This window comes from Erythranthe guttata, chromosome 14 (assembly GCF_056151865.1).
Source record: "Erythranthe guttata isolate IM_541 chromosome 14, IM_541, whole genome shotgun sequence".
Classification (NCBI taxonomy): Eukaryota; Viridiplantae; Streptophyta; class Magnoliopsida; order Lamiales; family Phrymaceae; genus Erythranthe; species Erythranthe guttata.
Window position 1 is genome coordinate 12,180,997 of NC_142546.1, and position 72,089 is coordinate 12,253,085.

At 36.7% G+C, this 72,089-nt stretch overlaps 1 protein-coding gene, 1 long non-coding RNA gene, 1 other non-coding gene and 2 pseudogenes across 3 annotated transcripts; 4 read left to right on the forward strand and 1 right to left on the reverse strand.

Moving 5' to 3' along the window:
• Positions 1-7,296: 7,296 nt before the first annotated feature.
• On the reverse strand, positions 7,297-21,714 carry LOC148765205 (protein DEFECTIVE IN MERISTEM SILENCING 3 pseudogene; annotated as a pseudogene).
• On the forward strand, positions 10,985-12,315 carry LOC148765206 (uncharacterized). The gene is made up of 2 exons (XR_016029673.1): positions 10,985-11,072; positions 12,270-12,315. It is a non-coding gene; the product is annotated as an uncharacterized LOC148765206 (long non-coding RNA).
• LOC148765207 (uncharacterized) lies at positions 14,200-15,771 on the forward strand (annotated as a pseudogene).
• A 25,145-nt stretch (positions 21,715-46,859) lies between the features above and the next one.
• On the forward strand, positions 46,860-47,163 carry LOC148765208 (signal recognition particle RNA). The gene has a single exon (XR_016029997.1).
• Positions 47,164-56,168: 9,005 nt separating this feature from the next.
• LOC105951179 (uncharacterized) lies at positions 56,169-57,615 on the forward strand. Its single transcript, XM_088812708.1, has 2 exons — positions 56,169-57,491; positions 57,580-57,615. Exons 1-2 carry the CDS (start codon positions 56,169-56,171, stop codon positions 57,613-57,615), a joined length of 1,359 nt encoding a protein of 452 aa, XP_088668834.1.
• The last annotated feature ends 14,474 nt before the right edge of the window (positions 57,616-72,089 follow it).

Genomic DNA, 72,089 nt, shown 5'->3' on the forward strand with positions numbered 1-72,089 from the left:
TGCCGGTAAGTTTGTGAACCCCATCATTGATCGAACCATATCTAATAAAGTTCGATTCCGACGTTCGGACACTCCATTAAGTTGAGGAGTTCCCGGTGGAGTCCATTGGGACTGTATCCCATTTTCTTTTAGATAGTCAATGAACTCGATGCTCAAGTATTCCCCACCACGATCGGATCGCAGCTTCTTAATACTTCGTCCGAGTTGCTTTTCCACTTCGTGTCTAAAATCTTTGAACCTTTCAAATGTTTCAGACTTGTACTTCATTAAGTACACATACCCATACCTAGAATAATCGTCGGTAAAGGTAGCGAAGTAGTTATATCCACCCTTCGCACTAACACTTAGTGGACCACATACGTCTGTATGGATCAAATCCAAAAGACCTTCGGCTCGTTCCATTACCCCTTTGTAGGGTGACTTGGTCATTTTCCCTTTAAGGCAAGATTCACAAGTTTGTAGTGATTTCACGTCCTCCAAAGAGAACAATCCTTCACTAACAAAATCGTTCATCCTTCTTAAAGAGACATGACCTAATCTAGCGTGCCAAAGTTGTGCGGGGTTTTGATCTATCTCCTTACGTTTTGCTGATATAACGTTAATAGGTATTTCACTTGGATTTAGTTCATATAAGTTGTTTAATAGCCGTCCTTTGCAAATTAAATTCTCATTCTTTTGTATAATGCAAATCGAATTTCCAAAAACAAAAGTAAAACCTTCAATATCTAATACAGGAATAGAAATAAGGTTTCTAATGAGCGACGGAACAAATAAACAATCGTTCAAAACAATAGGAAAACTAGAATCCAAAACATTTAAGTAAATAGTCCCAATGGCTTCAGCAGCAACTCTTGCTCCATTCCCCATCCTTAGGTAGGTCTCACCCGCTCTAAGTCTTCGACTTCTTGTCATTAGCTGCAAATCATTGCACAAATGTGAGCCACAGCCCGTATCCAATACCCAAGAAGAAGAGTTGACAGACAAATTTACGTCAATGAAATACGTACCCTTTTCAGAACCTTTCTGCTTTAGGTAAGCCTTGCAGTTGCGGCGCCAATGTCCTTTCTTTCCACAGTGATGGCAAGCATCATCAACTTGTTTGCTAACCTTTGCTTTGGGGCCCCCACTGCCTTCACCCACTTCGAACTTGCTGTTTGGGAAGGAAACTCTTTCCTTTCTCTTCTTTTGGAAAGAACTCTTCTATCCAGAAGGAGCAGCAATGAGAACAGACTTCTCTTTCTTAATGGTGGACTCGAAGCTGACCAACATGTTCATTAACTCATCCAAGGGAGGATCTAGTTTGTTCATGTTGAAGTTCACTATGAACGATTCATAGGAACTAGGAAGAGACAATAGGATCAAATCCAACGAGAGCTCGGCCGGGAGGGTGACATCGAGATTCACTAGCTTTTCAAGGAGAGTGATCATTTTGAGACAGTGCTCGTGGACCGAAAACCCTTCGCGCAATCTCGCTGTGATCAACTCCTTTGTAGCAGCGTACCTCGATGCCCTAATATTCTCACTATACATGCTATCGAGATGAGCCTTTATATCGAAAGCATGCAAGTGAGACTCATATTTCCTCGCAAGCGCGGGCTCCATGGCGGCTATCATATAGCACCTAGCATGAGTGTCATCTTTCTTCCAAACTTCATAAGTTTCCTTTTCAGCATCAGTCGCTGTGGCAGGTATAGTGGCGGGAAGCCTCTCGTTCAAAACGTAGAGACGCCCCTCAACAGTTAGCACAAGCTTAAGACTACGCAACCAATCTAGGTAATTAGGGCCATTGAGTTTATTGTCGAGGATTGACATTATGGGATTCTTAGACATAATTATCTGAGACATATAGAGAAGAGGATTATTAGAGATTCGCGTTAAATGATTGTTACAATTAAATGTTTGGACTTATGTTATTTAATTGTTCTCCCACTAATTTTATCGAGTTCCACTTCCCTCTAGTAGACAAACGAGAAAACTGATTTTTCTTAATGGGCTTTAGGTCCAATAGACAAATATAACCCGTAGTTAATCTAGCCCGATTATATTTGCCCAAAGGTAGATCACAATCAATCATATCCACAATATGACCCTAAATTAATTTTCCTCACACTTGATAATGACCTAAGTTAATCTCGCGAATATCAAAATCGTCGTGTGTCAAGTCTAACCTACCAATCAAAGATGCTCATAGAACTCGATTATGCCAAACTAATGCAGTCCCTAGTTAATCTAGCCGACCACGTTAATTCAACATAACCCTTTTCTATGGCTACCTTCATCATTATGTCAATTGAATTACAGCTTACTCTACCATAGCACTCCCCGCTAACACGGCTTACTGCACTATAGTAAAGGGCTACACATAATCCAACCGTTGGCAGAAGGAAAGAAATAACTCAACAGATTGGGTTTTTCTTTATAGCTTGAAATGATTCTTAATTAAAAGAATGAGGGGTTTTGATTAAGTGTTTTATCTCATCAGAAGGTTTTGGATTGGTCTATGTGATTCCTACATCTATGTTCTCTAAAGGTATATGGAAAACGCATATTGTCCTAAGAGGAACATACGACCTAATTTCATAATTAATTACATTAATTAATTATCGAGTTTTCAAAATAATTATAGAACCTCAACTAGCATAAGTCATTCAAATAATGTTGAGGTACTACTAATTAAGTTGAACTTATAATCAATATTATATATGTGTTCTATTAATTGAAATCAATTTAACAATTTAAATTAATTAATTAATCTAACACCTATTCACTAAAATAGATGATTGTCGATCCAATTATCTAATTGGGATTAATTGAAAATAATTTTCCAAAAATTAAAATCAATTTGTTTTAAGTTTAATTTTAGAAATCTGAAATAAATTTTTTTTTTTTTTTTTTTTTTTTTTTCAGTGGTCCGGTTCGGCCCAACCGGTCTGACCGGTTCGGACCGAATCGGGCCGGTTCTGTCCGGTCCAGCTGACCCAAATCAGTGGGCCGGGTCAGTCGGACCGAGAACCGGTCTGACCGACCCGAATCCACTTGGATTCGGTCAACTAAACCGCACACAACCATCGAACCGGCCGGTTCGGCCGGTTCGATCCGAACATTTAAAAAACCAACATTTTAAAAACAATTTCAGATCCGATTTTCCAATTTTAAACAATTTTAAAGCTGGAAAAATTCTAAACAATATTTCAAAAATATTTTAAACTTACGAAAACTCCCAATTACATAATACGACAATCGCTACTTTAATAAATCGAACATGCATATTAAAACGAACGCAATTAATTGCGCAACGAGCTCTGATACCACTGTTGGGTTTCGGGCACGCATACGCAGCGGAAAACAAAAATTTTACGTGATTTAAACCACTTTAAAGCACACAAGTACATGCCCGACAAATTAAATCAATTAATTGCGTACCTTTGCGCTTCCAGCGAAATTAAAAACAACATACATGCTAATAAATTTAACCGAATTTAAATCAATTAACATGCTCGCAATTTAAACCAAATAACATGCTCGCAACGATTTAATCGATTACACATAATCACATAAAATCATACAAACACAAGCATGAAATCATAGTTTAAATTAAACCCTAAAACGAAACTAGGGTTTCGAGTATTTACCTCTTGACGCGTGAGGTAGGAGCGAACGATTCGTCGTGATTACTACGGAAACCAATCCGTAGAATCGGGGCAGCAATGGAGCAGCAGCAGCGGCGGTGTGGCAGCTCACGGCGGCGCGTGTACAGCACGCGCGGTTGTGCGAGGCGGCGCGTGGGGCAGCGTGCGGCTTCGGCTCGTGCGTTGCTCCTCGATTCTTCGATCTACGGTCTTCCTCCTCTCGGATTTCACCTCGTATACTTCGATCTACTAAATCGTGGCACTAGACACGAAGTAGTTAGAATAAAACGGAAAGAAAATAAAGGAGAAAGAATACCGAACAAGAGCCGGCCGAGGAACGGCCGTTTCCGGCGACGGAGCGGCGGTGGTGGCGCGGTGGTGGCCGCGCGGAAGAGAGGGCGAGAGAGAGAGGGTGGCCGATTAGGGTTAGGGTTTTTGTGTGTGTGTGCTAGGGTTATAAATCATGTATTTATAGTCCCTAGCATGAAACCCTAGCGGGCTTAAGTTGGACTGGGCCCAACAGCTTAAGCTCGTTAGTTTCTTTAATCGCTCGTATCTCTCAATTCAATGATCGAAAAATTGTAACGATTACAATTTCCGAGTCATTATAATTTTCTCGTCATTACGAGTGCCATCTCTTATTTTCCAACTTTCCAAAAGTGGAAACCCTAGTTCAGTGGACTTTCTAAATTTGGAAACTTCCCGATTTAGAAAGTTCACTAACATGTTCGCTTATTCTTTTCCTTTTCTTATTCTCATTCATAATTCCAAATTACGAATGTTGGACTCAATCATATTGACTTCCAATTATGCAAAGATAAACTATTTTATCTCTGACCGTTTATTCAAAGATCTCATGTGCACGAGCAGTGTGACCCTCGATGGTTCAGGTGTAAGCTAGCCGTGGGCCCACAACTCTTTGTGGTCAAAACTCGTCCCCTTCGAGTTACAATTAAGATGAAGCTCGTTTCACCTTAATCACCCAACGAATCAAGATTGGCGTCTAGCAACTACGCGTCATGATTCCCTAGATACAAATGAAGTGCCTGCAAGAACCTTCAGATATAGTTAACGTACAGTACGGTCCCTTCGATTCATATGTCCCGATTGAACTAGAGGCATTGGTTCATCGAGACCTCTTTATATGTTCAATAACGGTGCGATCGTTCTAAGTGTTGTAATCCTTACGTGCATGACTTAAAGAATCGAATTCTCTAATCATCACTTAGTCAGCTCTGGCCAGAGACTTAGAATGAATACAAACTTTCAGAACACACAGGACATCCAAGACTATTCTAGCGATCGAATCCCCGACTACAATGCACAGACCTCCCACTAGATTTCGGACTGCACGAACACTGGCCCTTGGGATGGTCCTCGGTGGAACTCAGGGACAGGTCACGATACAGCTGGTCCTCTAGTGAAGTCACGGTGATGTCTAGGTCATAAGGACTAATGGTGTACAACTATACCATAGATATCTCTACTCGATTATTGGGAACCACTTAGAGATTTCTAGGGTGAGGGAGTTCAGTGAACTCGTCAACTTACGAGCACCCACTTATGCATGCCGATATCACAATACCGTTTACTGATGAGATGCAGTACACATACACTAAGTGCTAGTCTTAATGGGAAAGGCCGATATCCTCATTAGTGGCGTAACCCTTCGACTAGGAACACGTTTAACAGTTATAATACTTGAGTAAATATCTCACGATCCTAACGATCATTTACTAGTACTTGTAATAACTGTAAGGACTATATCTATGCTTGTGACAAAGGGACAAAGATATAGAATGCCAATGTGTTTTATCATTAATACGAATAAAGGTTCGTTTATTACAATAATAAATACGAAAGACCACAGCCACAAGTTGGCTTGTTGGTCACCTACTCTAACACTTTCATTCTTCATTCTTCTTCGACTTTTTACGGTTTTCGACAGTTCTTCGTGGGAATGTTTGATGGGGGTTTCGACTTGGGTTTTTCTTACGCAATTTCTTTACGTTTTTTTCTTCATTTCTCGTGTACATTCTTTTGACACTATGTTTGTTATGTACTACGAACATTTTCTTCTAGGGTACTGAAACCTTGTATATATTGGTTTCGATCTCCATTTCTATTATCTATTTGTCGTGGTTTGATTTCGTTTATTAAATGCTTCTAATTGATTGATCATCTCTTGGATTGATATTTAATAGGAATAAACTCGAGAGATGATTTCTTGTTTGATATTAGAAAATCATAGCTTGGGTTGTGGAAACGGAGACGTGATACACCTCAGGTAGCCCTTAAGGACTTGACCTAAATGCTCTCTTAATATGAAGTTCTGAACGGAGACGTCGGACCTCTGGGTAGACTCTAATTACATTGGAGACGGGGGTTAGAGTACTTAAGCATCTTGGTTAACGAATTAGGAATTTGGCCTTAGATAACGGATTTGTACATGGGTGAATTTTTCCCTAGAAGTCCCTTTTAAATCGAAACCCTCCCGTTTAGAGTTGTCGCTATTCTATTTACGTATATTCTATACATTTGCATGTTCGCAACCTTGTTTGTTTTTAATCTAGGGTTTATCACCATTCCAACCATTTACGATCAGCTAGATAATATAACGATGATATAATTACATTACTCAGCATGTGAATCTATAGGTCCATGTGGATCGATATCAGGAACCAATGTTCTACAAAATGCGATACTGTACACTTGCGGTAATTTATACGTAAAGAAAACGCGTATCTAATACATATGATAAAATAAGCTGACCTGATAAACACATTATAATTTGTAGTAAATTTAGAATATTCTTACAACTTTAACTTTAAATCAACTACATACATTTCTCATATTTCTAATACTCTCCTTTTAAATTAGAATCCTTTAATTTGAATTCCACTATGTCATTTGAACTTAATTTTTACTAAAAATGGTGATGTAGTATTTATGAAGTTCCAAATGGAAACCAAAACTGAATCATGAGCATAAGAAACAAGCACGCCTTTACTACACAAGAAAAGTAACATACTACTGTTTAGCCAATCTATTTACATTTTTGCACCATAAATAAATACTACGTACTACACAACGTCTTTCACTAATCAAACATGTCTAAAATTCCAATTAACAAAAAATATATTCTCTAAAGTTGATGCAAATTAGTTAGTTAATTAGCAAAATGTTATGAAGCTCTCCATCAATTCATCTCCTGCTTGATCCATGTCCCGCCACGAGATTCTGACCATACCAACATAATTCATAAACACAAAATATATTTTATTCTTCATAGTCATTACTAAAAACAAATGAAAAAAAAGAAATAGCTTAAGACGATAAAAATAACCTGAGACGACTCATGTGAAAGCTTATGAGTTTCATAGTTGAATCTTGCATGATCTAACAGAGTTTTCTCTCCTCATATCTTCACATATCCGATCCTTTTTCCACTTTGTTTCCTTCATTTTTTTCTTAATCTCTAAGTAGCTCAAAGGTACATTCATCAATATTTCGGTGCCTATTGGGAACTTTACATCTATGCCCCCTTAAAAAACAATAAACAAAAAATATATAAATCAATCAACATATATTATATTCATCAGTTACATCCCCATTTTTTATTTTGAGAAAATAATTCTTACTCTTCATGAAGGCCTAATGAGAAAACTCAAGGGATTCTGATAATTCTTTCGTCAACAGATACAACTATGCTTTGAATACAAGAGATAGCTTTTGAGCATGTCTTGTCTCTATCTATACACTTGCAAATCCTTGATAAAAGATTATAGAAGAGCGTTTCTTTTAGTCCGTTCCCATTTTTCGAGACACAATACAAGTTAGTGCCCTCAGTAGTTATCATATTTACGAAAAAACCAAGAAATCCGTTAGGAGTTCGCCGTTTGGTAATCTTGGATGTGGAATAACAAGCCACTGTTGAGGATCATTGCTTATGAACTCCCCAACATATTGCCTAAAAACGAAAAAAAAAAATAAGAACAAGTTTAATCTGGAAAAAAATGCGAAAATGATGAACACATATAGAATATTATATTAGCACAACCTTATATTTGGAATACAAATAAAAATAAATCGATGAGCGAGTGGCCTCTCCACATAAGTTGCAAATGCATGAAGGCCGAAACTTTTATTTATCGAACATTGTTTGTTGTATGCTTCGAGGGATTTGACTCCTTTGGGCATCTTGCATACACTCCCACCATTGTTTCTATGCCCAAATACCCCGAAAGAACCCTAATTTCAACAATGAAAATACCCCCATTTCAGCAATAAATTGAAAAAAGTAAAAAAAAAAAAAAAAAAAGAAAACAAAAGTGGCTTTGATGCAGAACTATATTTGAAGAGGTTTTATAAATTTTGAAGCAAGAAAAAGGACCAGCCTGCTAAGGTTTTCATTTAGACTTTTCCAAGTGTAGCTACTATTAAGTATAAAAATGTATTTTATATTTTGTGTAAATATTAGCCGTTAGACCTATTATTAAGTTTCTGTTATAATCCTATGGTTGAGATAATAGATACATTGGTATCTATTCTCATATAAATACTCTGTATTGTATGTAGTTTCTTCCCCAATTAATGAATTTCATTCTTCTTGAATCTCTAATATTCTCTAATTCAATATGGTATCATGTGACTTGATTTCGATTATGTAAATCGCTTTCACCCACGATTTTCTTTCCTCTTGTGCGTAATCGTATTCGTTGTGTTCTTCGTATTTTCTGATTTTCAAGGAGTTAATTGTTTTCTGAAATTTGTTTGTCAATGGAGACTACTTCTCGTGCTTTAGTTGAAGATACCTCTGGTCCGTATTTTTTGTATCCCAACGATGGTCCTGGTTTGGTGATGGTGTCTCAACATATTTCTGAAGATAAGTATATGTCATGGCAACGCTCTATGCGTTTTGCTCTTACCTTGAAGAACAAAATTGGTTTTGTTAATGGCTCGATTCCTAAACCTTGACTTGAGGATCGTGTTCTGCACAATTCATGGATTCGTAACAAGAACATCGTTGTGGCTTGGATTCTCAATTCTGTTTCCAAAGAAATCTAGGCGAGTATTCTTTACTCCACTAATGCCAAATAAATTTGGGAGGATCTCAAAACTAGGTTTTCACAAACCAATGGTCGGAGAATTTTTCAATTGAAACTAGGATTATATGATTTATCTCAAGATCAACTCTCTGTCAATTTCTATTTCACTAAAGTGAAGGCGATTTGGGATGAATTAAAAAACTATAAACCAAGTTTTTCGTGTGGAAGGTGTACTTGTCGAGGAGTTCAAAAACTAAATGATTATCAAAATTTGGAATATGTAATGAATTTTTTGCTGGGGTTGAATGAGTCTTTAGGTCCGACTCGTGGACAATTTTATTGATGGATCCGTTGCCTCCAATTAATAAGGTCTTCTCATTTGTTTCTCAAGAAGAAAGGCGGAGAGTTGTTGGCACACAAATGTCTGAACAATCAGTGGTTTTTGCTATTAAGAATAATGCTTCTAAAAAGCCTGAATATCAATATAATCCCATTCAAGACACAAGACAGGCCCTATTGGAAAAATTATAATATTTCAGGACATACAACTGATAGGTGTTACAAGATCCATGTATACCCATCCAAACAACAGTTCAAGTCTGACAACAGTCATCCTGTATATCAAGTTCATCCTATGAAATCTCCTTTGGATCTCTCTGCAGGGCACTCTATTGATCTGGTTACTATGCCTCAAATATCCTATGGTCAGTATCAACACTTTATGAATATGTTTTCCAATCACATGGGACAAGGACAGTCAGTTGATCATTCTGAGAATTCTGACACTACAATCATTTCTTGTGTTGCAGCTGGTATTTGTTTGTCATCCTCAAACTTTTATCACCATATGCATAATTATTGAATTGTGGATTCTGGTGCATCTAGACACATTTTCAATGCGAAGAGTTTATTTTCCAATATTAAATATGTTAATAATGCCAAGTTAGTGTTACCTGATAATTCTGACTTGTTAATATATATGATAGGAACTGTTAAGCTTTATTCTAACATTACACTTCAACATGTTTTCTATGTACCTTCTTTCAAGTTCAATTTATTATCTGTTACTGCACTAGTTGAACATCAAAGATGTTTAGTCAATTTACCCTATGAGGGTTTTGCTATTCAGGACACACTATTGAAGATGATTATACAGGGTAACAAGATTGAGGGTCTCTATGTTCTGGACATTCCTACTTCAACACCTTATCATAGTGCTTAAGATATGCATTGTAATTCAGTTTCTTCTACTGTTTGGCATCATAGATTAGGTCATTTGTCTTTCAAGAAACATGCTAATTTGTCATTTAAGCTTCATATATCTTCTCTTGTTGATCATAAGAAATTCCTTATTGCCATATTTTTCCTTTGGCAACACAGAAGAGGCTTATTTTCTAAATTCTAATAACATTTCAGCTGCTCCTTTTGACTTGATTCACTATGATGTTTGGGGACCATATCAATTTCTTTCTTACTATGGGTTTAAATATTTTGTTACAAGTGTTGATGATCATACTAGATATGCCTGAGTACATCTTATGAAAGCGAAGTTTGATACATTATATATCATTCTAGAATTTTTTTAAATGGTTTTTATTCATTTTGGCAAACAAATCAAAGCCTTCAGGTTTGATAATGCTCTAGAGTTGTGCTTACAGTTTATTTTGCTCAAAGTGGAGTTATACATCAGTTTTTTTGTGTGCAAACTCCTCAACAAAATTATGTTGTTGAGAGAAACATCAACAGATTCTTAATATTGCTAGATCAGTTTACTTTCAGTCTAAAGTTCCCATATCTTTTTGGTGTGATTGTATATCTACTGTTGTTTACATCATGAACATGATTCCTTCAAGCATATTCACTACTAAAAAAATAGCTTTTGTTACGAAATCTTTTACTACGAAGTAAATTTGTACCAAAAAGTTGTTTATTACTACGGAAATTTTGTCGTAGCAAATTGTTGTACCGAATATAGATTTATTGCTACGGTATGATTGGCGTGGCCAAAAGGGTGAATAAAACGACGTCATTTCATCTTTTGCTATGCTAACATTTGTAGTAAGAAGAAATTATTTACTAAGGCATTTTGGTGTAGTAAAACGATAAAATTTTTGTAGTAAATTATAGTTACTAAATAGTTGGAAAACAAAAAGAAAAAAATTGGTAAAATAACTCAACACATCTTTCGTTTCCCCTTCTTTCTCCCTCCGCACATTAGATTGCCCTTCTCTCTCTTTTTGGCGCCATAGCCAATTTTTTGTCCGACTGAGCAAAATCCTTCAAGTGTTATCTACTTTAGATCTATTTATTTTCAAAACGTTGGTATCTAATATCTATTGTTGATTCAAGTGTGCTATGCGGAAAAACATTCAACATCCTCAAAGAACAAACTAAGGTATTTTTTTACTCATAAATCTGGTATATTCATCCATAGTAGACATCTTCTGAAGTTATATGGTATTGATTGAAGTTTAGATGAGCTCTGATGTATTAATAGGGTATATTACTCAAAATTTTATTTTTCTTCTACTGGTTTCAATTTAGCACAATTACTGGTAAATTAAAATCCACTGTTCGACGATTTAGCACAATTTATGTTGTATTAGTCTAGTATATCACTTAAATGTGATGAGTTCTGGAATTGATTTTGGTGTTGCCTACGTTTTGTTTTTTGTGAAACACGAAAGTTACTATGTAACAAATTAGAATACTTAAATAATGGATAATTTGAAAAGGCATATATAGTTTGGGGTTTTGGGATTCTTTCTGTATAGATAATGGATCCAAATTTATTAGTATTCGCTAAATTTTGCTCGATTAAATACTTAGTGTGAAAGGTTTGACTGGTTCGTCCCTCGTGTGAATTCAAATTCGATCCACAACAAACACGACGATTGGTCTAGAGATGTATTCAATGGGATATTGTGTTTCAGCATGTTAAGAAGATTGTATTACAAAACAAAAACAACAGTGGACTAAAAAATGGAGGCCATTAGCATTAATGGATTATTGAGTTAACACAGTAGACAACAATGAGTTAACAAAGTAGACAACAATATGGCAGCTTGGTGTTCATATCTACATCATCAACAGTACATTATCTACATAAAATTCAATACTTAATTTTGCCTTGGCATCGACCCCCGTTTGGCTTCTTCCGTGTAATCATCATCCAAAGTATGTGCTACTCCTCATCTAGTAATCATGTGAAGGGATCATTACACTCTGCCCCTGCATAATAGTAAACAATTTAAGTAGTTCTCTTTTGTGTCTCTGTGTGTGCGCGCGTCAGAGAGAGAGAGAGAGAGAGAGAGAGAGAGAGAGAGAGAGAGAGAGAGAGAGAGAGAGAGAGAGAGAGAGAGAGAGAGAGAGAGAGAGAGAGTACATTTAGTCTTCTTTTTCGTGGTCAGGGGTGGTAGGATTGAGGACAAAACACTTGAGAGTATGAATTTCAAATACATAATACCAGGGTCATGTCTTTGTGGATTTTAACTTTTAGAACAAGACAATTAAAGATTAGTCCTATAACAAATTGAATGTATAATTTGTAATGACCGTGAAATGTTTCACTAACATGCTTATTTTAATGCAGGGATTTCTTCAAAGACTCGGAATCTGTATGCAAATTATCCTATTAGGTCGGTATCATCTTTACCAATTTTATTTCATTTTTTGAATCTTATATCTATTTCTTGTCGTTTCATTTATGCTTTTCTAAAGTTATTATTATATTTACTAAAATTAATTCATTGTATGTTGATTGTAACAATTTGCAAGAAAAAGAACCTTTTCAAATGGATAAAGTTGGACTACATTATGTAATCGTCTATCTGATGATTATGTTCATGGAGTTGTTAAATTCTTAGATTTTGCATTCTTGAGTGAAGTAGATGGTTCTCGAATATGTTGTCTCTGTAAAAAATGTCGAAATCGCTTTACCAAGACCCGTGAAGATGTGATGTTACATTGTCTTCAAAATGGATTTAATCCTACGTTACATGGTGAAACATGTGTTCCATTTCAGACAAATGAAGACACTGGAGTATTTGATTCTGGAGATGACATGGCTGGTATGGTGCATGACGCAATGAGATTTTGGAATAAAAACGTGGAGAATGATAATGACCGTAAATCCACCTTTAGTAATTCCAATGGAGCTGATGCAGAAACAAATAATTTCATTAAATTATTGCGAGATGCTGAGACTCCATTATTTTCAGGATGTAAAAAGCAAACAAAATTATCTTTTATTGCTCGATTGTTGCATCTGAAGGTTCTATGCCGTTGGACTAACCACTCAGTGGATCTACTGCTTGAATTGTTGAAAGACTCGTTTCCCGATGATGTGAATTTACCGTCTAACTACTATGAAGTCAACAAAATGACAATAGAATTGGATTTCACATGTAAGATTATTGATGCGTGTTCATATAATTGTATGTTATTCCGAGGTGAAGATGAAAAATTGGATAAATGTGAAGTATGTGATGAAGCTAGATATGCCGATGGTACTGAATAAATAGCAAAACACCGGATGAGGTACTTTTCATTAAAGCCATGATTACAAAAGTTGTTCATGTCGTCAAAAACAGCTTCTCTTATGAGATGGCATGCGAAAAAACGTATAGATGATGGAATACTTAGACATCCGGCTGATAGTCAAACATGGAAACCTTTAGATGAGAGAAATTCAATTTTTGCAAGCGACGTTCGCAATGTCAGACTTGGCTTAGCAACAGACTTTTCAACCCCATCGGAACAATGAATGGTAGTAACAGTATTTCGCCAGTTGTACTAATAACATATAATTTACTTCCTTGGCTTTGTATGAAGCAACCTTCATGTATATTATCCATTATCATTGATGGCCCTAAAGAACCATTAATTGATGAGTTAAAGGAGTTATGGGACACAGGGGTACAAACCTATGATGCTTCACTTGATCAACCTTTTCAGTTACAAGCGCCTTTATTATGGACAATTAGTGATTTTTCAGGTTATGTTAACATATCAGGTTGGTCTACAAAAGGTTCGTTTGCTTGTCTTAATTGTGCTGAACATACACAATCCAAATATTTGAAGAATGGTCATAGGTTTTCTTATTGTGGTCATCATCGTTTCTTACCCACTCGGCACAGACTACGGAGGGATAGGATATCATTTGATGGGACGCTAGAGTTGAGGCATAAGCCAATTCCTCTTTCGGAGCTAGACTTATTACGACAACTAGAGAGCGTGCCTACTAAATATAGAAAAAGAGGATTTGAAGAAGAAGTTGAAAGAGAAAAATAATAAGTATTCAGCAAAAAAGAGAAAAGTTGATGAAAACGGGAAAACTATTTGGAAGAAGAGAAGTATCTTTTTTTGATTTGCCATATTGGTCTGGAAACCTTATCAGACATAATCTCGATGTTATGCATATCGAAAAGAATGTTTGTGATAACCTACTGTTTACATTATTATGTGTTAAAGGTAAAACAAAAGATAATCTCAAAGCTATGAAGGATCTCCAATTATTAAATATGAGAAGTTCGTTGCACCCAATTCAAAGACCAGCTGGAGGTGTTTATTTGCCTGCTGCATCATTTACAATGAGTAAGCATAAGAAGGATATATTTTGATGTGTGTTGAAGAGTTTAAGACCTTCTGATGGCTATGCGTCGAATATATCTCGTTATGTACAAGTATAGAAGAAGACTATATGGTGGCTAAAGAGCCATGATAATCAAGTTCTCATTCAGAAAATACTTCCAATAGTTGCACACAAAGCATTGCCTAAGAATATTGTTGATGTTTTAAATGAATTAAGCAACTTCTTTAGGACATTATGCTCTAAGAAGAAATCGATACCTGATTTGGAGAAAATTCAAGATCGAATTGTCCTCACACTATGTCACCTTGAGAAGATTTTTCCTGATTTGTTCTTTGACATTATGGAACACTTACCTATAAATTTGGCAGAAGATGCAATCATAGCTGGACCTTTTCAATTCCGCTGGATGTACCCTATAGAGAGGTAATATTAAACACTTACTGAATATTTTTCATTGAAAAATAATAGGCTAATGATTTATCTCGATATAAATTGATCAGGTATTTATCTACTCTCAAGAAGTATGTGCGTAATCGAGCACATCTTGAAGGCTCGATAGTACGTGGATATCTATTGGAAGAATGCATGAACTTTTGTACAAGATACCTCAATGATGTTGAAAGTAAAGAGAATCGACTACCTCGTAACTATGATGGACATAATCCAATGTGTCGGTGTTTATTTTCACGAAACAGGTGTACCATTGATAAGGATACATTGCTTCAAATTCATCGTTACGTGTTGGCAAATATTGATTCGGTTGGACCATATCGCGAGTTTGTAATCTCAACTAGTAACTTTTTATATATGTTTCAATTGAATTGTGATTCCTATGTGTGGTTCAAATCTTATGTACGTGGATTTCATATTAGTTATTAATTCAAAAATATTTTTCGAAGTCACTAATGAGAGCAAGTAGCAAACAATTTTAGGTCCAAAGTTTACAAAAAGCATTTGACCCTCAACTTACAAGAGAAATCATTGCTCTAGCCGATGAGCCCATTCCACATGCAAAGAGATACAATGCATGTATCATTGGGGGATATCGATACCGTGTGCAAAGTACAGGACTCAGTGCAGTGAGATTGTCGTTAATGCATATACATTGAGTTTTTCTAGTGCTAAAGATTGGAAGCCTCGATCTGGGAACGTCTCTTATTATGGGGTTTTAACTGAAATTTTTGAGATCCAATATACAAAAGATACCCAATTTCTAATGTTTAAATGTGACTGGGTAGACAATGAGAGAGGAGTCAAACAAGATGAGTTCAAGTTTACGCTTGTAAACTTTAATCACCTTATGTATGGGAAGAATTTACCAACCGATGAGCCATTTGTTCTAGCAAGTGAATGTCAACAAGTCTGGTATATTGCTGACCCTTTTGAGCCAGATTGGAATGTAGTTGTAATAATGTCAAGAAGAGATAATTTTGATATTTATTCAACTATTCAAGCTGAGCCACATAGTAACATAAAACTTGGTGATGGCATTCCTAATTGAAATGAGGACATCTGTTGGGTCAGAGAAGGAGTAGAAGGAGTTATTTTTTATCCTATTGAAATGGAAACTGATATTGAAGGGGAAGATGATTTTGATGAATAAATATCAGTAATGACGCATTTTTTGGTGCATGGTTACAATCAAATGTTTGTTTACAATAAATTGTTCTTTTATTTGCATGAGCATTCATATTATTTAACATAACAACTAATCATGATATACTTATGTAATTACTTTCACAGGTGGAGAATGGGTAAAAGAAAGAAGAGGGAATATGGTACAACGTCAGAGATACTTCAAGTAAAGAAAAAACAAAGTAGTTCAAATGGACAAACCATGGCTTCTTCGCCAAGTAGACCACAAACACGTTTCCAACACATTCTAGATAAGTCACAACTGAAATCAACTCCTAGACCAAAAACATTTTTTCAAGAACCAATACAAGTACCAATACAAGAAGAATTCATCACACAACCACAAATGTTTCATGCCTCTTCAAGTATAGGTACACGTTTTCAATAGTTATTAGATAATAATAATACGTACAGATTGTTTTGTGCTATATATATCTCTGTTTGTGGATCAATTTAATAATTGATTATATAACATAAAAATAAAATTAAATTCATAATGTTAGACAATTGGTCGACTATGTCTCTTATTACTCATTATATTTGTGTTAGCGAAAAGATTTTACTCATTTTATTATTTTTGCAGGACCACAAATAAATGATTCTATGGTAAACAAATCAGTCATTATTAAAAGAGGACGAGGTGCAGCACAATTTCCAAAGGGTTGGGGTGCTGGGAAAAATTCGAAGTTACACTTGATAAGTATTTTAGAGTGATTGGACCCAACGTCAATAATTACAAAACAAGACTCGGATGTTTAGCTCGTATATGAATTAAAATGCCATTGAACTATGTGAAATTTAATGATATACCGCAATATCTTAAAGACATGGCTTGAGAGGAGGTGGAGGTCAGATAAATTATTATATCTCATTCATTTATATGTAATTCATCTCTTTATGTATCATCTTTTGAGAATTTTCCTTTTGTGTACTTATGTTTGATTGTAATTTATTTTTTAGTACAATAAATGTCTCTTTCCTGACGCAAATCATGTAGTATTGGCTGAACTAAAGGACATATGTAGAAAATGGAAGCACGAAATCAATGTAAAGTACTTTTCACCACACGAAAATGATACATAGTATCTCTCAAAGTTGCCAACTGATCGCATAGAGTTAGAACAATTGTTGGAATTAATTGGTGGCATACTGTATGAAAATGTAAAGGTTAGAACAAGTGCTCTTTTTAATTCAAACTACGTTTTTATTCTTATTGGTTATAACAAAATCCACACAAAATGATAGGATATTGCTAAGAAAAAATCAGATAATGTGGGGCAAAAACAATGTTTGCATAGAACAGGGAGGACTTCATTCGTTGTTTTGGAACAAAGAGGTATGATCTATATTTTTTTTAATTCTGCATAATATTTTTAACAGGATTTGTATTACAAACTTATAGATTTTATTCTTAATCACTTTTGAATACTTCAATTCAGATGATGATGAAAGGGGTAGATCCTACAAGACTTGATGTGTGGATGGAATCTCGATCTGGAGCAATTGGCATTGATGATGACCAACACATACGAGATTTACATGTAAGTTAAGTTTTAGTTTATACGTTTTGATGTTTGTCTTATATATAATTATTTTATATAATCATGTTTATTTGTAGAGGTTTTTTAATGGAGAATTATCAAAAAAACCGGAGTCAGAAAGAACAAATGAGTTCAATGAAGAAATTTTTAGGACTGCCATCGGAGAAGAGAAGCACGGATATATAAGATGCTTAGGAAGAAAAAATAAGTGTGCTGCTTTTTTTAGAACTACACCAACAACTTGCAATTAGAAGAACATAAAGAAGAATTGCAAAAGCTTAAAGATGGACTGATGGAGGAAAAAGAACAAATGATGCAAGTGAAAGAAGATTTTATTTATGAGAAGGACCAGTTGCTGTTGGAGAAGGAGAATATTAATAATCTATCTAAGCAATTGAAATTGTTGATAAGTCAATTTACCGCAACATCTTCGGGCAAGTCACATAGTGCTCAGGTAAGTAAAAAAAAAATGCCATTAACTCCAAAATTTAAAAGCGTTAACATAATATAAATATATAGGTTGAAGATGCATCTGCATCTACATGTGCATCTACCTTACGAGGACCAACTTTCCGGGAAATCGGAAATATTCCTTCTCGGGACGAACAACAAGTACTAACTTTTTACTCAATTTTCATTTGCCTTTTAGTTATGTCATTTGTACTATTATGATGATGCGATGTGCTTGTACGCTGTTTTATATTCATGCTATCTAAAACCGGATTATTTTTAATTCAATTTATTGGTGGATAATATTGGTCGAAGATCTATGAGTCAAAAGACTGTGTTGGAATTTTTTCAGCCTATTACGGTACAAAGATCCATTTGAATGATGTTAGTGTTTATAAATAACTATAAATAAAAATTAAATTGTTCAAATTTTGAGGATTCATGTTTTTGTTATTATAGATTGGTAGTCGTGTTCAAATATATTGCCGTGGAATACCAAAAAAAGTTGTTGCAGAGGGTGTTTGTATTTCTATTATTGATGATGAAGAGAGAGTTGAAGATTCGTTGGTGAAAGTGTATATAGCAAAGATACTGATACCGAGTGAAAAATTGCTTAAATCGTGTGTCAGTGCTAAGACAATTGGAGAAGTTCTTCACAACTGTATTGAATGGGAGTATAGGAATGTACGTCCGTAATTTACTTCTAGCAGTCAAAGTAATTTAATAAGTTGTATTCTCTGTAAACATATATTTATCTGCTATTATTTTATTTTAATTACAGGTTAGGAAACTTAGAAGATATTTTTCAAGGAGATCGTTGATGCATATGGAGGATTTATAATTGTTATTTCACTTCTTATTAGTATTTTGTTATTATTTGAATTGTTTTGTCCAACTCAAGAGAACTATGTAATTAATGTAGTATAATGACTTTTGTAATTAATGTAGCAGTATTATCATAATTTGGTTTATGAAAAAAAAATTACATACTGATATTTTACTCTTTAGTTAGATTGCAATTTTTTTCCAGGTGATTTTGATCTTTCACGAGATTAGTTTTGGTAAATAATAGATATAATTATTTGTTACAGTATATATAATGTAGTAAATAGTATGGATGTTTTTGCTACGGTGTGATGTCGTACCAATTAATCTATTTGGGTGTAAAAAGGAAGATGATTTTGCTACGGCAAGAACACGTACCAAATAAATGATTTTCTCTTACATATTTACTACAAAAAATGGGCCGTAGTAAATGCTATAAAAATTTGTAGTAAATACTATTTGCTACGATGGGTTACCGTAGTAAAATATTTGTCACGCCTTTATTTACTATGCAACAAATTTCGTAGTAAAATTGTAGCGAAAAGGCTTTTTCTATGAATTTAGGACAATTTGCTACGAATTCAACTCGTAGCAAAAGGCGTTTTTTCTACTAGTGATTACAGAACGTGTCTCCTTATGAAGTTCTTTATAAAACACCTGTGAATTATTATGTTCTTATATTTTTTTGGTTGTCTGGTGTTTGCATCTACTTTGGCGGCAACTAGATCCAAGTTTCAACCTAGAGCTAGAAAGTGCATTTTTTAGGACATCCCTCTGGTATTAAAGTATATAAAGTGTATGATTTTCTAACAAAATAAGCCTTTTATTCGAAAGTTGTTTTTTATGAGCATCTAGTCTTCTTGTCGCAACATTGATTTGCCTGTTGTGCCTTTATCTCAACATGTTCGTCATGCATACTATGATCAACATACTTCTCAACCTCAACTACTTCTGATTTATCTATATCCTCATTCTTCTAGTAAATGAGTTACCTAAAAATCAGCCTATTTTGAGAAGGACCACTAGGGCCATCAAACCTCCAGTTCATTTGCAGGATATGTACAATTACTGCTTACAGGTATCCAATTTATAATCAAATTTCTTATGATGAATTGTCTCAACTCACAAAGCTTTTACTTTTAATATTTCTCTTGTAACTGAGCCTTCTACCTACAAACATGTAGTAAAGAATCCTTTATGAATTCAAGCTATGAAAGAAGAGATTATAGCCTTAGAGGATAATAATACTTGGTCTCTTGTTTCTTTGTCACCTGATAAACATCTCATTAGCTATAAATGGGTGAATAAACTTAAATGAAAGCCAGATGGGACTATAGATAGATACAAAGCAAGGATGGTTGCAAGGGGTTGTACTCAGTTAGAGAGAATATATTTTACAGAAACCTTTAGTCCTGTAACTAAGCTTGTGACTGTTAAAACATTGTTCTCTTGCTGCTTCATTCAATTGGAATCTCTGTCAGGTTGGTATAAACAATGCTTTTTTAAAGGTGAATTGTTTGAAAAATTTTATATGGAAAAACCTCAAGTTTATAATCCTAACAATTTTTTTCTCATCTTATTTGTAAACTTAAAAATTCTTTGTATGGATTAAGACATGCTTCAAGATAATAGAACTGCAGATTCACAGAAGTTCTCATCCAACTTGCTTTTGTGCAATCCAAGGAAGACTATTCTCTTTTCACTAAAGGCTCATGTACTCATTTTATTATATTAGTGGTTTATACTGATGATATTATGAATGTAGGGCCATATTTCACTCTCATTGCTTCTTTAAAAGATCAAATCAACAGTCATTTTAAACTCAAATATTTAGGACATCTCAAGTATTTTTTAGGCATTGAGGTAGCAAGATCTTCACAGGGAATAGTCATTTCTCAAAGACAATACACCTTAAAGATACTTGAAAATATCCCAATGGATCCCAAAGTCAAGCTGAATATTGAAGATGGTGTATCCATGGAAAATATTTCCCCTTGTAGAAGACTCATTGGGAGGTTGCTCTACTTGCATATTTCAAGACCAGATATCACATTTGCAGTTCACAGACTTAGTTAGTTCCTCTCCAAGCCTACCAATGTTCACTTACAAGTAGCACATCGTATTCTAGGTTTCTCAAAAGCTCTTCAGGTCAAGGATTGTTGTTTTCAGCTCATTCTAAGTCAACCATCAAAGTCTTCTCTGATGCAGACCGGAGATCATGCCCAGACACAAAAAAATTCACCACAAGATTTTGTGTTTTGCTAGGGGATTCCTTAATCTCTTGGAAATCTAAACAGAAGGTCACCATTTCAAGATCATATGTTGAGGCTGAATACAGAGCCTTAGCTATTGTGGCAAGTGAAATTCTTTCGATTCAACAGCTTCTCAAGGATTTCCATGTGGATTGCTCTTCACTTTTTTTTTTTTTTTTTTTTTTTTTTTTTTTTTTTTGTGATAATTTGGCAATTTTTCACATCGCTTATAATCCAACTTTCCACGAAAGAACTAAACATATAGACGTGGATTGTCACTTTGGCAAAGAGCACATCAACAAATGATCTATCAGACTTATGCTAGTCAAAGGGACATATCAGATTGCATACATATTTACCAAGGCTTTGCCCTTGCCACATTTTTCATACCTTCTATCCAAGATGACCATCAAAGATATAACATGTCCATCTTGAGGGGGGAGTAAGCCGTTAGATCTATTGTTAAGTTTCAGTTGTAATCCTAAAGTTGAGATAATAGATACGTTGGTATCTATTCTCATATAAATACTTTGTATTTTAGCTTCTTCTCCGATAAATAAATTTCATTATTCTTCAATCTCTAATATTCTATGATTCAATAGCTACAATACATATGACATCTTTTGTGAGCGAATGATCAACGGATAAAGCTTCGTCTTCCCTTTTCATCTTGTACAAAATGGCAGCTGCAGATTTTTCGTGTTTAAGTATACGGTCATTATTTCTCTTCACTATTTGCATGGATGGAGTCTATATTAATTACTTATTTGGAGATGCTGGATTTATTGTATTTCGCAAGAGCATGCAAATACAACAAGAAGTAGATTAGAAAAGATAATACAAATAGGAGCAAATGATGAAATTATCAGACATAGCATTTGCCTTACATACCGAGGAAACATTCTTTGAATTTATTTGGTCTTTAAAGTCTTCAATTTTTTGACATTCCCCTCGTGGTGCTTGACTTTTTTACTGAGTTCGTACAAATCATCTTGAAGTTTCTGGAACAACTTACATCGTTAATATTTTAGCAGCGTTGTGAATAACTAATGTCGAGTAAATTGAAAAAACTAACCATGTGTAATCCTTAAATGCTAAAAAAGTCCACGTGTTAAAAAATGAAGCAAAAAAGCCCCTATATATTTTTTATTAGCTCACTGCACCTATTGTGATTTTGTCATCGACCAAAGAAGAAAAGACAAATATATGTTGGGGATCGGGCACGTGTTCGCAGCGGAGAACAATTTGTTTTTATTTTTTATATAAACAAACACGTGCACAATAATTACAATTAATTGCGTATTTTTTCTCTTCGAATCACCGACAAACATGCTCGCATATATAATTAATTTAAATAACATAAATTAAATCATCATAGCATGCTCGCGAAATTTAATCAAATAATAAACATGCTCAACGAACGATTCACATAAACACACAATCGAACATAGAGATTCATGTGATTCAATAATCAATTAACATACATTAATCTCAAATAATATAAATTAATTACTATATATATTAACTAGGGAAAAATAGATTTTACCCTTGAAGCGTGAATCGAACGTAGACCCGAGAAGATGGCTAGCTGCTCTTCCCACTCCTACTGATCCAACCTGTTTTCTGATCTGAAATTACAGGCATGCTCCTTCTTCAATATCTCCATGGTTATCAAATGGATTGCCAATTCCTTCTGATTTATTGTAGATCCATGAGTTTGGAAGCTTCTGTTCAAATTTCACGTCCATCAGATCATTTATTCATTTATAGCAAAATTTCTAGCTGGACTGCGCAGAAAATCCGAAAGCAGTTTTTCATAATTGTCGTCGTTGGCGGCATAAGAACTTCATCCTCTTAGGTTTCACCTCGTATATTCAATCCACTATCCATGCAACACTACATACGTAATAGGAAAATTACAATGAAGAAGAAAGACGGGAAAATGAAGATGCCGATGCGGCGGCGACTAGCAGCGGCACGACGGCTGGTGGCGGAGGTAGGGTTTCGGCTGCAAGGTGGACAACTGATGGACACAGAGAGGCTAGGGTTTCATTCCTATGTTTCGTTGTTTTTTTTTTGTCTTTCATAATACATATAAATCCTATTTATATGATCCTTGTGACAACCCTAACATGCCTTAAGTTGGGCTAGGCCCAACAGCTTAAGTCCACTCTCTTTCTCGGCTCGTTTCTAACAAACGAATGCTCGCAAAAATATATAAACTATATTTTGACAACGAGCACAAATTCTCGTCGATACGAGTACCACTGTGCAATTTACCAATTTCCGAAATTGGAAACCCTAATTTAGGACTTGCCAAATCGGGAAACTTCCTAATATAGAAAGTTCACTAAATTTCCGTCTGATTCTTTTCCTCTACTTATTCTCATCCGTAATTGACAATTACGATGTTGGGCTCAATCACATTGACTTCCAATGGCACTAAGATTAACTAATTGATCATAGCTCGTTGCATTAAGGATCTCAAGTACACGAGCAAGAACACACAGGATATCCATTGTAAATCGCAATGGCCACAGACTTCATGGATTATAAATCGCAAGAACACATAGGATATCCATGACTAATCAAGCGATTGAATCTCCTACAACAATGCACAAACCTTCCACTAGTTTTTGGACTGCACGAACACTGTCCCTTGGGGCAGTCCTCGGTGGAACTCAGGGACATGTCACGATACAGCTAGTCCTCTAGTGAAGTTACGGTGATGTCTGGGTCTTAATGATTAATGGTGTACAACTATATCATAGAAAACTCTACTCGATTATTGGGAAACACTTAGAGATCTCTAGATTGAGAAAGTTCAGTGAACTTATCAACTTACAAGCACCCACTTATGTATGCCGATGTCACAACACCGTTGATTGAGGAGATGCAGTACACATCCACCAAGTGCTAGTCTCGAGTGGGAAAGACCGATATCCTCATTTGTGGCGAAACCCGTTGACTATGAACTATGTTTAACGGTTATTATACTTAGATAAATAATCTCACGATTCTACTAGATCTATTTATAGTAATTAAGTAACTCTAAGGACTACATCTATGATTATGCAAGGGGACAAAGATATAGAATGCCAAAGGGGGTTTTATCATTAATACGACATAGATTATTTACGAGTAGCGTGAAAAAACACAACAATCAGTTGGCTCTTCGATCACCTACTCTAACAATATACCCTTCAATTAATAACATGAAATTAGAATTAATATGTAATAGAGGACAAATTGCAATTTTACTAAACTTATGAAATATAAATTAGTGAATGAATTGCAATTTTCTCAAAACATTATTAAACCTAGGTTGGAATACACGCACACAATCACCCCCAACCTTCTGAAACTTCAATCAGTCACCAACCTCGCTGCCGCCAACCAATCATCAACGACTAATCATCTGAAACTCCCCAAAATCCGCCGCCAATATTTTTCACGAAAATCTACCTCATACTCATGAGGATCGCATACTTGTGGGGTCACGCACTTCGCAATGCCGCGTATTTGCTGAATAGAGTTAACACCAAAGCAGTTAAACCCACACCATACGAACTTTGGCATTCCCAGAAGCCCAACATCAAACATATTAGAATATGGGGTTGTCCCGCTTATGTGAAGCGACTAGTGGGAGATAAGTTGGATAGTAAATCCGACTTTTGCTACTTTATGGGGAATACCGAGAACTCAATGGGATGCGAATTCTATTATGTCAAGGAATCAAAAACGTTTGTTTAGAGAAATGCCACTTTTCTAGAAAAGGAGTTTCTATCAGATAGAAAAGGCAGCATGATAGAACTTGAAGTAGTTCAAGAACCGCAAAGTGAAGTTCAAGCACAAGAACAAGTAATTGAGCCAATACAACAATCCACTAATATACCTCCTGAACCTTCAGTACGCAGATCCAAAAGAGTTCGGAAAATTCCAGATAGGTTATTCCTCCTCGAAAATGATGAAGATCATGTTGAACTTGGACAAGTTCCAAGAACATACAATGAAGCTGCATCGGATGCGGACATGGGACATTGGCTAACTGCCATGAAATCCGAAATGGACTCCATGTACTCCAATAAGGTATGGAGCTTGGTAGACCCACCCAAGGGAATAGTTCCCATATGCTGCATATGGATCAATAAGAAAAAAATTGGAGTGGATGGAAAGGTATCGACCTATAAAGCTAGATTGGTAGAAAAATGATATACTCAAGGGCAAGGTGTTGACTATGAGGAAACCTTTTCACCAGTTGCAATGCTGAAGTCCATTAGGATTTTGCTGGCCATAGCTGCGTGGTACGACTACGAGATATGGAAATGGATGTGAAGACCGCTTTCCTTAATGGATACATTGAGGAAGGAATTTACAAGGCGGAGCTGGAAGCCTTCATATCTTCTGGAAATGAGCAAAAGGTTTGCGAACTCCAGTGATCCATTTATGGATTGAAACAAGCACCCCGTAGTTGGAACATAAGGTTCGACTGAACTATCAGAGAGTTTAATTTTGAGAAGAACCCGGATGAACCTTGTGTATACAATGAGGTTAGTGGGAGGGCAGTAATATTTTTTGTTCTTTATGTCGATGACATTTTACTCATTGTGAATGACGTAGGAATGTTGCAACAGACTAAAGCTTGGTTATCCACACGTTTCTCAATGAAGGATTTGGGAGAAACATCTTACGTATTGGGAATACGTATCTGTAGAGATAAAGCAAGGAAGATGCTTGGCTTATCCCAAACCCTGTACATACACACCGTTATGAAACAGTTTAGCATGGAATAATCCAAGAAGGTATTGTTGCCAATATCCGATGGGGTTCGTCTCTCAAAATCCATGTCTCCTCAGACACCTAGTGAAATCGAGGATATGAAAAGGGCACCTTATGCTTCTGCCATAAGAAGCCTAATGTATGGCATGCTATGTACTAGACTCGATAATGCGTATGCTATGAGTGTCATAAGCATATATCAGTCTAACCCCGATCCAGCTCACTGGAAGGCTGTGAAACATATCCTCAACTACTTACGAAGGACTAAGGATATATTTTTGGTCTATGGGGGTGCCGAATTGAAATTAGAGGGCTTTACCGACTCTAGTTTTCAATCAGATGTGGATGACTAAAAGTCAAACAAGGGATTTATTATATTCACGCTTAACGGTGGTGCCGTGTGTTAGAAGAGTTCCGAGCAAAGCACGACAGCCAATTCCACTACCAAAGTTGAATATATTGTTGCGTCCCAAGCTGCAAAAGAAGGGACATGGATAAGGAAATTCATCCAAGAGTTGGGTCTCATTCATAATGCTACCGGTATACTGTGATAACACCGGACCCGTGGAGCAAGCTAGGGAGCCGAGATCTCATCAGAAGTCCAAGCATATTCTGAGGAAGTATTATGTGATCCGAGAGATCATTGATAGAGGTGAAGTCAAATTAGAACGAGTCACCTCGGAAGCGAATGTTGCAGACCCCTTTACGAAGCCTTTACCAAGGTCGGTCCACGAGAAACATCGAGAATCGATGGGATTACGATTTATAGGTAGTTAGCTTTAGGTGAAGTGGGAGATTGTTAGAGTAGGTGATGACCAACAAGCCAACTTGTGGCTCTGGTCTTTCCATTTATTCTTGTAATTAATAATCCATTTTCGTATTAAGGATAAAACACCTTGGTATTATATATCTTTGTCCCTTGTTCAAACATAGATATAGTCCTTACAGTTATTACAATTACTTGTCATTGATCTTTTAGGATCGTGAGATATTTACTTAAGTATTATAATTGTTAAACCATGTTCCTAGTCGAAGGGTTACGCCACCAATGAGGATATCAGCCTTTCCCATTAAGAGACTAGAACTTAGTGTACGTGTACTGTGACTCATCATTAAACGGTATTGTGATATCGGCATGCATAAGTGGGTGCTCTTAAGTTGACGAGTTCATTGAACTCCCTCACCCTATAAAACTCTAAGTGGTTCTCAATAATTGAGTAGAGATTTCTATGGTATAGTTGTACACCATTAGTCCTGAAGACCTAGACATCACCGTGACTTCACTAGAGGACCAGGTGTATCGTGACCTGCCTCTGAGTTCCACCGAGGACCGCATACTTGTTGGGTCACGCACTTCGCACTGCCGCGTATTTGCTGAATAGAGTTAACATCAAAGCTGTTAAATCCACACCATACGGACTTTGGCATACCCAGAAGCCCAACATCAAACATATTAGGATATGGGGCTATCCCGCTTATGTAAAGCGACTAGTGGGGGATAAGTTGGATAGTAAATCCGACTTATGCTACTTTATGGGGTATCCCGAGGACTCAATGGGATGCAAATTCTATTATGACAAGGAAGCGAAAACGTTTGTTTCGAGAAATGCCACATTTCTAGAAAGAGAGTTTCTACCAGATAGAAAAGGCATCATGATAAAACTTGAAGTATTTCAAGAACCGCAAAGTGCACAAGAACAAGTAATCGAGCCAATACAACAATCCACTAATATACCTCCTGAACCTTCGGTAGGGAGATCCAAAAGAGTTCGGAAAATGCCTGATAGGTTATTCCTCCTCGAAAATGATGAAGATCATGTTGAACTTGGACAAGTTCCAAGAACATACAATGAAGCTGTACCGGATGCGGACATGGGACATTGGCTAACTGCCATGAAATCCGAAATGGACTCGATGTACTCCAATAAGGTATGGAGCTTGGTAGACCCACCCAAGGGAATAGTTCCCATAGGCTGCAAAATGATCTATAAGAAGAAAATTGGAGTGGATGGAAAAGTATCGACCTATAAAGCTAGATTGGTAGCAAAATGATATACTAAAGGGCAAGGTGTTGACTATGAGGAAACATTTTCACCAGTTGCAATGCTGAAGTCCATTAGGATTTTGCTGGCCATAGCTGCATGGTACGACTACGAGATATGGCAAATGGATGTGAAGACCGATTTCCTTAATGGATACATTGAGGAAGAAATTTACAAGGCGCAGCTGGAAGGCTTCATATCTTCTAGAAATGAGCAAAAGGTGTACAAACTCCAGCGATCCATTTATGGATTGAAACAAGTACCCCGTAGTTGGAACATAAGGTTCGACTGAACTATCAAAGAGTTTGATTTTGAGAAGAACCCGGAGGAACCTTGTGTAAACAAGAAGGTTAGTGGGAGGGCAGTGATATTTTTTGTTCTTTATGTTGATGACATTTTACTCATTGGGAATGACGTAGGAATGTTGCAACAGACTGAAGCTAGGTTATCCACACATTTCTCAATGAAGGATTTGGGAGAAGCATCTTACGTATTGGGAATACGTATCTGTAGAGATAGAGCAAGGAAAATGCTTGGCTTATCCCAAACCCTGTACGTACACACCATTATGAAACAGTTTAGCATGGACGAATCCAAGAAGGGATTGTTGCCAATGCCCGATGGGGTTCGTCTCTCAAAATCCATGTCTCCTCAGATACCTAGTGAAATCGAGGAGATGAAAAGGACACCTTATGCTTATGCCATAAGAAGCATAATGCATGGCATGCTATGTACTAGACCCAATAATGCGTATGCTTTGAGTGTCACAAGCATATATCAGTCTAACCCCGGTCCCGCTCACTGGAAGGCTGTGAAACATATCCTCAACTACTTACGAAGGACTAAGGATATCGTTTTGGTCTATGGGGGTGCCGAGTTGAAACTAGAGGGCTTTACCGACTCTAGTTTTCAATCGAATGTGGATGACTCAAAGTCGAACAAGGAATTTATATTCACGCTTAACGGTGGTGCCGTGTGTTTGAAGAGTTCCGAGCAAAGCACGACAGCCAATTCCACTACCAAAGCTGAATATATTGTTGCGTCCCAAGCTGCAAAAGAAGGGACATGGATAAGGAAATTAATCCAAGAGTTGGATGTTAATCATCATGCTACCATTATACTGTGATAACACCGGACCCGTGGAGCAAGCTAGGGAGCCGAGATCTCATCAGAAGTCCAAGCATATTCTGAGGAAGTATTATGTGATCCGAGAGATCATTGATAGAGGTGAAGTCAAATTAGAACGAGTCACCTCGGAAGCGAATGTTGCAGACCCCTTTATGAAGCCTTTACCAAGGTCGGTCCACGAGAAACATCGAGAATCGATGGGATTACGATTTATAGGTAGTTAGCTTTAGGTGAAGTGGGAGATTGTTAGAGTAGGTGACCAACAAGCCAACTTGTGGCTCTGGTCTTTCCATTTATTCTTGTAATTAATAATCCATTTTCGTATTAAGGATAAAACACCTTGGTATTATATATCTTTGTCCCTTGTTCAAACATAGATATAGTCCTTACAGTTATTACAATTACTTGTCATTGATCTTTTAGGATCGTGAGATATTTACTTAAGTATTATAATTGTTAAACCATGTTCCTAGTCGAAGGGTTACGCCACCAATGAGGATATCAGCCTTTCCCATTAAGAGACTAGAACTTAGTGTACGTGTACTGTGACTCATCATTAAACGGTATTGTGATATCGGCATGCATAAGTGGGTGCTCTTAAGTTGACGAGTTCATTGAACTCCCTCACCCTATAAAACTCTAAGTGGTTCTCAATAATTGAGTAGAGATTTCTATGGTATAGTTGTACACCATTAGTCCTGAAGACCTAGACATCACCGTGACTTCACTAGAGGACCAGGTGTATCGTGACCTGCCTCTGAGTTCCACCGAGGACCGCATACTTGTTGGGTCACGCACTTCGCACTGCCGCGTATTTGCTGAATAGAGTTAACATCAAAGCTGTTAAATCCACACCATACGGACTTTGGCATACCCAGAAGCCCAACATCAAACATATTAGGATATGGGGCTATCCCGCTTATGTAAAGCGACTAGTGGGGGATAAGTTGGATAGTAAATCCGACTTATGCTACTTTATGGGGTATCCCGAGGACTCAATGGGATGCAAATTCTATTATGACAAGGAAGCGAAAACGTTTGTTTCGAGAAATGCCACATTTCTAGAAAGAGAGTTTCTACCAGATAGAAAAGGCATCATGATAAAACTTGAAGTATTTCAAGAACCGCAAAGTGCACAAGAACAAGTAATCGAGCCAATACAACAATCCACTAATATACCTCCTGAACCTTCGGTAGGGAGATCCAAAAGAGTTCGGAAAATGCCTGATAGGTTATTCCTCCTCGAAAATGATGAAGATCATGTTGAACTTGGACAAGTTCCAAGAACATACAATGAAGCTGTACCGGATGCGGACATGGGACATTGGCTAACTGCCATGAAATCCGAAATGGACTCGATGTACTCCAATAAGGTATGGAGCTTGGTAGACCCACCCAAGGGAATAGTTCCCATAGGCTGCAAAAGGATCTATAAGAAGAAAATTGGAGTGGATGGAAAGCTATCGACCTATAAAGCTAGATTGGTAGCAAAATGATATACTAAAGGGCAAGGTGTTGACTATGAGGAAACATTTTCACCAGTTGCAATGCTGAAGTCCATTAGGATTTTGCTGTCCATAGCTGCATGGTACGACTACGAGATATGGCAAATGGATGTGAAGACCGATTTCCTTAATGGATACATTGAGGAAGAAATTTACAAGGCGCAGCTGGAAGGCTTCATATCTTCTAGAAATGAGCAAAAGGTGTACAAACTCCAGCGATCCATTTATGGATTGAAACAAGTACCCCGTAGTTGGAACATAAGGTTCGACTGAACTATCAAAGAGTTTGATTTTGAGAAGAACCCGGAGGAACCTTGTGTAAACAAGAAGGTTAGTGGGAGGGCAGTGATATTTTTTGTTCTTTATGTTGATGACATTTTACTCATTGGGAATGACGTAGGAATGTTGCAACAGACTGAAGCTAGGTTATCCACACGTTTCTCAATGAAGGATTTGGGAGAAGCATCTTACGTATTGGGAATACGTATCTGTAGAGATAGAGCAAGGAAAATGCTTGGCTTATCCCAAACCCTGTACGTACACACCATTATGAAACAGTTTAGCATGGACGAATCCAAGAAGGGATTGTTGCAATGCCCGATGGGGTTCGTCTCTCAAAATCCATCTCTCCTCAGATACCTAGTGAAATCGAGGAGATGAAAAGGACACCTTATGCTTATGCCATAAGAAGCATAATGCATGGCATGCTATGTACTAGACCCAATAATGCGTATGCTTTGAGTGTCACAAGCATATATCAGTCTAACCCCGGTCCCGCTCACTGGAAGGCTGTGAAACATATCCTCAACTACTTACGAAGGACTAAGGATATCGTTTTGGTCTATGGGGGTGCCGAGTTGAAACTAGAGGGCTTTACCGACTCTAGTTTTCAATCGAATGTGGATGACTCAAAGTCGAACAAGGAATTTATATTCACGCTTAACGGTGTTGCCGTGTGTTAGAAGAGTTCCGAGCAAGGCACGACCGCCGATTCCACTACCAAAGCTGAATATATTGCTGCGTCCCAAGCTGCAAAAGAAGGGACATGGATAAGGAAATTAATCCAGGAGTTGGATGTTAATCATCATGCTACCGTTATACTGTGATAACACTGGACTCGTGGCGCAAGCTAAGGAGCCAAGATCTCATCAGAAGTCCAAGCATATTCTGAGGAAGTATTATGTGATCCGAGAGATCATTGATAGAGGTGAAGTCAAATTAGAACGAGTCACCTCGGAAGCGAATGTTGCAGACCCCTTTACAAAGCCTTTACCAAGGTCGGTCCACGAGAAACATCGAGAATCGATGGGATTACGATTTATAGGTAGTTAGCTTTAGGTGAAGTGGGAGATTGTTAGAGTAGGTGACCAACAAGCCAACTTGTGGCTCTGGTCTTTCCATTTATTCTTGTAATTAATAATCCATTTTCGTATTAAGGATAAAACACCTTGGTATTATATATCTTTGTCCCTTGTTCAAACATAGATATAGTCCTTACAGTTATTACAATTACTTGTCATTGATCTTTTAGGATCGTGAGATATTTACTTAAGTATTATAATTGTTAAACCATGTTCCTAGTCGAAGGGTTACGCCACCAATGAGGATATCAGCCTTTCCCATTAAGAGACTAGAACTTAGTGTACGTGTACTGTGACTCATCATTAAACGGTATTGTGATATCGGCATGCATAAGTGGGTGATCTTAAGTTGACGAGTTCATTGAACTCCCTCACCCTATAAAACTCTAAGTGGTTCTCAATAATTGAGTAGAGATTTCTATGGTATAGTTGTACACCATTAGTCCTGAAAACCTAGACATCACCGTGACTTCACTAGAGGACCAGGTGTATCGTGACCTGCCTCTGAGTTCCACCGAGGACCGCATACTTGTTGGGTCACGCACTTCGCACTGCCGCGTATTTGCTGAATAGAGTTAACATCAAAGCTGTTAAATCCACACCATACGGACTTTGGCATACCCAGAAGCCCAACATCAAACATATTAGGATATGGGGCTATCCCGCTTATGTAAAGCGACTAGTGGGGGATAAGTTGGATAGTAAATCCGACTTATGCTACTTTATGGGGTATCCCGAGGACTCAATGGGATGCAAATTCTATTATGACAAGGAAGCGAAAACGTTTGTTTCGAGAAATGCCACATTTCTAGAAAGAGAGTTTCTACCAGATAGAAAAGGCATCATGATAAAACTTGAAGTATTTCAAGAACCGCAAAGTGCACAAGAACAAGTAATCGAGCCAATACAACAATCCACTAATATACCTCCTGAACCTTCGGTAGGGAGATCCAAAAGAGTTCGGAAAATGCCTGATAGGTTATTCCTCCTCGAAAATGATGAAGATCATGTTGAACTTGGACAAGTTCCAAGAACATACAATGAAGCTGTATCGGATGCGGACATGGGACATTGGCTAACTGCCATGAAATCCGAAATGGACTCGATGTACTCCAATAAGGTATGGAGCTTCGTAGACCCACCCAAGGGAATAGTTCCCATAGGCTGCAAAATGATCTATAAGAAGAAAATTGGAGTGGATGGAAAAGTATCGACCTATAAAGCTAGATTGGTAGCAAAATGATATACTAAAGGGCAAGGTGTTGACTATGAGGAAACATTTTCACCAGTTGCAATGCTGAAGTCCATTAGGATTTTGCTGGCCATAGCTGCATGGTACGACTACGAGATATGGCAAATGGATGTGAAGACCGATTTCCTTAATGGATACATTGAGGAAGAAATTTACAAGGCGCAGCTGGAAGGCTTCATATCTTCTAGAAATGAGCAAAAGGTGTACAAACTCCAGCGATGCATTTATGGATTGAAACAAGTACCCCGTAGTTGGAACATAAGGTTCGACTGAACTATCAAAGAGTTTGATTTTGAGAAGAACCCGGAGGAACCTTGTGTAAACAAGAAGGTTAGTGGGAGGGCAGTGATATTTTTTGTTCTTTATGTTGATGACATTTTACTCATTGGGAATGACGTAGGAATGTTGCAACAGACTGAAGCTAGGTTATCCACACATTTCTCAATGAAGGATTTGGGAGAAGCATCTTACGTATTGGGAATACGTATCTGTAGAGATAGAGCAAGGAAAATGCTTGGCTTATCCCAAACCCTGTACGTACACACCATTATGAAACAGTTTAGCATGGACGAATCCAAGAAGGGATTGTTGCCAATGCCCGATGGGGTTCGTCTCTCAAAATCCATGTCTCCTCAGATACCTAGTGAAATCGAGGAGATGAAAAGGACACCTTATGCTTATGCCATAAGAAGCATAATGCATGGCATGCTATGTACTAGACCCAATAATGCGTATGCTTTGAGTGTCACAAGCATATATCAGTCTAACCCCGGTCCCGCTCACTGGAAGGCTGTGAAACATATCCTCAACTACTTACGAAGGACTAAGGATATCGTTTTGGTCTATGGGGGTGCCGAGTTGAAACTAGAGGGCTTTACCGACTCTAGTTTTCAATCGAATGTGGATGACTCAAAGTCGAACAAGGAATTTATATTCACGCTTAACGGTGTTGCCGTGTGTTAGAAGAGTTCCGAGCAAGGCACGACCGCCGATTCCACTACCAAAGCTGAATATATTGCTGCGTCCCAAGCTGCAAAAGAAGGGACATGGATAAGGAAATTAATCCAGGAGTTGGATGTTAATCATCATGCTACCGTTATACTGTGATAACACTGGACTCGTGGCGCAAGCTAAGGAGCCAAGATCTCATCAGAAGTCCAAGCATATTCTGAGGAAGTATTATGTGATCCGAGAGATCATTGATAGAGGTGAAGTCAAATTAGAACGAGTCACCTCGGAAGCGAATGTTGCAGACCCCTTTACGAAGCCTTTACCAAGGTCGGTCCACGAGAAACATCGAGAATCGATGGGATTACGATTTATAGGTAGTTAGCTTTAGGTGAAGTGGGAGATTGTTAGAGTAGGTGACCAACAAGCCAACTTGTGGCTCTGGTCTTTCCATTTATTCTTGTAATTAATAATCCATTTTCGTATTAAGGATAAAACACCTTGGTATTATATATCTTTGTCCCTTGTTCAAACATAGATATAGTCCTTACACTTATTACAATTACTTGTCATTGATCTTTTAGGATCGTGAGATATTTACTTAAGTATTATAACTGTTAAACCATGTTCCTAGTCGAAGGGTTACGCCACCAATGAGGATATCAGCCTTTCCCATTAAGAGACTAGAACTTAGTGTACATGTACTGTGACTTATCATTAAAAGGTATTGTGATATCGGCATGCATAAGTGGGTGCTCTTAAGTTGACGAGTTCATTGAACTCCCTCACCCTATAAAACTCTAAGTGGTTCTCAATAATTGAGTAGAGATCTCTATGGTATAGTTGTACACCATTAGTCCTGAAGACCTAGACATCACCGTGACTTCACTAATGGACCAGCTGTATCGTGACCTGTCCCTGAGTTCCACCGAGGACCGCATACTTGTGGGGTCATGCACTTCGCACTGCCGCGTATTTGCTGAATAGAGTTAACATCAAAGCAGTTAAATCCACACCATACGAACTTTGGCATTCCCAGAAGCCCAACATCAAACATATTAGGACATGGGGTTGTCCCGCTTATGTGAAGCGACTATTGGGGGATAAGTTGGATAGTAAATCCGACTTATGCTACGTTATGGGGTATCCCAATGACTCAATGGGATGCAAATTCTATTATGACAAGTAAGCAAAAACTTTTGTTTCGAGAAATGACACATTTCTAGAAAGGGAGTTTCTATCAGATAGAAAATGCAGCATGATAAAACTTGAAGTATTTCAAGAACCGCAAAGTGAAGTTCAAGCACAAGAACAAGTAATCCAGCCAATACAACAATCCATTAATGTACCTCATGAACCTTGAGTACGCAGATCTGAAAGAGTTCGGAAAATGCCCGATAGGTTATTCCTCGTCGAAAATGATGAAGATCATGTTGAACTTGGACAAGTTCCAAGAACATACAATGAGGCCGTATCGGATGCGGACATGGGACATTGGCTAACTGCCATGAAATTCGAAATGGCTTCCATATACTCCAACAAGGTATGGACCTTGGTAGACCCACCCAAGGGAATAGTTCCCATAGGCTGCAAGTGGATCTATAAGAACAAAAATAAGTGGAAAGGTATTGACCTATAAAGCTAGATTGGTAGCAAAATGATATACTCAAAGGCAAGGTGTTGACTATGAGGAAACCTTTTCACGAGTTGCAATGCTGAAGTCCATTAGGATTTTGCTGGCCGTAGTTGCGTGGTACGACTACGAGATATGGCAAATGGATGTAAAGACCGCTTTCCTTAATGGATACATTGAGGAAGAAATTGACAAGGCGCAGCTGGAAGGCTTCATATCTTCTGGAAATGAGCAAAAGGTTTGCAAACTCCAGCGATCCATTTATGGATTGAAACAAGCACCCCGTAGTTCGAACATAAGGTTCGACTGAACTATCAAAGAGTTTGATTTTGAGAATAACCCGGAGCAACCTTGTGTATACAAGAAGGTTAGTGGGAGGGCAGTGATATTTTTTGTTCTTTATGTCGATGACATTTTACTCATTGGGAATGACGTAGGAATGTTGCAACAGACTAAAGCTTGGTTATCCACACGTTTCTCAATGAAGGATTTGGGAGAAGCATCTTACATATTGGGAATACGTATCTGTAGAGATAGAGCAAGGAAGATGTTTGGCTTATCCCAAACCCTGTTCATACTGTTGGGGATCGTGCATGTATACGCAGTGGAATTTCAAAATTTTATATCGAACTAGTTTCGATTACATGCATAAACTAATCACATAGTCAACGTACCTTAACGCTTCCGCCATACATATGGTAATTATCGATTTAATTGAAAAATACATAAAACCGAAAATCACGAAACATGCTTATTCATCATTCAATGAAATCGAAACACGTAATCACATATTACTCACAATCATAAATTGTAATTCATACAAAACATGCTCGAATTAATTTACGAAAGTTTCGATTCATTTACCTCTTGTAGCGTGTGATTTCGACGAATCGAAATCCTAGAACGAGTCACGTACAAGCTGCAAACTACCAATCCTCGGGGCTGCAAATCACGGCTGGACCAAGCTGATCCAGCAAGCGACGAACGGCGGTGAACGGCAGCAGCAGCGGCGGCGCGTGGCAGCGGCAGCGGTGGCGCGTGAGCGGTGTGTCGGCGCGTGCGGCGGTGCGTGGATTCGTCGGGGCAGCAACTCCTCTCCAATTAGGTTTCACCTCGTATTTTCGACCCACTCGAACTACAGCACTAGATGTAAACGAGTTAGATAACAACACGAATAAAACGAAGGAAAAAGAGGAGAAAACCGGCGGTGTTTCCGGCGGTGGTCGGCGGTGGCGCGTCGGGGCAGCAACGGCCGAAGGGGGCTGAGCGGCTAGGGTTTTTGGTGCTGAAAATCTGATCTCAAACTCTTGTTTGAGGTCTATTTATACCTAGGGTTTTCAACCCTAGCGGGCTTAAGTCATTGGGCTTGACCCACTGATGCATTAAACCCATTCCCTCGTCAGCCTCGTTTCTAATAAACGATCGTTCACAAAATTATAACAAAATTATATTTGTGACGAGCTCAAAGTCCTCGTCGATACGAGTGCCTCTTCGAAATTTCCAATTTCCAAAATTGGAAACTTCCACTTCAGTGGACTTGCTAAATCGGGAAACTTCCCAATTTAGAAAGTTCACTAAATTCCGCATTTCTCTCTTTCTCCACGTTTATTCCAATTCGCAATTCACAATTACGAATCTTGGATTCAATCATATCGACATCCAATCGTTCAAAGATTAACACATTAATCTATGCTTGTTGTTATCAAGGATCTATATTACACGAGAAGTGTGACCCTCAATGGTTCAGGTGTATGCTGGCCGTGGGCTCACAACTCTTTGTGATTCGAACAACACATTGTTCTTATACGAACTCCTCCCAAGAGTCCCGATTAGAGTAAAACTCATTTTACCTAATTCCCGATCAAATCGGTGCCTAACGAATCAAGATTGGCGTCTAGCAACTACGCATCATGATTCCCTAGATACAAATGAAGTGCCTGCAAGAACCTTATGATATAGTTAGCGTACAGTACGATCCTTTCGTAGCACATGTCCCGATTGAACTAGAGGCATTGGTTCACCGAGACCTCTTATAAAGTTCAATAACCGTGCGAACGTTCTAGGTATTATAAATCCGTTCGTGTGCGACTTAGGAAAATACATTTCCCTAATCACCCCACTATCAACTCTGGCCAGAGATTCCATGGATTATAAACCGTCAGAACACACAAGACATCCATGACTACTCAAGCGCTCGAATCCCCTACTACAATGCACAGACTTCACACTAGATTTCGGATTGCACGAACGTTGGCCCTTGGTGTGGTCCGCGGTGGGACTCAGGGACAGGTCACGATACAATCGGTCCTCTAGTGAAGTCACGGTTATGTCTGGGTCTTAAGGACTAATGGTGTACAACTATATCTTAGAAACCTATTACTCGATGAATGAGAACCACTTATAGATTTCTAGGGCGAGGGAGTTCAGTGAACTCATCCAGTATGAGCACCCACTCAAGTATGCCGATGTCACAACACCGAGGACTGATGAGACGCAGTACACATACACTAAGTGCTAGTCTCAAAAGGGAAAGGCCGGTATCCTCATTATTGGCGTAACCCATCGACTAGGAACAAGGTTTAACAGTTACATTACATTGCTGAGTTATCTCACGATTCTACTAGATCAACTCACAGTAATAGAGTAACTCGTTAGGACTATATCTATGCTGCTTGCATGGGATAACAGATATAGAATGCCAAATAAGATATTTTATTATTACGAACGAAAAACGATTGTTTTATTACAAGGATAAAGAGAAGACCACAACCACAAGTTGGCTTGTTGGTCACCTACTCTAACACATACACACCGTTATGAAACAGTTTAACATAGAAGAATCCAAGAAGGGATTGTTGCCAATGTCCGATGGGGTTCGTCTCTCGAAATCCATGTCTCCTCAGACACCTAGTGAAATCAAGGAGATGAAAATGACACCTTATGCTTCTGCCATAAGAAGCATAGTGCATGGCATGCTATGTACTAGACCCGATAATGCGTATGCTGTGAGTGTCACAAGCATATATCAGTCTAACCCCGGTCCAGCTCACAGGAAGGCTGTGAAAGATATCCTCAACTACCTACGAAATTATTTAAGGATATATTTTTGGTCTATGGGGGTGCCGAGTTGAAATTAGAGGGCTTTACTGACTCTAGTTTTCAATCGGATGTGGATGACTCAAAGTCGAACAAGGGATTTATATTCACGCTTCCGAAGCTGAATATATTGCAGCGTCCGAAGCTGCAAAAGAAGGGACAGGGATAAGGAAATTCATCCAAGAGTTGGGTGTCATTCCTAATGCTAATGATCCAGTACCGTTATACTGTGATAACACCAGAGCCGTGGCGCAAGCTAAGGAGCCGAGATCTCATCAGAAGTCCAAGCAAATTCTGAGGAAGTATCATGTGATCCGAGAGATCATTGATAGAGGTGAAGTCAAAGTAGAACGAGTCACCTCGGAAGCGAATGTTGCAGACCCCTTCACGAAGCCTTTACCAAGGTCGGTCCACGAGAAACATCGAGAGTCGATGGGATTAGAGGTAGTTGGCTTTAGGTGAAGTGGGAGATTGTTAGAGTAGGTGACCAACAAGCCAACTTGTGGCTGTGGTCTTTCTATTTATTCTTGTAATTAACAATCCATTTTCGTATTAAGGATAAAACACCTTGGCATTCTATATCTGTGTCCCTTGTTCAAACATAGATATAGTCCTTACAGTTATTACAATTACTTGTAGTTGATCTTTTAGGATCGTGAGATATTTACTTAAGTATTATAAATCTTAAACCATTTTCCTAGTCGAAGGCTTACGCCACCAATGAGGATATTGGCCTTTCCCATTAAGAGACTAGCACTTAGTGCACGTGTACTGCGTCTCTTCAGTAAATAGTTTTCTGATATAGGCATGCATAAGTGGGGGCTCGTAAGTTGACGAGTTCACTGAACTCCCTCCCCCTAGAAATCTCTAAGTGGTTCTCAATAATTGAGTAGAGATCTCTATGGTATGGTTGTACAACATTAGTCCTTAAAACCTAGACATCACCGTGACTTCACTAGAGGACCAGCTGTATCGTGACCTGTCCCTGAGTTCCACCGAGGACCGCCCCAAGGGCCAGTGTTCGTGTAGTCCGAAATCTAATGGGAGGTCAGTGCATTGTAGTCGGGGATTCGATCGCTAGAATAGTCTTGGATGTCCTATGTGTTCTCATAGTTTGTTATCTTTAAGTTTAGTCTAGTCAGAGCTAACTAAGTGATGATTAGGGAATTCGATTCTCTAAGTCATGCACGTACTGATTACAACAGTTAGAACGATCGCACAGTTATTGAACTACAAAAGAGGTCTCGATGAACCAATGCCTCTAGTTCAATCGGAACATATGAATCGAAGGGATCGTACTGTACGTTAACTATATCAAAAGGTTATTGCAGGTACTTCATTTGTATCTAGAAAATGATGATGCGTAGTTGCTAGATGCCAATCTTGATTCGTTGGGTGATTAAGTTGAAACGAGCTTCATTGTAATCGTAACTCTAGGGACAAGTTTAAACCACAAAGAGTTGTGGACTCATGGCTAGCTTACACCTAAACCATCGAGGGTCACACTGCTCGTGCACTCGAGTTCTTTGAATAGATGGTCAAAGATAAAAATGTTTAGTCTTTGCATAATTGTAAGTCGATCTGATTGAGTCCAACATTCATAATTTAGAATTATGAATGATAATAAGAAAAGGAAAAGAACTAGGCAAACATCTTAGTGAACTTTCTAAATTGGGAAATTTAGAAATTTAGAAGGTCCACTGAATTAGGGTTTCCACTTTTAGAAAATGGAAATCGAGAATTGGCATTCGTAATGACGAGGATGTTTTCAATGATTCCAAAAATATAATCGCTATAATTTTCCAATCATTGAGTTGTGAGAAACGAGCGAAGAAAGACTAACGAACTTAAACTGTTGGGCCCGGTCCAACTTAAGCACGTTAGGGCTTTTATACGAACACTATAAATACAAGATTTATAGGTCTTGCCCTCACACAACACAGACCACAAAATTATAGCCATTTTCTCACACGTCCACAGTCACTCTCCACCGCCGTCGTCGCCACTGTCGTCGCCCCGTTGCCGGAATCGGCGCCCACGGCCGATAATCTTCGATAGCACTTTTCTTTTTGTCTTATGCTTCCGTTTATTCTAACTTTTGCGTGTCTAGTGCCACGTATTTAGTAGAACTCAGTATACGAGGTGAAATCCAAGAGAAGGAAGACAAACGAGTCAAATCGCCGAGAAGCATCCGCCGAACAGACGCCGTACGCGCCTCCCGAAGACAGCACGTGATCCACACGCGCCGCCACTACCCGCTCGTCCGTTGCCGTCGTTTCGCCGTCGCTGCTCCCAAGTGCACGGATTGGTTTCCGTGGCAGTTTGCTTTATCCAAGAATTCGACTCACGCTTCAAGAGGTAATTTTCGGATCCGTTTTTAAATAGGTTTTAATTTAATTAGATTAAATTTAATGTTAGTATTCGCAGTATGAGTTTTCGTGAATTGCTATACGTGATTGTTTATGTATGAATTTGTGATTTACTACGAGCATCCTATGTGATTTAATTATCGAATTAATTATACGCACGTTGTACTTTAATTTACGCCGGAAGCATTAAGGTACGCGATTAATTCTTATATTCGGGTATGTGTTTATATGAATAAAATCGTTTTCATATAAAATTTTTGTTTTCCCCTGCGTACACGTGCTTGATTCCCAACAATTTTTTTTTCATTTTTTAATCCAGTATACATATTTTTCTGTAGTAGACTATAGTATACTACGATATACTACTAAAGTATACTACGGTATACTATGTTTTACTATGATGTCTATCAAACCCTAGCCGACAATAACTCCCAGTCGTCGCCAATCCTAGCAGCCAAACGCAGCTGCCGCCAAACTCGAGCGGTCAAACCAAGCAAAATCTCTTAAAAGTTAATTAGATGCAATAAGTCAAAAAAATGCTTCCAATAAGAGCCGATTCATCGATTCACAGCGCCATCAGACACTCGTAGACAACTAGAGTCATTTTCAAAACCCTACTTTTGCCAATTGGAACCCTAGCACCGCTAGCAAACGTAGACTAGCCACTATCCTCGCCTTCCTCGCCGTACATGCAATTAAATGCACACATACCATAAATTTATCATAACCAGCCCTAAGCTAAAAAAGCAACGAAAATATCTATGCTGGCACACATTTCGCCAACCCTTCTGTGATGCAATCGCCACTTCCTGGCCAAGGCGAGTAAGGGACATCGGCGCCGCCGCACAAGGCTGTCTTAATTGGCCACCACCGTCCCTGCAGATCTATTGTTCCGCCGCAACTTTTTATTAAAAACTCATATCTAATAATTAAAAAATAAAGTAAAAGAGTGAATGAGAGAGATTGGGGCGGGGAAATAGAGAAATAAAGAGAAATAGAGAGAGAGAGAGAGAAGAAGATGAGGAGGTTGGCGGCGAAACAATAGAGAGAGGGGGGAAAGAGAGAAATAATAGAATGAAATTATACTGTAATTTTTATTGATTACATTAAGGGTAGTTTTGAGTTTAAAAAAATTAAAAGGATTTGCATAATTTTTGTTCAGAAGTTAAGGATTTCATAAGAAAATTCTAATTGAACTTGTCCCCTACATCTAATTAGGTTTGGTTTGAGGGGTGTCATGCATATTACCCCTAAAATTTTCATCAATTCCATCCATTATACTCTAACTTCATCAATATTGCACATTGACAATTTCATCAATATTGCAATGGCCCCGGATTTGAACAAATATATCACATTAACCTCTATTTAAAAAAAAAAAACTAAAAAATATTTTTTTATAGAGATTATTTTTTTCACAATTTTTTTTCCGGCCACATTCTGGCGTTGATTTTGTTTTTCGAAAACTTTTTTTTCTGAATTTTTTTTCCGTCCAGCTTCCAGCATTGACTTTTGTTTTTGAAATATTTTTTCTCTCTAAATTACTGTGTTAACAACAAAATTATTGTTGACACAGTAATATTGAATGCCAAAACAGTAATATTACTAACATTACTGTCCCAAACAATAATATTACTGCATGAAACATGAGTATTACATTCAGAGACATTAATATAACGGTCGAAAACAACAAAATTGCAGGCCAAGACGATATAATAAATTAATACAGTAAAGTTATTATTATCTTAAACAATAATTTTACTGTTTGAGACAATAATATTGCAGGCCAAGAAAATAATATAAATGAAAATAACTTTTTTTTTAAGAAAAAAAGGTTTTAAAAAAAACAGCCAATGCCGGAGAGCGGCGATCAACAGCGGCTGACCAGCCGGGAAAAAGTCTTAAGAAAAACGTTTTCAAGAAAAAAAATAAAAAATAAAAAAAGTTAACGCCCAGAGACCGGCGGTCAACAACGGCTGACCTGCCGGAAAAAAAAAAGGTTTTCAAAAAAAGAAAATAAAAAGTCACATGTTGTTAACAACGACTGATCGGCGGTCTTCGGTGGTCGCGTTAAAATTGGATTCAAAATGGAAATGAGGGTCAAAATTGGTTAATTGGTGAAATTTGGCTAAATTGTGGTGTAAATCATGAAATTAGAGTTGAATTAGGGTTTCAAGTAGTTGAGGGTAATTTTGGTATATATAAAAGAATTTACTTATTTGCAAATAAGTTTGAATGATGTGGACTTATTTGCAAGACAAAAAAGTTGGATGTCCCATTTTTTATTAAGTGCTCTAGTCATGGGTTTATTTGCCATTTACCCATAATTTAAATCACTTTCATCCATTAAATCTAATTTCACCAATATTGCACATTTACCCCGTATTTGAACAACTATATCACATTAACCCCATTTTCACAAATTTTAAAAAAAAAAAAAAATTGTATTAAATTGTTTTCGCGGCCTGGTGCCGGCGTCGACTGCCAATCTTCGGTGTTGATTTTTTTTAGTTAAAAAAAATTCCCCCTAAATTACTGTGTTAACAACAATATTAATGTACGAGACAATAATATTAATGTCTACTGTCGGAGACAGTAATATTGCAAGGCAAGAGGATAAAATTAATTAATACATTAATATTATTATGTAAACAACAATATCACAGTGATAATAATATTAATATTGACATTATTATTACTAGTACTATTAATATTGACATTACTATTACTATTACTGTCTTTGACATCAATATTACTATTTGAGACTGTAATATTGCAGGCCAAGAAAGTAATATTGCAGACCAAGACAGTAATATTACTGAAAATAGTTTTTCGAAAAGAAAAAAAAAAGTCACTGCCGGTGGTGGCGGTCAACGGTGGCTGGCCTGCCAGAAATATAATTCAGAAAAATAAAGTTTACAAAAAAAAAAAGAAAAAAAAAAAAAGAAAGTCAACGTCGGAGACCGGCGGGCGGTCAACGGCGGCTGACCGGCAGTAGAGGTCAAAATTGTTAAGAATCAAAATTGGTCAATTGGTGAAATTGAGGCTAAATTAGAGCTTAAATAATGAAACGGAAGTTGAATTAGATAAAAGAGTTTTCCTTATTAGGATATAAGTTTAAATGTAGTGAATATATTTGCAAGACAAAAAAGTAGGATGTCTATTTTTAATTAAGTCCCCTTGTCATAGGATTTCTCGTAAGTACCAAAATTGTTTTGGACTAAACTGTTGAATAATTCGACGAATATTTCCCAAAATTTAAATGCATTTTTTTAAAATGTGAATGGATTTTTGCATAATACGACGGACTACTGCATAATCTGAAGTGATTTTGTTTAATATAACTAATTATTTTTTCATAATCTAACTGGATTTTAAACAAATTTGATAATCTTAGCCAATGAAAGAATCGACGATGGATGAATCCACAGTCAATGGTTATCTATTATTAATGAAACCCGAAGCAATTGTAGAGATCATAAAACCATCTTTTCTACTATCATTAATCTCATGACGAACATAATATTAAAAAAAAAAATCAATGGTCAAATGGGTTAAATATCACTATTTAATTTCGAAGGAGTTGTGCATAATTTTAAATACTAAAGGGAGTTTAGACTGTTTAGTTATAATTACACCTACACTCAAGAGATAGATATAATTTAACCTAAATATTAGTTTATGTTATATGTTTGTTAGTATAAGTCATGTGTATTCCAATAACCGTAGTAAACAACGACTAGGATATAATTTGAATAGCTATTTCTTGACACTTTTTTTTATCGAAGTCATGTTGTAACTTGTAATACCATTATGATTGGGCGGTTTGTGGCAAAAGTGGGAAATTTGAAACAATTTGAAGTTGGAAAGAGGAGCATAAGCTTTGGATGTACACAAACTCATCCCACATCAGTAATGTAGCTTCGGCGATGATACAGTTTACACCCTTAAAATATTGAGGTTGGTTGTAACACGTACTCTTTGATGTATCAAATGCAACACTACCCACTCCATTAATAAATTTAATAATAAAACTTTACTTTAATGACATGACATTTTTTCTTTTCATAATCATTAAATTATTGATCAATGAACACGTGAGAAAATATTTTTTCCAACATCGTTAAAATCAATTCTACTACTTCGAAATTCTAATTTTAATAAGAAAAAAAATATGAATTTTTGTTTACTTTCAATATTTTTGTTTACTTTCCCTACATTGCTAGTGTAACCATTTGACTATATAAATCATGTGAGTACTTGTTAGTTCATAACTATGATATATAGTCTCAGAAAAAATTATGATCAATGCATTTCACTTTAAAAAATCTATAATTTGATACATGTATAATTCCAAATTCATTCTTATTAACTATTAATAAAGATCAAATAAAAAATGTTGGAAATAAAAATCAAAAGAAAATTTCGACGAAATTAAGATTTTTTCTTCTATAATAAAGAATTTTTGAAAGATTTTTTGAAAACATATTTTTAAATATCATCTTTATATATATATAACTGTTGGAAGGGATTATGAGAAGAAAAATTACATGTCATTAAAGGAAAGTTTTATTATTGAATTTATTATTGAAAGGGTAAGTGTTATATTTGATACTTTACGGGCTAAATGTTATAATTCCTAAACTTTAAGGGTGTAAAGTGTATTTAACCCTATAAAATATAATAAGAGAATTAGTGTGTTTGTTGAGCTTGGTAGCGCAGGCTCATTAATCGGGGGAGATTCGAATTGGGTTAAATCTCTATATCCATTGTGTTAAAAAATTACACGCCAGATGCTTTCCTACTTTCGTTGGCCCACTACGAGAGTAGGGACTTGGAACTAATCACCATGTTAAATAAAAATCATATTTTTTTTCTTTATTTATATATTTTTATCTAACCAAACAACGTAGGCCTCGTTTGGTTGTCAACAATTTAGATCTCGTTTGGTTGCTAAGATAAGATTAGTCAAGATAAAATTAAATAATCCAATAAAAGTCAATTATATTATTGGACCTTGGAAGGTCCAATAAAAAATATGCCTAGTAGGCAAGATAAGTCATTTTATATTTGCGGGTCGAGCCGACAAGTTATTGGGGATATCGAACATAAAAAAAAAACTCAATTATTTAGTTAATAATGGCTAATGTTCCCAATCAAACGAGATTATAATAAACTATAAGTGTGACTTAGTTGTGTCTTATGTGGTACCATATTGATTGTTTTTTTCATTTTTGATAAGATTGTAACTTTCCATTATTTTCAACAATTTATTCAAATTTTAGACCAGAGCTGATTAAGCACAAACTCATATTAAACTGACTGATTTTGTGTTCTTCATAATGAGACTACTAATTTGAATAATATACCATAATATATTTTTCTTCATTACTAAAAATATAATGATAAAAAAAAGATGTAATGGTGTATCATCACATAATCATTTTAATTTTTAAATGAATGGGAAGTCTGTAAAAAGAAATCTATAGTAGATACTATATATTAGGTCTTTTCCTTCAAATACATTCTTTCATTACGTTGTTTCTTGTGTTTTTTACTTTTCTGTATGAAAGTTGTTTCATGTCCATGAATATATATCAATTTTTTTTTCTTAATACATTAATTTACCTTAATTATCTCAGCATTTTAAAATAATTGATACAGTTGAATTTAACTTGAAAAATAGGTAGTGCTTTCATCCCACATCGGAAATGTAATACCATTTGCACTGATATATATATATATATATATGATAAGAAATTAATTATTGTTCGCCGAGCTCAGTAACTTGGGCTTATAACCCAAGTGGGGGCAATATTGTGATTGGACATGTGGTTTGACCGTCTAGTTGGATCGGTAGTTGCAATAATTGGCCCGTCCGTTCCAAGTGGTGAGTTGGTTCACGTGGCTCGGGTTAAGGCTTGAGCTGCGTGGTTCGTAGAGTGGAGGGCAATGCGCCAGGCTGGTTTCACATAGCAGCGAAAACTTCCCGCTCTCTACAGTTGAAGGATAACGGGCCGATGCTTCTTCGGCCCATTTAAGCTAAACGGGCTAGCCTCTATTGGACAATCATTTTTGTTTTGGTTTCTCTACTTACAAAAATGTGTGGTCATTAATATATTGGACTTTTTTCTAATATAACTAAGTATATACTTTACTATACTGCACTAATACAATGGCCCAATAGAGAAATCACCATTTTTTTTTATTTGCCTCGTGTTTATTTCTCTTAAAACAATATGTTGTTATTAATATATTGAAATAATTATTTTTTACAATATTAATTAATTAATAATAAACTTTACAATACTCCACTGAGAACTCGTTTGGCTATCTATATCGGATTAGTTTGAATTAGTAAATTCTCTACTGAATAAATTAGGGTTAATTCACTTACCCCTGTATTACAAACCTTCACTTACATCCACTATACTATTAAATCATGTATTACCCCCTAGATTACATATTATACCAACTATACCCTTTTCCTCTTAGTATTTTTTTTAAAGACAAGCATCCCTCTTTCATAATTTAACAAACTTAAATATTTTTGGTTTCATAATAAAACATATTCTAGTACCTATAATTTATGTTTGCTCGTATTTGTTTTATGTTTACTTGCATTGAACTCTGAAATCATATTTTTCATATAACTGATATTTCTTATAAAGATAAATAAAATATAAAGTATCATAAAAATCACAGTGAAAATGATTTTTTACTCAATAGTTTTTCTATTATTTATTTGAAAATGTTTACAATGGTATTTAATTTACCATTTAAAATTAATTATACATATTAATTTTTTTAGTGATATCAATTACTCATTGCGTATTATTTTGACAAAAATAAAAATAATAATTAAATACTAATATATGGAAATTAATTAGATCGAAATTTAAATTTAATTTATATATATGTTCAGGTTTAAGATAAAGAAAATAAATACATTTTTATTATTTTTTCTTAATATACTTGACTTTGAAGAGAAAAAAATGATAATAATAATAATAATAATAATAATAATTAAATGATTATTAATATAATGGAAGTTGAAGAAAATTATTGTTATAAATAGGAAGATATTTTTCTTACATGAGGGTATAATATGTACAAGATCTAATTCAGGGAGGTAAGTGAAGATTTTGGTAGTATATGAAAGATAAGTGAATGTTTGTCATTAGTACAAGGGATGTAAATGATATTATCCCAATAATTAATTATTCAATTAGAAAATTAGCTTGTAGTTTTAAGGATAAAATAGTCTTTTACTTGTTTAATTACATCGATTAAATTTATCTCTAGATGAGAGACTACTAATTGAATGAAATACTGGTATTCAGTAACGGACTTTATTTTTTGTAGCGGGTTTTAGTAAGTACAGATATTGACAATCGAATGTGTTACTAGCCCTACTATTTAATCATTAGAACTTTATAGTAACCGAACAAGCCATAATCACATTGAACCAATACACATATCCCAATTCATTGGGCTTTTCGATATTTTGTTGGACTTTGCGATTCTATCAATAGAAAATCCAAGATAAGGGGGCAGAAGTAAAGAGTAAGTATTTATTTTACATGATAAAACAAATTGAAATGATAAACGCATAATAATTTTTAGTAAACGTGGAATTCGAGTAAACACGTTTTACTGCACAATTAATGGGACCAAGGCAGGGATTGCGATTCCATATCACATTTCTTACAGCTAATGCATTTGTCTTTGTTTACTTACTACCACTTGGTTGATTTTCCCATTTATCTTATTATTATTATTGTTAATATTTTTTCCTGTTAACTCAATATGTGGAAATACATTATTGAATATGCTATAGATCCACAATAATTTACATAATCACTGTTGCAAATATTACATGATACTGAAAATCTTTGCTCTTTCTCTCTCCTACTGAGTAGAGTTCCCTCGTGTGGGTCTTGTATTAGAGGTTTGAGTTTCAATTCATGGAGTATAGTTGAGAGCAAAAAGAAGAAAATCTTGTGTATTGAATATACTCGAGAGAGCTATAATCTAAGGATACAATATATATATATATATATATATATATATATATATATATATATATATATATATATATATATATATATATATATATATATATATATGTATATATATATATATATATATATATATATGACGTAAGTTAAGTGTTGTAACACCCCACCTTTCCAAAACCCGAAAACCCTAAAACCCGGGAATAATATTTCTAATTCGAGAACCCTAGAATAATATTAATACGTAGTATGAATTATATACATTACGTGAATTTAACTATGTGACTTACGTGAATAATTACGTGCGCTATTATTTGTGTGATTTATATGATTTAAATTTTCGTAACTTGAAATACTAGGAAATTTCGTGAATTATGTGACTTATGTGAATAATTGCGTATCCTATTTATTTGGTAAATTATTTATATATGTTCGAAACTTGGTGAATTATGTGGATTGTATTTATATATATATACATACGTACATACATGCATACATATGTACATTTTGTACATGCATATAGATATACACCTATACCTACTATTACATGTATCATATAAATATTTGAATATATATATATATATCCGAAATGTGTGTGTGTTCGGATGGTGTGTGTGTGTGGTGTTTATGCAAGTTGTATTTATATTAATAAAATAATTAGTAATAAGCATGCATGTCTTTACACTTGGCACCCCCTAATCATTTTCACTAAACCTACACTCAACACTCTCATTTGTAAGATGAAGAGGCACCTTCATCTTTCTTCTTCCAACACCTCAACCATTGCTTGTCTTCTCCTCCTTTCCCCACCGAAACAAATCACCACCACCATCGGCCTCTCCTCTCTCCACCTCACCTCATATTTACAAAGAAATTCCCAAAATAAGATGAGAGTTCCTTATTAACACTTGCCTTAGACTACTCCAAGAACACCATCAAGACCACTTGTCTCCTTTCGGGAGATCACAACTCCTCCCTCCTTGAAGCTCACACCATTTCATTCACCATCAAGGTAGCTTGGTTGGACTTCGGTGCTTGAAAGCCCACTTCCTTCGGTTATTTTCTTTCTTCGATTTTAAGGTAAGAAATTTCGATTTCTTGCTGCAACTAAAGGGCATCAATAGTATGGAAACGATTTTCATAAAATTTTAAAAGATTGGGAATGATTTCGAAATTTAGGGCTTTTTGAAAAAAAATGGAAAATGGGTGTTTCTTGTTAATTTCTTGTTCTTGCATGCTTCATCTATGTTGATAGTGGGTAGATACAACTTTTATTGGCCAACATCATTAAAAATTTCAGATTTCAAAAAGGGGTTTTCAAGAAAAAGGAATTTTTGAACTTTTATGTGGTTGCATGTGTAGATCCTCGAAAGTTTGGGTCAAATCTGTAATTTTTGTAAAGTCAGTCCTGAAAGTGTTTCCAAAACTGTTTTCCAGCATTTATTGAACCAACAATTTCGGATTTAAAGAGTTTTGTAAGAAAAGTTGATTTTTGGAAATTCTAGTAGGCTTGCATGTGTAGATCTAGAGATTTTGGGGTAAATTATGTAATTTTCGAAATTTCTGCATAAAGTTACTTTTCAACTTCATTTTCTGCATTTAGTAAAGTGGAATTTCAGATTTGTAAGGGGTCCTCATGAAAAAGTGGAAATTGAATTTCTAGTGTGGTTGCATGTATAAATCTTGAAACTTTTGGGTCAAAACTGCAATTTCCAAAAAATCTCTCATTTTTAAAGTTTGGATCTGTTTTCCAGCTAGTACTCATTAGGAAAAAGTTTTATTTACCAAGTTTCAAAAATCAATTAGAGTTATATTAGAGTTTTGGATTTTTAAATTAATAAAGGGATTTTCCTAGTTTTTAATTTCAAGAAAATTCGAAACTTTGTAAAAATTTAAAATAATTTCAGAACCTGAAAATTTGGTCAGTTAGGAGTTCTAGGATTTAATTTGGGGATTTTTGGAATCAGTTTGCTATTATTTCGAAATGAGGACAATTGGCATGTCATTTATACATGTTTTGTGCCTTAATGTTTATGTTTTGATTTAATGGTTATGAGTGACGAGTTTTGGTAGTTTTGTACTTTTAATTGCTGTTGGATGTGGTTTAATGGCTGTGAAAAGTTATTGAAATGGATTATTACCTAGAAGTGGTAATAAGTTCATTAAATGAGATGTGAGAAAGGAGTATTTGTTTTTAAGCATGGTTTGATGATTAAATAGTGATGTTTAATGTGTTGGTTCTATGTGTGTGTGCTGAAAATGTGTGAGTGGGTGTGTGCTGATTGTGCATGGGGTGTGTGCCGTGTGTGGTTGTGTGTTTATGTGTGTGAAGTTGGGATTTTTGCCCAAATTACAAATATGTGGTAAATTGTAAGATTTGTGTGATTTTGTGGCACTTGATTGATAATTGTGATGTCATGTGTGGGTTATAGCATTATTTTGAAAAGTTGCATTAAATGATTTTTAATTTGAAAGATTAATGGAATATCGGGTAATAAACACCTCGGATATAGTGGGCCGGTATCCAACTAGGATGATGTGTGTAGTGGTTTGATTCCACTTAGTGAAAACGGGCTCGTAACAGGTTTATTATCCAGGTACATAAATTAATCTTTCACGGATCCGATAAAACAAAAAATGTGTTTTTCATGATTTTCACAAAAAGGGCATTTTAGTCATTTTGCATAAGTACGTAATTTTGTGTTAATGACGTGTTCCGTGAGTTATGTAATGTTATCGATTGGCTTGTGTTGTTGAACGGAACGTGGGTAAGAATGGGTATATAATATTATATATTATGTATAACGTATTTTTCAAAGTTCGATGTTTCATCGGATTTCTTACTGAGCTTTATAGCTCATATAGATGTCTTTTAATTGCAGGTAGTAGTAATCCTCAACCGGGATGGATCGAGTAGTGGATCGAGGTCTTGCCCGGAATTTTTGGAAAACGTACGAGAACCTATGAACGATGCCATATTTTGGGTTTCTTTCGGTGATGTAATATTAAAAACGTAACATTTTCATACGTAAAGAGTACGTATTTATTTTACATGATAAAACAAATTGAAATAATAAACGCATAATAATTTTTAGTAAACGTGGAATTCGAGTAAACACGTTTTACTGCACAATTAATGGGACCAAGGCAGGGATTGCGATTCCATATCACATTTCTTACAGCTAATGCATTTGTCTTTGTTTACTTACTACCACTTGGTTGATTTTCTCATTTATCTTATTATTATTATTGTTAATATTTTTTCCTGTTAACTCAATATGTGGAAATACATTATTGAATATGCTATAGATCCACAATAATTTACATAATCACTGTTGCAAATATTACATGATACTGAAAATCTTTGCTCTTTCTCTCTCCTACTGAGTAGAGTTCCCTCGTGTGGGTCTTGTATTAGAGGTTTGAGTTTCAATTCATGGAGTATAGTTGAGAGAAAAAGAAGAAAATCTTGTGTATTGAATATACTCGAGAGAGCTATAATCTAAGGATACAATATATATATATATATATATATATATATATATATATATATATATATATATATATATATATATATATATATATATATGTGACGTAAGTTAAGTGTTGTAACACCCCACCTTTCCAAAACCCGAAAACCCTAAAACCCGGGAATAATATTTCTAATTCGAGAACCCTAGAATAATATTAATACGTAGTATGAATTATATACATTACGTGAATTTAACTATGTGACTTACGTGAATAATTACGTGCGCTATTATATGTGTGATTTATATGATTTAAATTTTCGTAACTTGAAATACTAGGAAATTTCGTGAATTATGTGACTTATGTGAATAATTGCGTATCCTATTTATTTGGTAAATTATTTATATATGTTCGAAACTTGGTGAATTATGTGGATTGTATTTATATATATATACATACGTACATACATGCATACATATGTACATTTTGTACATGCATATAGATATACACCTATACCTACTATTACATGTATCATATAAATATTTGAATATATATATATATATATCCGAAATGTGTGTGTGTTCGGATGGTGTGTGTGTGTGGTGTTTATGCAAGTTGTATTTATATTAATAAAATAATTAGTAATAAGCATGCATGTCTTTACACTTGGCACCCCCTAATCATTTTCACTAAACCTACACTCAACACTCTCATTTGTAAGATGAAGAGGCACCTTCATCTTTCTTCTTCCAACACCTCAACCATTGCTTGTCTTCTCCTCCTTTCCCCACCGAAACAAATCACCACCACCATCGGCCTCTCCTCTCTCCACCTCACCTCATATTTACAAAGAAATTCCCAAAATAAGATGAGAGTTCCTTATTAACACTTGCCTTAGACTACTCCAAGAACACCATCAAGACCACTTGTCTCCTTTCGGGAGATCACAACTCCTCCCTCCTTGAAGCTCACACCATTTCATTCACCATCAAGGTAGCTTGGTTGGACTTCGGTGCTTGAAAGCCCACTTCCTTCGGTTATTTTCTTTCTTCGATTTTAAGGTAAGAAATTTCGATTTCTTGCTGCAACTAAAGGGCATCAATAGTATGGAAACGATTTTCATAAAATTTTAAAAGATTGGGAATGATTTCGAAATTTAGGGCTTTTTGAAAAAAAATGGAAAATGGGTGTTTCTTGTTAATTTCTTGTTCTTGCATGCTTCATCTATGTTGATAGTGGGTAGATACAACTTTTATTGGCCAACATCATTAAAAATTTCAGATTTCAAAAAGGGGTTTTCAAGAAAAAGGAATTTTTGAACTTTTATGTGGTTGCATGTGTAGATCCTCGAAAGTTTGGGTCAAATCTGTAATTTTTGTAAAGTCAGTCCTGAAAGTGTTTCCAAAACTGTTTTCCAGCATTTATTGAACCAACAATTTCGGATTTAAAGAGTTTTGTAAGAAAAGTTGATTTTTGGAAATTCTAGTAGGCTTGCATGTGTAGATCTAGAGATTTTGGGGTAAATTATGTAATTTTCGAAATTTCTGCATAAAGTTACTTTTCAACTTCATTTTCTGCATTTAGTAAAGTGGAATTTCAGATTTGTAAGGGGTCCTCATGAAAAAGTGGAAATTGAATTTCTAGTGTGGTTGCATGTATAAATCTTGAAACTTTTGGGTCAAAACTGCAATTTCCAAAAAATCTCTCATTTTTAAAGTTTGGATCTGTTTTCCAGCTAGTACTCATTAGGAAAAAGTTTTATTTACCAAGTTTCAAAAATCAATTAGAGTTATATTAGAGTTTTGGATTTTTAAATTAATAAAGGGATTTTCCTAGTTTTTAATTTCAAGAAAATTCGAAACTTTGTAAAAATTTAAAATAATTTCAGAACCTGAAAATTTGGTCAGTTAGGAGTTCTAGGATTTAATTTGGGGATTTTTGGAATCAGTTTGCTATTATTTCGAAATGAGGACAATTGGCATGTCATTTATACATGTTTTGTGCCTTAATGTTTATGTTTTGATTTAATGGTTATGAGTGACGAGTTTTGGTAGTTTTGTACTTTTAATTGCTGTTGGATGTGGTTTAATGGCTGTGAAAAGTTATTGAAATGGATTATTACCTAGAAGTGGTAATAAGTTCATTAAATGAGATGTGAGAAAGGAGTATTTGTTTTTAAGCATGGTTTGATGATTAAATAGTGATGTTTAATGTGTTGGTTCTATGTGTGTGTGCTGAAAATGTGTGAGTGGGTGTGTGCTGATTGTGCATGGGGTGTGTGCCGTGTGTGGTTGTGTGTTTATGTGTGTGAAGTTGGGATTTTTGCCCAAATTACAAATATGTGGTAAATTGTAAGATTTGTGTGATTTTGTGGCACTTGATTGATAATTGTGATGTCATGTGTGGGTTATAGCATTATTTTGAAAAGTTGCATTAAATGATTTTTAATTTGAAAGATTAATGGAATATCGGGTAATAAACACCTCGGATATAGTGGGCCGGTATCCAACTAGGATGATGTGTGTAGTGGTTTGATTCCACTTAGTGAAAACGGGCTCGTAACAGGTTTATTATCCAGGTACATAAATTAATCTTTCACGGATCCGATAAAACGAAAAATGTGTTTTTCATGATTTTCACAAAAAGGGCATTTTAGTCATTTTGCATAAGTACGTAATTTTGTGTTAATGACGTGTTCCGTGAGTTATGTAATGTTAACGATTGGCTTGTGTTGTTGAACGGAACGTGGGTAAGAATGGGTATATAATATTATATATTATGTATAACGTATTTTTCAAAGTTCGATGTTTCATCGAATTCTTACTGAGCTTTATAGCTCATATAGATGTCTTTTAATTGCAGGTAGTAGTAATCCTCAACCAGGATGGATCGAGTAGTGGATCGAGGTCTTGCCCGGAATTTTCGGAAAACGTACGAGGACCTATGAACGATGCCATATTTTGGGTTTCTTTTGGTGATGTAATATTAAAAACGTAACATTTTCTTTTCGTACCTTTTGAACTCATTTTCGTTATGAATCGTGCTTAACCCCTACTATAATATAGTAAGTTTCGTAATTTGCTATTTTCATGACTCCCTTAGTGATTCCTGAATTATTCACCAAAATAACCTTTTCCAAACTCTGATTGTTCCTCGAACCGAAAAACCGATAGTAATACTGTAGCACTCGAACTAAAAACCTCTCCTCGAACTTATTTCCAACCGGAATCTTTATTCGGCTAAAGTAACCTAAGAAAAGTTTTCTTGAAAGTGCAAAGTTTTCATTTCTCAAAAGAAGATATTTTTGATAATTGCATTTTCGCCCCATTCCAGTGTTTCAATAATTACAAAGAGATCCTTTGCTTCCGCTAGTTCAATAAACATTCCGATAAACCGGTTCGATTTATCACCCGACTAAAAGGGGGGTGCTACAGAGAGTGGTATCAGAGCATGGTTCATATATACTCGTACGAACTTCACGGGTTTAGAGACTACTCGAGACGCGAAGCTCGGACCATCCGGTAAAGTATGTGTATTATTTTCTTTATGTGTTTTATTTGCTTTACTTATTAATTATAATTAATATAAAAATAATGGCGAGACGTATAACCCGAGCAAACCCGAGCAATCCCGCCGATGAACCACAAGACCCCAATCAAACCATTAATAATCTCTCAAACTTAATCCGTGAACAAGCCCAAAACCACCAACGTCAAATCGAACAATTTCTCCAACGAACCCAAACCCCGCCTCAAAATAACGCGCCTCAAGCTATATACGAACGATTCCTCCGAATGAACCCATCCGAATTTCACGGTGGAACCGACCCCACCATAGCCGAAGAGTGGATCAAATCTCTCGAAGTCATATACGACTACATGCAAATGACCGACCGCGACCGCGTACATTGTGTCATATTCCTCCTCCGAAACGAAGCTCGTCACTGGTGGGAAGGAATCAAGGAAGGAATGAACCTCGAGACTCTGCCATGGACCGATTTCAAAGTTCAATTTTTCGGAAAATATTTCTCGAAAGACGTGCGAGCCCACAAACTCAAAGAATTTCTCGAACTCCGCCAAGGCGACTTACCGATGATAGAATACATCTGCCGTTTCGAACGTGGCTGCCTCTACGCCCCATTCATCGCTCGAGACGCCGAAGAAAAGAAGAACCATTTCATTCGCGGCCTCCAACCCGAAATCCGTAGAGACATTCGTATGTCCGACGCCTCGACTTTCCGCCAACTCGTAGACAAGGCACTCATGGCTGCCCAAGACGAGGGAGAAATTCAAAACAAACGCAGAGCGACTCCAAATTTCCAACGTCCGTGGAAAAAGAACAACTTTGGCAACCGCCCATTCCGAGGAAAAGGAACGCAGCCCACTCACCAATCCACCGGACCACCGCCACCGCCGCCAAGGCCAACCTGCCCAAAGTGTGGAAAGAGTCACTCCGGAGAATGCATACAAGGAACGAGAAGTTGCTTTCGATGCCATCAGCCCGGACACATGGTGAAAGATTGCCCGAAACCTCCACCAAACGTCCCCGGTCGAGTGTTCGCCATGACTCAAGAACAGATCGAGCAAGACCCGTCTATGATAGCAGGTACTATATTTATCCTCGAAGAACCCATTTATGCTCTTATCGATTCCGGCTCTACTCATTCCTTTATATCGAAAGACATAATTGCGCACTTAAATCTCAAACCAAATCGACTAAATTACGAATATCGAATCCTCATTCCCTCTGGCGAAGAAATGTGCTCTAACCTAGTCATAATAAATTGTCCAATCCGAGTTCATACTCAAACCATGAATTTCGACCTAATCCTCCTACCGATCCAAAACTTCAAAGTTATACTAGGCATGGATTGGCTAACCAAATTCAAAGCCCAAATCGACTGTGCCTCAAAAACGGTCATTTTTCCTCTTCCGAATGGCGAAACCCTAAAATTCCGAAGTCAACCCAAAACCTCGATTCCGATTATATCCGCAATCAAAGCAGTCAAACTCATTCACAAAGGCCATTCCGGCTACTTAGTGGATATTGTGAAATCCGAATCCGATCCCAAAGCCCAAATGTCCGACATTCGAGCTGTCCAAGAATTTCCCGACGTATTTCCCGATGACATTCCCGGACTTCCGCATGATCGAGAAATCGAGTTCGAAATCAATCTGATCCCCGGAGCTACTCCAATTTCCAAAGCACCGTACCGTATGGCCCCGATGGAATTGAAGGAGCTGAAAGATCAAGTCCAAGAATTGCTCGACAAAGGCTATGTTCGACCCAGCCATTCCCCGTGGGGTGCACCGGTTCTCTTTGTCAAAAAGAAAGACGGATCCCTCCGCCTTTGCATCGACTACCGTGAACTCAACAAAGTCACAATCAAGAATAAATACCCTCTTCCTCGAATCGATGATCTTTTCGACCAACTTCAAGGCTCATCGGTCTTCTCAAAAATCGATCTCCGATCCGGTTATCACCAACTCAAAATCAAAGAATCCGATGTCCCCAAAACGGCTTTCAGAACCCGATACGGCCATTATGAATTCGTCGTCATGCCCTTCGGTCTAACCAACACCCCCGCAGCTTTCATGGACCTTATGAACCGAGTCTTCCATCAATACTTGGACCAGTTCGTGATTGTTTTCATCGACGACATTCTCATCTACTCCAAAACCCAAGAAGAACATATGTCTCACCTTCGTACCGTACTCCAAACCCTCCGATCGCATCAACTATACGCCAAGTTCAGCAATGCAAATTCTAGCTATCGAGTGTGGCTTTCCTTGGTCACATTGTTTCAGAACAAGGAATCTCCGTTGACCCCAGCAAGATAGAAGCCGTGTCAAATTGGTCAATTCCGAAGAACGCAAAGGAAATCCGAAGTTTCCTTGGACTAGCCGGCTACTACCGCAAATTCGTGAAGGATTTCTCGAAGCTTGCCTCTCCACTCACCCAACTGACTCGAAAAGACGTCAAGTATCAGTGGACACCCAAATGCAATGCCAGTTTCACCGAATTAAAAGCTCGACTCACATCGGCACCAATTCTCGCACTACCGGAGAAAGTCGGAGAATTCATAGTCTACAGTGATGCCTCGAAATCAGGATTAGGCGTCGTCCTTATGCAAAATGGAAAATTCATTGCCTACGCCTCACGTCAACTCAAAGAGTACGAACGCAATTATCCAACGCACGATCTCGAATTAGCCGCCGTCGTTTTCGCACTCAAAATTTGGCGACACTATCTCTACGGCGAAAAGTGTACCATCTACACCGATCACAAGAGTCTGAAATACTTCTTCACCCAAAAATACTTGAACATGAGGCAACGAAGATGGCTCGAACTAGTCAAAGATTACGACTGCGAGATACTCTACCACCCCGGCAAAGCAAATGTGGTCGCCGACGCACTTAGCCGCAAATCGATCAACGCCCTCATAGTCCAACCTAACTTGGGAGAATCGATCAAATCAGCCCAAGAAAACGATCCGCAAATTCTCAAAATCCGCAATAACCTCGAATCCAGTCCCAACTTCCGAATCCAGCCCCAACTTCCGAATCACCGAAGAAGGTCTCGTCCGATTCCAAAATCGCATTTACGTCCCCGACGACCCAAACGTTCGCCGACTAATCTTAACCGAATCTCACCAAACCACGTACACTTGCCACCCCGGAGAAACCAAGATGTACCAAGATCTCAAAAAGCTGTACTGGTGGCCTGGAATGAAGAAAGACGTGGCCCGATTCGTAGCCGAATGCCTAGTGTGCCAACAAGTCAAAGCGGAACATCAAAGGCCCGGAGGTCTACTTCAATCGAACCTAATTCCGGAATGGAAATGGGAAGCTATCACGATGGACTTCGTGTCAGGATTTCCGAAGACCGAAAGAGGATCCGACACCATTTGGGTGATCATTGACCGACTGACCAAAACGGCTCACTTTCTTCCGATCAGAATGACGTTCAGTTTAGAGAAGCTGACCGAACTATACGTCCGCGAGATAGTCCGACTCCATGGTGTCCCCGTCTCCATTATTTCCGACTGAGACCCTCGATTCACGTCCAAATTCTGGAAAAGTTTACACGAAACCCTCGGAACGCGATTAAAATTCAGCACCGCCTATCACCCCCAAACCGACGGCCAATCCAAACGAACTATCAAAACCCTAGAAGATCTTCTCCGCGCTTGTATTCTCGACTTTGGAGGAAATTGGGAATCTCGCCTTCCACTAATCGAATTCGCATACAACAATAGCTTTCACTCGTCAATTGGAATGGCACCCTACGAAGCTCTGTACGGCCGCAAGTGTAGGTCCCCGCTCCATTGGGACGAAATTGGCGAAAGAAAATTCCTTGGTCCCGACCTAGTCCAACAAACCGTCGATATCGTCAAAAACATTCGAGAGAAAATGCGAATTGCCCAAGATCGGCAACAGAGCTACGCCAACACTCGAAGGAGAGATCTCGAATTCGAAGTCGGAGACTCCGTATTCTTAAAAGTAGCGCCTTTCAAAGGGATTATGCGATTTGGAAAAAAAGGAAAATTAGCACCGCGATTTATTGGCCCATTCGAAATTCTCGACAAAGTTGGTACTCGCGCCTACCGACTAGCCTTACCACCCAACTTATCCAACTTTCACAATGTCTTTCACGTTTCGATGCTTCGGAAATACATTCGCAGTCCAGACCACATATTGAAAACCGAACCGATCGAACTAAACCCTAACCTATCCTACGAAGAGAAACCTTCCCAAATACTTGACTCCAAAACCAAAACCCTTCGAAACCGAGACCTAAAATTCGTTAAAATTCTTTGGCAAAACCATACACCCGAAGAAGCCACGTGGGAACGAGAAGAAGAAATGCGCGAACGATACCCCGAGTTGTTCAGGTAACAATTTTGGGGACAAAATTTCTTTAAGGGGGGGAGATTGTAACACCCCACCTATCCAAAACCCGAAAACCCTAAAACCCGGGAATAATATTTCTAATTCGAGAACCCTAGAATAATATTAATACGTAGTATGAATTATATACATTACGTGAATTTAACTATGTGACTTACGTGAATAATTACGTGCGCTATTATATGTGTGATTTATATGATTTAAATTTTCGTAACTTGAAATACTAGGAAATTTCGTGAATTATGTGACTTATGTGAATAATTGCGTATCCTATTTATTTGGTAAATTATTTATATATGTTCGAAACTTGGTGAATTATGTGGATTGTATTTATATATATATACATACGTACATACATGCATACATATGTACATTTTGTACATGCATATAGATATACACCTATACCTACTATTACATGTATCATATAAATATTTGAATATATATATATATATATCCGAAATGTGTGTGTGTTCGGATGGTGTGTGTGTGTGGTGTTTATGCAAGTTGTATTTATATTAATAAAATAATTAGTAATAAGCATGCATGTCTTTACACTTGGCACCCCCTAATCATTTTCACTAAACCTACACTCAACACTCTCATTTGTAAGATGAAGAGGCACCTTCATCTTTCTTCTTCCAACACCTCAACCATTGCTTGTCTTCTCCTCCTTTCCCCACCGAAACAAATCACCACCACCATCGGCCTCTCCTCTCTCCACCTCACCTCATATTTACAAAGAAATTCCCAAAATAAGATGAGAGTTCCTTATTAACACTTGCCTTAGACTACTCCAAGAACACCATCAAGACCACTTGTCTCCTTTCGGGAGATCACAACTCCTCCCTCCTTGAAGCTCACACCATTTCATTCACCATCAAGGTAGCTTGGTTGGACTTCGGTGCTTGAAAGCCCACTTCCTTCGGTTATTTTCTTTCTTCGATTTTAAGGTAAGAAATTTCGATTTCTTGCTGCAACTAAAGGGCATCAATAGTATGGAAACGATTTTCATAAAATTTTAAAAGATTGGGAATGATTTCGAAATTTAGGGCTTTTTGAAAAAAAATGGAAAATGGGTGTTTCTTGTTAATTTCTTGTTCTTGCATGCTTCATCTATGTTGATAGTGGGTAGATACAACTTTTATTGGCCAACATCATTAAAAATTTCAGATTTCAAAAAGGGGTTTTCAAGAAAAAGGAATTTTTGAACTTTTATGTGGTTGCATGTGTAGATCCTCGAAAGTTTGGGTCAAATCTGTAATTTTTGTAAAGTCAGTCCTGAAAGTGTTTCCAAAACTGTTTTCCAGCATTTATTGAACCAACAATTTCGGATTTAAAGAGTTTTGTAAGAAAAGTTGATTTTTGGAAATTCTAGTAGGCTTGCATGTGTAGATCTAGAGATTTTGGGGTAAATTATGTAATTTTCGAAATTTCTGCATAAAGTTACTTTTCAACTTCATTTTCTGCATTTAGTAAAGTGGAATTTCAGATTTGTAAGGGGTCCTCATGAAAAAGTGGAAATTGAATTTCTAGTGTGGTTGCATGTATAAATCTTGAAACTTTTGGGTCAAAACTGCAATTTCCAAAAAATCTCTCATTTTTAAAGTTTGGATCTGTTTTCCAGCTAGTACTCATTAGGAAAAAGTTTTATTTACCAAGTTTCAAAAATCAATTAGAGTTATATTAGAGTTTTGGATTTTTAAATTAATAAAGGGATTTTCCTAGTTTTTAATTTCAAGAAAATTCGAAACTTTGTAAAAATTTAAAATAATTTCAGAACCTGAAAATTTGGTCAGTTAGGAGTTCTAGGATTTAATTTGGGGATTTTTGGAATCAGTTTGCTATTATTTCGAAATGAGGACAATTGGCATGTCATTTATACATGTTTTGTGCCTTAATGTTTATGTTTTGATTTAATGGTTATGAGTGACGAGTTTTGGTAGTTTTGTACTTTTAATTGCTGTTGGATGTGGTTTAATGGCTGTGAAAAGTTATTGAAATGGATTATTACCTAGAAGTGGTAATAAGTTCATTAAATGAGATGTGAGAAAGGAGTATTTGTTTTTAAGCATGGTTTGATGATTAAATAGTGATGTTTAATGTGTTGGTTCTATGTGTGTGTGCTGAAAATGTGTGAGTGGGTGTGTGCTGATTGTGCATGGGGTGTGTGCCGTGTGTGGTTGTGTGTTTATCTGTGTGAAGTTGGGATTTTTGCACAAATTACAAATATGTGGTAAATTGTAAGATTTGTGTGATTTTGTGGCACTTGATTGATATTTGTGATGTCATGTGTGGGTTATAGCATTATTTTGAAAAGTTGCATTAAATGATTTTTAATTTGAAAGACTAATGGAATATCGGGTAATAAACACCTCGCATATAGTGGGCCGGTATCCAACTAGGATGATGTGTGTAGTGGTTTGATTCCACTTAGTGAAAACGGGCTCGTAACAGGTTTATTATCCAGGTACATAAATTAATCTTTCACGGATCCGATAAAACGAAAAATGTGTCTTTCATGATTTTCACAAAAAGGGCATTTTAGTCATTTTGCATAAGTACGTGATTTTGTGTTAATGACGTGTTCCGTGAGTTATGTAATGTTATCGATTGCCTTGTGTTGTTGAACGGAACGTGGGTAAGAATGGGTATATAATATTATATATTATGTATAACGTATTTTTCAAAGTTCGATATTTCATCGGATTTCTTACTGAGCTTTATAGCTCATATAGATGTCTTTTAATTGCAGGTAGTAGTAATCCTCAACCGGGATGGATCGAGTAGTGGATCGAGGTCTTGCCCGGTATTTTTGGAAGACGTACGAGGACCTATGAACGATGCCATATTTTGGGTTTCTTTTGGTGATGTAATATTAAAAACTTAACATTTTATTTTCGTACCTTTTGAACTCATTTTCGTTATGAATCGTGCTTAACCCCTACTATAATATAGTAAGTTTCGTAATTTGCTATTTTCATGACTCCCTTAGTGATTCCTGAATTATTCACCAAAATAACCTTTTCCAAACTCTGATTTTTCCTCGAACCGAAAAACCGATAGTAATACTGTAGCACTCGAACTAAAAACCTCTCCTCGAACTTATTTCCAACCGGAATCTTTATTCGGCTAAAGTAACCTAAGAAAAGTTTTCTTGAAAGTGCAAAGTTTTCATTTATCAAAAGAAGACATTTTTGATAATTGCATTTTCGCCCCATTCCAATGTTTCAATAATTACAAAGAGATCCTTTGCTTCCGCTAGTTCAATAAACATTCCGATAAACCGGTTCGATTTATCGCCTGACTAGAAGGGGGGTGCTACAAGTGTTAAGTAACAAACATGCAAAATCCTAGTTAGACTAACTCTAACTGTATAACCCTAGTTAGCTTAACTCTAACTGAATAGTTAGACAACATGCTAACTAACTATATTTAAATAATAATTACTTTAATCCCCCTTCAAGATGGAGCCGGAGTGAATATATTTTCAAGCGACATCTTGGCAATGAAGCTAGAGAAACTAGGTAATGGCAACAGTTTGGTAAAGATGTCAGCGAGTTGATTTGTTGAGGGAACAGGCATGAGACAAATATGCCCCTTTTTAACTTGATCTAAGATAAAGTGGCAATCCACTTCAATATGTCTGTTTCGCTCGTGAAAGATTGGATTTGCGGCAATGTGAGCGATGGCTAAACTGTCGCATAAAAGAAGAGTAAAGTCTGATGGCTGGTTTAAATCTTTTAGAAGTTGCTTCAACCACATGAGTTCACTTGCAACGGCTGGCAAGGAACGGTATTCATCTTTGACAAAGGATCGAGGCATTGTGGGTTGTTTCTTGGATTTACAGGAGATGAGATAGTCACCCAAAAATACACGAAAACCTGTGGTTGAACGGCGAGTGTCTGGACAAGAACCCCAATCCGCATCGAAGAAGGATTTTAGTGTAGGAGAAGACTTGGCATCATACAAAACACCTAATCCTGGACATGACTTCAGTAGCAAAGAAGATGATGGACTGCTTAAAGATGGGGTGACTGTGGTTTGGAGGAAAATTGAGAAAGCTTATGAACCACATAACAAGTGTCTAACCGCGTAATTGTAAGGTACAAAAGTCTGCCAATGATCCTGCGATACATGAATTCATCTTCCATAAGATGACCATCTTCAGACTTTAACTTCAACTTGGGTCCATCGGAAGACTTACTGGCTTGCTTGACAAATAACCAGAATCTTCAAATATCTTCATGTGGTTTAATGTGTTTGGCATAGGACAATCCCTTTAGGTGACTTGGCAACTTTGAGTCCAAGGACATACTTGATGTTGCCAAGATCTTTAAGCTTGAACTTGGAATTAAGAAGAGACTTTAAATCTGCAAGAATTTGCAAGTTAGGGCTAGCAAGAATGATATTCATCTACATATACTAAAAATGTAATGAAGGTTTGATGACTGCCTTTGGTGCAAAGTGTGTAATCTTACTTGGACTATGTGAGGCCAAAAGAGATACGAACTTTAGTCAATTTACAATCCTACTGCCGACAATCTTATCGAAACCCATATAGTTATAACCAAGGGGAATGTCCATGTATACTTCCTCAAATAAATCTCCATTGAGAAATACATTATTAACATCCATTTGGCAAATATAGGAAGCTAAAGAAAGAAGGGTTTTGATAATTACTAACGTAGCAACGGGTGAGAAACTTTATGTGAAGTCTACTCCCTCTCTTCGAGTGAAATCCTTTGCAACTAATCTTGCCTTATATTTTTCAATGGGGCTATCCGATTTCTTCTTGATCTTGTAGACCCATTTACATCCCACCTTGTGTTTGCCAAGGGGAATAGGTACTACATCCCAAGTTTGATTATGCTCAAGAGCAGTAATCTCCTCCACCGTGGTTGTTGTCCATTTAGAATTTTTGACAACTTGACGTAAGAAGGAGGGCACTGACTCAATGGAAACATTGATCACAAAAACTCTATACACTGGGTACAACATGTGATACCCCAGAAAATTGGAAATGGTATAGGGAGTTTTGGCACAAATAATTTTTTTTAGATAGGCAGGTGGTTTGGCAGGTCTGCCAGATCTTTTGACTGGAGCAAAAGGCAAAGCAGAACTTGTAGAGCCAGCTTTTATCTGTACATGGAAGATAAACTGAGCGGGAATGAGTGAATATATATATATATATATATATATATATATATATATATATATATATATATATATATATATATATGTGTGTGTGTGTGTGTGTGTGTGTGCCGAAAATTGTATTTTATTTTATGAAGGCACAAGGGGGCCTCGTTAAAAACCTTGTCGGCCTAGAATAAGGAAAAAGGTAAATATTTACAGCGTTTACGAAAAGTACAAAGTCCTATAATATCCATTAATATATATATTTAAAAAAATTAAATTAAGATTAAAACAAATTGATTTTAACTTTAAATAATTTATCAATTAAGGCCAATCAAGTAATTCACACATTAATCGATAAATTTCAATAAATAAGTGTTAGTTTAATTTATGAATTTAAATTGTTGAACTAATTTAAGAAATAGAACACAAATAATTATTGCATGTCACATAATAAATGGGGCTCAATATTATTTAATCTATTTATGATTGACAGATGCCCATTAATTATTTTGCATTTGGTCACTTTAATTTATTATATCATATGATAAATAATCGTAATTATGTGTGATGATGATCGTATGTCTGTTTCGAACAATATGTGTTATCTCTATTTAAAATAATTCTTATGACATAATCATAACTTAAAACCCATTGTTCATAATTCTTAAGAATAATAATTCAAGCTATAAAGAAGAATCGAATTGTCGTTCTTTCTTATTTCCTTGTACCAATACTTCGATTATGTGTAGCCCCTTATAATAGTACAATAAGCCATGTTAGCAGGTAGTGCTATTATGAGATAAAATATAATTTAATTGACACTATATATATAGATACAGCTAAAGATGCAACTCTACTGATTTAACGTGTTCGGCTAGATTAACTAGGTATTGTATTAGTATGGTTGAGTTGGATTATGACATCTCATATTGGTGGGTTGAACTTAACACACAAAGACTTTGATATTCGCGGGATTAACTTCGGTCATTATCAAGTGTGATGTATATTATATTTAGGATCACAATGTAGTGTGATTGATAGTGACCTACTTTTTGCATTATGTAATCGGGCTAGATTAATAACGGGCTATATTTGTGCTACCAGTTCTAAAGTCCATTAAGGAAAAACATAATTTCTCATTAGTCTGCTAGAGAGTAATGAAATTCAATAAAATTAGTGGGAGAACAATTAAATGATAACAATCCACATATTTCATTGTAATCGTTAATTATAAAATTATCTCTAATAATTGTCTTCATAAAACATTCTCGCTAATCATGTTTATGAATCCTATACATTCGATGCTCGACAAAAACAAACTCACGGGCCCCAACTACGTGGATATGATTGGTAGTTTGAAATATGTGGTAACTGCTAAAGAGCGCGTTTATGTGCTCAATAAGAGACCCCCTACAGTTCTCCATATGAATGTGACTACTCCTGAAACTACCACGTTTGAGGTGTGGAAGAATGATGAGAGACGGATACAACATTTTTTTTTTTTCTTCTGGGGGCTCCTTCTCTGACTTATAATTTATGGGATCCCCCTTGGCCCCTTTGGTCAGAGATAGCCGTACTTGCCTCCATGCTAGGTGCTACATGCTAGCATCCATAGAGCCGGAGCTCGCGAGAAAGTATGAGACTCACGTGTATGCTTTTGATATCAAGGATCGTCTTGAAAGCATGTACAATGAGGATAATAGAGCGTCGATGAACCCAACTACTAAGGAGTTGATCACTATGAGGCCGCGTGAAAAGTCTTTGGTCCACGAGCACGGTCTTAAAATGATCACTCTTCTTGAGAAGTTGGTGAACCTTGACATCACCCTCCCAGGAGAGCTCTCGGTGTATTTGATCCTCCTGTCCCTTTCTATTTCCTATAAATTGTTTATAGTGAACTTCAACCTGAACAAGTTCGACCTCCCCTTGAATGAGTTTTTGAACATGTTGGTCAGCCACAAATCAACAATTAAGAAGAGGAATTTTGTTCTCATTATTGCTCCTTGGGAAAGAAAGGTTATGTCCAGAAGAAAATGCAAGGAAAGGAGTTCCCCCTGCAAGAGGTTTGGGAAGGGTGAGACTAGTGGGGTGTCCAAGGACAAAGTCAACAATCAAGTTGGTGAAACTTGCCATCATTGTGGAAAAAAAAGATCATTAGCGCCGACTGCAAGGCCTACCTAGACCAGAAACGTTATGAGAAGGGTGTGTCTTTTACACAATTTAATTTGTTTATTAATTCTTCTTCATGGATATTGGATAATGGTTATGGCTCACATCTATGTAATGATTTGCAGTTCATGATAAGAAATAGAAAACTTTGAGCGGGTGAGGCCTACCTAAGGATGGGAAATGAAGCAAAGGTTGTTGCTGAAGCCATATGGACTATTTTTCTTAGATGTTTTGGATTCTACTTCTTCTATTGTTTTGAACAATTGTGCATTTGTTCCGTCTCTTATTCGAAATCTTATTTCTATTCATATTTTCGACAAAGAAGGCTTTACTTTTGTTTTTGGAAACTCGATTTGCATTATAAAAAGGGTGAAAGTATGATTTGTAAGGGACAACTAGGAAAAAACTTCGATGAACTAAATCCAAGCGAAATACATGTTCATGTTATATCAGCAAAACAGAAAGTCTAAGAGATGTCTAGATTGAGGGAATTCAGTGAAATCATCAACTTATGAGCATCCACTTATGTATGCTGATGTCACAACGCCGTTGACTGATGAGACGCAGTACACATACACTAAGTGCTAGTCTCGAATGGGAAAGGTCGATATCATCATTAGTGGCGTAACCCGTTGACTAGGAACTATGTTTAACAGTTACTATACTTAACTAAATAATCTCACGATTCTACTAGATCTATTAATAGTAATCAAATAACTGTAGGGACTATATCTATGCTTATGCAATGGACAAAGATATAGAATGTCAAAGTGGGTTTTTATCATAAATACGAAATAGATTATTTACGAGTAGCGTGGAAAAAACACAACAATTAGTTGGCTCTTCGGTCACCTACTCTAACAAATTTATGTGGATGATATAGTTTTTGGATCCACCTCCAACCAAAACTAGGATGAGTTTATCTCTCAAATGTCAAATGAATTTGATATGAATATGGTTGGTGAATTCACATACTTTCTTGGCTTACAGGTGAAGCAGCACCAGGATGGGATCTTCATCTCATAAAGCAAATATTCTAAGAATTTGGTAAGTAAATTTGGGTTAGAAAATGCGAATCCTTTAAAAACCCCAATGAGCTCAACCGAGAAGTTGGGACGTGATTGTGATGGCACAGACATTGATCCCACACTATACAAGAGCACGATATGAAGTTTGCTTTAGCTTACTGCGAGTAGACCTGACATTTGCTTCAGTGTAGAAGTATGTGCTAGGTACCAAGAAAGTTCTATAGAGAGTCATCTGAGAGTTTTCAAGCGCATTATCAAATATGTTAGTGGTACAGTTGAACTGGGAAAGTGGTACTCAAAAGATACTAACACTTTCTGGGCAGGAGATGTGGATGACAGAAAAAGCACCACAGAACGGTGTTTCTACATTGGTAACATTTAATATCTTGGTATTGTAAGAAACAAAATTGCATTTCCTTATCTACTGTTGAGTCTAAATACATAGTTGTAGGTAGTTGTTGCACTCAACTCCTTTGAATGCAACATATGCTAAATGACTATGGTTTTCATGAAATAGTACTGCATGTCTTCTGTGATGATGAGAGTGCCATAAATATTTCAAAAATCCCCGTTTAGCATTCTAGGACAAAACAAATAGATATTCATCATCATTTCATCAGGGAGTTAGTTGAAAAGAAACGTGTGACCATAGACTGAGTCCACAGACAATGAGTTAGTTGATATCTTCACAAAGCCCCTAGATTTCCTCAAATTTGAGTCCTTGCGTAAATCGCTTGGAATTTGCAATGTGCAAAATTAAGCTATGTATGATAGTGCAATCATTTTTTCTATTCGGTTTGCACTTGATCTACTAATCGGAAATATTATGTGTCACCTTCTTACGTGATATCATAGCACATCTTATGTTAATCCTTGTTTTGCTTGGAATAGTAGTGATAGGAGAATCATTTTGACTAACTGTGGCTTGTAAGTTTTTGTGGATTAACTTTTTCTTTCCGTAGTAACTTCTGATAGAAGTGTAATGCCCTCTATCGGGAGTGATCAATGCCTATGACCACATTCATCTCAAGATCATACTCCTATAGGAAGAATTATGCCATTTGCATATGCATTCCTTGTTAGAGTAGGTGACCAACAAGACAACTTGTGGTTGTGGTCTTTCATTTATTCTTGTAATAAATAATCATATTTTGTATTGATGATAAAACACCATGGCATTTTATATCTTTGTCCCTTGCATAAGCATAGATATAGTCCTTAGAGTTATTATAATTATTTATATTTGATCTATTAGGATCATGAGATATTTACTTAAGTATTATAACTGTTAAAGAATGTTCCCGGTCGAAGGGTTACACCACCAATGAGGATTGCAGTCTTTCCCATTAACAGACTAGCACTTAGTGTATGTGTACTGCATCTCATCTATAAATGGTATTGTGATATCGGCATACATAAGTGGGTGCTCGTAAGTTGACGAGTTCACTGAACTTCCTCATCCTAGAAATATTTAAGTGGTTCTCAATAATCGAGTCGAGATCTCTATGATATAGTTGTACACCATTAGTCCTTAAGACCTAGACATCATCGTGACTTCACTAGAGGACCAGCTGTATCGTGACATGTCCATGAGTCCATCGAGGACCGCCCCAAGGGCTAGATTTCGTGTAGTCTGAAATCTAGTGGGAGGTATGTGCATTGTAGTTGGGGATTCGATCGCTAGAATAGTCTTGGATGTCATGTGTATTCTCATAGTTTGTAATCTTTAAGTTTCTGGCCAGAGCTGACTAAGTGATGATTAAGGAATTTGATTATCTAAGTCATGCACGTACCGATTACAACACTAAAAACGATAGCAAAGTTATTGAACTATAAAGGAGGTCTCGATAAACCAATGCATCTAGTTCAATCAGGAAATATGTATCGAAGGGATCGTACTCTACGTTAACGATATCACACGGTTCTTGAAGGCACTTCATTTGTATCTAAGGAATCATGATGCGTAGTTGTTAGACGCCAATCTTGATTCGTTGGGTGATTAAGTTGAAACGAGCTTCATCTTAATTATATATAACTCTAGGGACGAGTTTAAACCACAAAGAAATGTGGGCCCATGGCTAGCTTACACCAGAACCATCGAGGGTCACACTGCTCGTGTACTCGAGTTCTTTGAATAAACGCTCAAAGACAAAACTGTTTAATCTTTCCATAATTGGAAGTCAATACGATTGAGTCCAACATTCATAATTAAGAATTATGAATGAGAATAAGAAAAGGAAAGAACTAGGCAATCATCTTAGTGACCATTCTAAATTAGGAAGTTTCCAAATTTAGCAGATCCACTGAATTAGGGTTTCCTGTTTTAGAAATTGGAAATCGAGAATTGGCATTCGTAATGACGAGAATGTTTCAATGATTCCGAAAATGTAATTGTTATAATTTTTAGATCTTGGTTTATGAGAAACGAGCGAAGAAAACTAACGAACTTAAGTTGTTGGGCGCGGTCCATCTTAAGCATGTTAGGGATTATATACAAGACACTATAAATACAAGATTTATAGGTCTTGTACATAACTAACAAAACCCTAGCCGCTTCTAGCTCACGCCGCTGCCTCTCGGCCAGTTCACCGCCGTCGCCGCCAGAGTTTGGCCTCACGCGCCGCTTCGATTCTCGGTAGCCTTCTTTCTTTGTTTTATTCTTCTGTTTATACTGAATTTTGCGTGTCTAATGCCACATATTAGTTGAACTGGGTGTACAAGGTGAAATCCAAGAGGAGGAAGACAAATGAGTCGAATTGCCGAGAAGCCCTCTCCGAACCGCAACTGCACGCCCTGCCCGTCGCAGCCGCTTCGCCGTCGCTCCTCCCAACTTCATGGATTGGTTTCCATGGCAGTTTGCGTCAATCCAAAAGTTCGCCTCATGCTTCAAGAGGTAATTTTCGGATCCGATTTTTAGTTAGTATTAATTTAATATGATTAAATTAAATGTTCATATTTGCAGTATGTTTTTCGTGAATGTTGTTATGTAATTGTCAATGCATGATTCGTGATTTACAGCGAGCATGATATGTGATTTAATTAGCGAATTAATAATATGCATGTTTTTTTTTTAATTTACGCTGGAAGCATTAAGGTACACAATTAATTGCTATTATCGAGTGCGTGTTTATATGATTAAATTCGTTTTTCATATAAAAATTTTGTTTTCCGTTGCGTACACATGTCCGATTCCCAACATTCCCGACTTCTAATTAAAAGCTATGCGAATTCTTAAGAAGGTTTCCCTCCTAATATTTGGTTGAACTTC

Bases quoted from the DNA above. Each gene is read 5' to 3' on its own strand.
- LOC105951179 (XM_088812708.1), top strand. From the start codon at position 56,169: ATGGCGAGACGTATAACCCGAGCAAACCCGAGCAATCCCGCCGATGAA. The intron at 57,492-57,579 runs GTCATTTTTCCT...CAATCAAAGCAG, and splicing joins TCGACTGTGCCTCAAAAACG to TCAAACTCATTCACAAAGGC.